Source organism: Varroa destructor, unplaced genomic scaffold (genome assembly GCF_002443255.2).
Source record: "Varroa destructor unplaced genomic scaffold, Vdes_3.0 BEIS01000003.1, whole genome shotgun sequence".
NCBI classification, from domain to species: domain Eukaryota; kingdom Metazoa; phylum Arthropoda; class Arachnida; order Mesostigmata; family Varroidae; genus Varroa; species Varroa destructor.
In genome coordinates this window covers 51,321,571-51,393,659 of record NW_019211456.1, presented here as the reverse complement: position 1 = coordinate 51,393,659, position 72,089 = coordinate 51,321,571, and the positions used below count along the sequence as shown (strand labels likewise).

The 72,089-nt window shown below is 40.0% G+C and overlaps 3 protein-coding genes and 1 long non-coding RNA gene across 19 annotated transcripts; 2 read left to right on the top strand and 2 right to left on the bottom strand.

Annotated features, from left to right (window-relative positions):
* Nucleotides 1-2,484: 2,484 nt before the first annotated feature.
* Nucleotides 2,485-15,870, bottom strand: E(Pc) (Enhancer of Polycomb). 3 transcript variants are annotated; one of them, XM_086983560.1, is made up of 7 exons: nt 14,435-15,870; nt 7,035-7,667; nt 6,336-6,748; nt 5,802-6,057; nt 5,348-5,623; nt 4,445-4,890; nt 2,485-4,162 (listed from the first exon to the last, which is right to left on the bottom strand). In XM_086983560.1, the coding sequence occupies exons 2-7, from the start codon at nt 7,185-7,187 to the stop codon at nt 3,673-3,675; spliced, it is 2,034 nt and encodes a 677-aa protein (XP_086839686.1). In that variant the 5' UTR covers nt 7,188-7,667; nt 14,435-15,870; the 3' UTR covers nt 2,485-3,672. The 3 variants fall into 3 exon arrangements, with proteins under 3 accessions (XP_086839686.1, XP_022654429.1, XP_022654428.1); XM_022798694.2 differs by having other exon boundaries at nt 15,419-15,870; XM_022798693.2 differs by having other exon boundaries at nt 15,675-15,870.
* Nucleotides 10,182-13,982, top strand: LOC147757101 (uncharacterized). The gene is made up of 3 exons (XR_015323701.1): nt 10,182-10,256; nt 10,829-10,891; nt 13,499-13,982. It is a non-coding gene; the product is annotated as an uncharacterized LOC147757101 (long non-coding RNA).
* Nucleotides 15,871-25,288: 9,418 nt separating the features above from the next.
* LOC111247232 (uncharacterized) lies at nt 25,289-62,755 on the bottom strand. 9 transcript variants are annotated; one of them, XM_086983338.1, is made up of 7 exons: nt 62,215-62,229; nt 29,878-29,994; nt 29,047-29,272; nt 28,068-28,168; nt 27,140-27,264; nt 26,669-26,853; nt 25,289-26,412 (listed from the first exon to the last, which is right to left on the bottom strand). In XM_086983338.1, the coding sequence occupies exons 6-7, from the start codon at nt 26,807-26,809 to the stop codon at nt 26,149-26,151; spliced, it is 405 nt and encodes a 134-aa protein (XP_086839464.1). In that variant the 5' UTR covers nt 26,810-26,853; nt 27,140-27,264; nt 28,068-28,168; nt 29,047-29,272; nt 29,878-29,994; nt 62,215-62,229; the 3' UTR covers nt 25,289-26,148. The 9 variants fall into 9 exon arrangements, with proteins under 9 accessions (XP_086839464.1, XP_086839463.1, XP_086839459.1 ...); XM_086983337.1 differs by lacking the exon at nt 29,878-29,994 and having other exon boundaries at nt 29,047-29,318; nt 62,215-62,755; XM_086983333.1 differs by lacking the exon at nt 62,215-62,229 and having other exon boundaries at nt 29,047-29,318; nt 29,878-29,990.
* Nucleotides 29,841-61,120, top strand: LOC111247230 (popeye domain-containing protein 1-like). 6 transcript variants are annotated; one of them, XM_022797908.2, is made up of 9 exons: nt 29,995-30,345; nt 44,877-45,064; nt 48,391-48,631; nt 48,824-48,983; nt 49,238-49,385; nt 49,759-49,893; nt 50,167-50,344; nt 51,213-51,403; nt 55,425-61,120. In XM_022797908.2, exons 2-9 carry the CDS (start codon nt 44,959-44,961, stop codon nt 55,643-55,645), a joined length of 1,380 nt encoding a protein of 459 aa, XP_022653643.1. In that variant the 5' UTR covers nt 29,995-30,345; nt 44,877-44,958; the 3' UTR covers nt 55,646-61,120. The 6 variants fall into 6 exon arrangements, with proteins under 6 accessions (XP_086839456.1, XP_022653643.1, XP_086839453.1 ...); XM_086983327.1 differs by having other exon boundaries at nt 53,781-55,567; XM_086983328.1 differs by lacking the exon at nt 29,995-30,345 and adding an exon at nt 46,158-46,703 and having other exon boundaries at nt 44,894-45,033; nt 53,781-55,567.
* Nucleotides 62,756-72,089: the final 9,334 nt, after the last annotated feature.

The window sequence follows — 72,089 nt, the reverse complement described above, 5'->3', positions numbered from 1 at the left end:
GACTGAATTAGTCGGTAAGTGAATTAAATAGAACTGTTCAAAGATTTATTGTCATGTTATTTTTGTTTCATCAGATCTTGAAACGAGAGGGAAAGAGTCGTTAGCGTCGAGCGAGAGGTATACATCTGAATGCCCTCATCTCTCTGTTGCTTTGAAGCCAGTCTTTATTTTACTAATCCATCTCATAGTGTCCCTTATAGTATCACCGTGAGTTGCATATAAATATACACTACGCATGTCATTCTTAATTGTTCCACTATGTGGCGATTTCGAGCAATAGGAAATATAAAGAACAAAGAAAACAGGCAAAAACTAGGTGCACCTTTTAAAGAAGGCCAATCTGCCGAACCCGGAACAAAGCCAGTAAAAAGGGAGTTGCTATCTTTCCCCCGTCGTAAGGATATTGCTTTCCGTTTTTTGTTTGCTAGCATACGCAAAGTTCGTTTGCGAAGTTTCTCAAATAAATACGGAAACAAGCGTCGCTATGAATCACCAAGCGCACCATCTACTCCATATGATACTGGTTATCTCTAGTGGTAGCTGTCTATATTTCATTAAGAAAAGACCAGTAAAGAATAATTAAGGCCTGTGCATGTTAATGAAACTGTTTGTTTGGCTAATTCTTCTTGAAGTAGGACGATTATCGTTGTACGTATTGGACAGAATCAGAAGATTCCCATATGCGAATTACCGTTTCCTTGTGTTGCAATCCCCTCAAAAATACTTTAACAACTTTACATTCTTGCCATGGCATTTTCTTTGTTATCCCACATGTCAGTGTGCATAAACAGAAAGCTAAGCATGATAAAGTGAAGCGCCACCGAGTAGGCGGATCCGTTTTGCTCGCAGAGTGTAACTAAATACTACTTGACTGTAGGTGACAAAACAGCTGTCCAGTGCCTTCTTCGTTGTCATTAGGCAAAAGAAACGATCAAGATGTGACAGTTTTTGTGTCACATCGCCTGCGTATCCGTACTGTGTATAGTTGTGTGTGTATGTCTGTCCATCTGTGTGCGTGTGATGCCTATAAAATAGGAAGAACCTAAATTTGTACACAAATTCCAACAAAATGAGAATGAACCTTTCGCCTGAAGCTAGGCATCGTTGATCGTACATACACATGAGCATTTACACACATTCAAACATCTATGCTTAGAACACCTCGAAACTTAATGGACGTTCACTGTAATTTCGTTTACTGTGCCATGCCATCTGTGTTATTGGCTGGCTCTTCATCAACGCTCTGCGTAAAACAATATGTTGAGCCAGCGGCAACAAAAAACTATCATCGTCGAACCACTTGGGATCATCAATATCATTGTTATCGGTTATCTACGCATATAACTACTTGGACGTGTTCGTCCAAAAACCAGTTAGGTTACCATGCCATGTGTCCAATATGCTCAATAATGCCATTCATTAGGTTTCAATGATTGTTGTGCGGACGGGAGGTGTCTATATGCAACTGTGGCTGTACGATAGATGTGCATGTATGAAATTTGAAATGGTCGTTTGTATTTATATTCGAATATGTGATCTGTCGTTTTGGTAGGCATTATTTGCGTCAGGTTCTTTATAGAGTGGTCTGTTTCCCATTACATTCGAAGAGGCAACGTCAGCGTGTGTTATTGCATGTAACCTGCTCCATATCTAAATTTTAATTGTCAATTTTGCTTACATAATTTTTTTAAACAGTTATCTTATTCTTGTTTTCTTTTTGTATACTTCAACCCTCTTTGTATAGTGAACTCTGATCATACGCTAAAGCTAGTCATCATCATCCGCGCCCAGTAGAGAAACTGGATGTTTTTAATTACAAATTTTAGTGAAAGCCGGATTTAGCCATATTATTGCGAATTATTATTCGACCTCGATCAATAGACGGCCATGAATAAATAACACTATTATATCCAGATATTGTTATGTTTAGCCATTTGAACGTTACTCTATCGTTTCTATATCGCTTTTTTTTTTTAGATACAGCTTTTTCGCTTATAATTTTTGGGCTATTGTAGTTGCTGCTATTGCTGTCGTTTGTGAACTGTAATTTTCATAGATTCTTGGGCTGGTCTGTCCGTTTGTACATAAACAAATTTAATAGTGCTGAACTGATGCTTTCAAGAATTTACTCAGAGGGTACTAGTTGCCTGTTTATGGTCTGTGATTACTAGTCGTTCGTTTTCTTTTTACTATTAAACGTTGCTTTCCGTACTGCCTTTGTTACGTGTGACTCGTGGGAGTCAGGAATTTATTTTATGATAATCCTTTGAATGATGCACCCTAACCTAACCTAAGCATATTGAAATAGCTCGCATCCTTCGCGTGTACCCAACGACACACCGATTTGATCCATCACTACCATTCATTCACAGATTTTTCCTCACTTGCTTAGTTATTCATCAATCGATGCGATCCAATATATATCAACGAATTATTGATTTCACCTAACCAAATCACATCAATAATTCGTTCATTGTTCTATCATCAATAATCAAATCGAGTGATTTGGCTTCTATTTGTTTTTTTTTTTTCGGTGTTCTCGTTGGCCTATCTGCCTGCCTGTCTATTTATATATGCGATTTTGTTTGTTGGATGACGAGTGCAAAATAATGTTCACAAAACGTTGTTATGTACTGTTGTCTCTATTGCATCTGCCTGCGCGTGTGTGTCTCTATGGTGTGGTGGCGCTTTATGTTATTAATGGCTAATGATTCTGACGACGATCAAGTGTCCCTGTTGGTGGTGGTGATGATGATGATGATGGCGATGATTGCGATGATGATGATGATGTAATGGTTGAATATCACAAATTGATTGTTGTTAACAGCCAAAGCGATCCGTAGTAATAGTAGTAGTAATAGTAGTAGTAGTAGTAGTAGTAGTAGTAGTAGTAGTTGTAGCTGTAGTAGTAGTAGTAGTAGTAGTTGTTGTTGTAGTAGTAGTAGTGGTTGTTGTTGTTGTTGTTGTTGTTGTCGTCGTCATTGTCCATACCCTCCATGTTTCGTTTACGCCAACAATCTCAGTGTTTCCCCCCCTTTATCGCATTGAACAGGCGGGACGGAAACTCCCTGATCTTATCAATCTCTATATTAATATGTACCCGGTTCAGGTGAGATTTTCTCTCTCCAGATTCCTCCATTTCCGTAAAGTCAATGTAAGTGCGTGCACGCCAACCAACATCACCGCACCAAGCGATGAAGTATTCTACCACTTCTACGATTACTTTTTTTCTTATAGTACACTATTACATCTACACTGTACTTTAGCCAGACAGAGGCATTTTCTTCTCCATACCTTCGTTAGGCCGTTTTTTTCTCTTTCCAGTTTCTCTGCTGTTCTCTCACTGAATTGATCTTCAGATGTCCGTCATATCCTTTTCGTGGTCGTCGTCGTCGTCGTCGTCGTCTTCTTCTTCTCCTGAAATTCTATGACCTCGCCTCAACGTTCTGCGAGGCAAGTGGAGTGCAGCAACGGCAAGAAGCACCTTCATCATCTGGTCAGTGGGACTGTGCATCACCCTATTCTTCTTTTTGTCATTCTCTTTGTCTAAAAGACAATGAAAGAATGTCTTCGATTTCTTCGCAATGTCTTCATCCGTCCCCCCGTCTCTAGTCACTTTTCAACCATATACAAGGGGCACCTAAATAAATGACAACTGAACGCCTGCAGGCTCTACGGACTAGCTTCTGGGCTGCTCATTCGGATCCGGTCAAAGACAATACGTCCTCCCCGGCCTAGGCGTCGTCTACCCATTAATGTGAGGTAATTCGTGTCTAGACGCTTTCGTTTAACACCAGCCTCACCAGCCGGTCGTGGCAGCGTAGAAAGTGCCCGAGCCCGTACTCCACTAAATGTCATAAAGTATTCCTGACCGTCGCGAGGTTGCGGTCCAACGGCAAGCGCTCGCCTTCGTGCCGTCGCTTCGTCCAGACGGGGTATTAGCGAATGACTTTGACTTCGTGTAGAGTCATCTCCTTCATGGCCGCTGAGATCGCTGTCATCCGATTCGAGCTGCAAACTCATTAGGTGGAACTGTTCTTGCCGTGGAACCTGCTCATACGGCCGCAATGACAGAGGAGGTGGTAGATTCGGATCGCCTGGCAGTGGTGGCAACGTTGTTTCGAACGGTAATGGCGCCAGGTACGTGACGTTCCGTTTTCGTCTGAAAGTTGGAACGTGAAAAAGAGAACGTAGTAAGGGATGAAGCAACTAAACATAACGAAACACCCAAAATATATAACAAACCTATATCAAATGTTTAAACATAATAATAATACACGTATCCGACATACATTATTATTTGATTAGACCCTCTCCATTGCGCATCTGTATGTTACTTATGGCCCATCGATTACGAATGACCCAAATTATTGTATGAAATATATATACGAAACAGACACAGTAGTTGACAATAAACTGGGCAATAAAGGCTGTTGAAGCCAACCTGAACGTAAAGATGCCGTCCGGTTCATGGCTCATATCGGTGTAAGCGTCAGCCCGTTCTTCTGCACCGGAAGATAATGCCTCATCATCATCTTCGTCTGACGAAAGTAGCATAGGTCCCAAAGGTCCTACTGAGGCGGAGTCGGCCGGAATCTGCCCACCCTGTCCCGGTGTCCCTTGTGTGGTTAGTCCGGCCGGACCCACAGTCGTTGTAGGTGTAGGAGTGGCCGTCCCTGGGCTTCCTCCTAACGTCGTCGTTAAAGGACAGCGTCCCGATGTTTCAACAGTTCGTGCTTCCCGCCCTATTGTTGTTAATAGCGCCGTTCCTGGGGCTCCAGCTCCTCCATTGCTCGGATGCTCTGCTAACCGCGTGTCGGTCGCGCTCGCAGCTCCTCGATCCTTTTGCCGTTTGTGCGAAGACGACGATATCCGCGGTCCCTGCGCGGTCTATTCGCAACACACGCAACGGAAAAACAGAAGCGCGAATAAATGCAAACATCTTGTTTATAGACAAAAGGGACTGCATGATTCGTTAGGTATAATAATGCCGCCTATATAGGTAATTTGCGACGAAAGTTTCTATATACGTAGGATCATTCACATGTTACCCTACGTCCTGTATTGTACAAGGCTAATTCACATAACATGCAGTCCACCTTAAGCAAAAAACGTAGTCCAACCTTATTTCTACAAAAAATTACGGGGTGAGGCTAGATATGGCTGACTGGCTAAAAATTTCAAAAGATTCACTTAATCACATTTATTACTTTAGATCAATACCTAAAAACTGTATCAGGAAAATCCTAAGGAGGTATCATACATATGGAATGCTTATTAATTGAGTCATAAACATGACTATAGGTAACATACAAGAACTAAGATTAGATAGAAAGACGACCTTTACCTTTCGGTGCTTAGCCTTGAGTTCTCGAATTTGGTGCGCATTAGCTGCAGAGCCGGCATATCCATTATTATTATTGTTATTATTATTACTGTTATTACTGTTCCGGCCTGCTGCCGCGCCGCCTCGGCCTCCAGAGCTTAGACTAATACCCAGTAGTTGTTCCCGTTCCCGCGCTTGAGCCAGTTGCATCTGTTGCTTCTTCCGTGCGAGCTCCTGCAACGTCTCAGCTACCAACGCCCCGTTGAAATCACCCGCTTGCACCCGCTCTCTGAACACCTGTCAATATTGCCATTGTTACTGTAACGGTGAAAGCACTTGGCTAAGTATTTAATAGTCAGCTTCTGCATATAAGTTGTCTTCACTGATTTGCAACAATTTCATACAAGAAGAAAATTATAAATCTAACATCTAGAGTTGGATATAAATGAGTGCTACAGATCCGGTAAAAACATACCTCAACAGTGAGATTGAGGTCTTCTTTCTTGAGCTTTTCCCGTTTTTTGACCATCTCAAGGAGAGTAACCGCCTTTTTGAGGTCCCGTTTGAGTTTGAGCATCTTCTCGTAGCTCGCCTCATCATTTTTACGATTCTTTCGTGTCTGCATCTTTTCTGTTCGTCGCCGAAATGCTACGTACGGGTTAGCTGAATTCGAGCCGTCGCGCTTTTCCGTTTTTATTTGAGGCGTTAACGTCGAAGACTTTAACTTTAACCTGTAAAACCAGTAACATACAAGAACCCAACAATGAACTCATCTCTATTTACGACTTGCGTGTAGATTAAGGCGGTATATGTATTAGAACTCTAGATGCTTAAAGTATGTATTAACGTTTCAAACGTTCCTTTAAAGGAATCGCTGTTCATTGTCAATGCCTAGAGATGTATTAGATAACCTATAACAGGCACGACAAACACCAAGGAAAATACTATTTGTGTATTCTCTATGTTTTGTAAACATCTATGTTAAACACAATGAACCGGAAATACTAGCCTCTTATTTAGCCAGTAGTCGTAAACAGCAATAAGAACATCATCATCATGGTTGAGAAGAAGTTTAGCCTCGTTCATCTGAACGACACGATGGCCGCCTGAGGCCTTTTCAAGCCGATCAATCATCGTCTCGAGTTGCAATGCACTTAGCTTGAAACTTCCGTCACGAACACCATTCTGTCGTTTTAGCCAGGCCTCATCCTCGCTGTCCAAATCATATTCTGGTGTGTCATCATCCAACCCCGCTAATAGCGGCTGTACATAGATTAGCTGCTTAGGCAGCTTAAAATTTGAAGGATATAGCTTGTCGTGGACGTGCGCTTCTAAAGGAAACACGTCCGGCGTTGGAATGACAAGCTCGCCAGTGTGCCCGTACGTTTGCTGAGCCGTCATCGCGCGCTGCAAATGCGTTTCCTGTAAAATACAATAATACGGCATAAGGCGAACACCCGCACAAGGGAATGAGCTTCTGAGTTAGTAAAAAAGAAGGAATTTAAAACAAATAGGTGCATTCAATTAAAGATGTTAAAGATTTTCAAGATCTATTTATAAATATATGTGTCAATCGATGCAAAAGAACAAGCATACTTCGGCGGCGTGAAAAAGTCTTTCAAAACGCGAGTTTGAGTAGTCTCTCTGAATCTATGTTCAAAAATATCAGATCAATAAAGCGAAATAATAATTATCCCGTAATACTTACACACTCCTCGTCTTTCTCCATGCCGGTCGGCATCTGCGGAACGGCACGATTGATAGCGGCAAAATCAGGCAAATCAGGAATCTCTTCAGATCGGTAGACCGGCATCGCCTTAGTGGCATCCAGCGCCCTAGCACGGAACGACAACTTCGACATCTTGCCGGATGGTTGTGGTCACCAACAGCAATTTCAGCACAAGCAGTTAGAAAAAGAAAATCACAAAATGCCTTTATAAGGCAGCGACCAAAAGCAGCTAGATAGGAAGTTACGTTTACGGTCACTCCAGGGTAGGCTGCTGAGTTGCCGTTGGTGCGACAGATGACTGGCCAATCGACTGATGAAGATGGCCTTACCGAAGTGAGGATTTCTGTTATTTGCGTTAACGCCCGGGTGTATTTCCCACAACTGTCTTCCTTCTGCACGACTCCGACCGGAGTGCTGTATTTGTTGTTGCTATGGTTATTTCCACTGTAGTTGTTGTTGTTGAGTGTAAGTTGAATAGCGGGTAGGAGATGCCTCCGAGAGGGGCTCTCGTCCGCCTGTCGGCACTCTCCTAGGTCATCACTGCTCCCCCGATAGCCCCTTGGGCTCCCCTACGCCCCCGCACAATACTGAACTTGCTCGACACAGTAACATCTGTAGTAAAATCACAAACAAAAACAAAAAACACAGTTCCTGTTAATTTCGAATGGTTATCTGTTTATACTTGTTATATATGGGTGTACATCAACTAAAATTTAGGAACCTAGCAAGTGCCTATTAATAAGTTACCACCAAGGTAAATAAATAAAAATTCAATCAGTGGTAAACATTGCTAGTCCATTTAAATTACCCAAATTCGTAAGGTATCCTGCAAAATACTTGGTTTTGCTCACCATTACTGAAATGTATCGTCAAGCGACAAATTGGTTTCAAGCACTTATTTTCGAATCTGCTACTTCCAGCTGAATTCAACTATTAAAGATTTTTTTAATGTACACTCTATGCCATTGACCAGCATCCTGTAGCTCTCAGCTTAAATTGACGCTCAATAGCATGAACGGATAAGAAAAAGGGATTAGCGGGTAAATTTATTTTAATCTTGATTATAGGGTCTGCTTGGAGGCGATTTTAAACGGAGGTCGTAAATAAAACTTAATAAAGATATCACTCGACCGAGTTTGAGCCCAAAACATGGCACATCAATATGGATGAATTTTATTCAGGTAGGAAAATAATGATGAACTGCACAATATAATGAATATACTTTAACAAAATGAATAAAAAGAACTATAACTGTCATTGTCGATGTAATTTGTTGTAGGACTGCGGATATTTCTATAAAACAAGTTTTAATATCCAAAACACATTCTTAGTGTATTACTCTTTTACGACGTTGTTGGTTTTACTTGAACCGTTGCGACACCATACACGTGCAGAATACACATATTCATACGGTAGTCCTCCCTATAGAACATTTCCAGCGAACGACAATCACCAGAAGTAGTCTGCCTAGTTACCACCTTGCAATTCTAGTCGATACCTTGCAACAGATACTTAATGTTTTCTATAGAGTATTCGCACAGGCTATCGTTCTCCCCTGTATGCATTAGTTAATAAGCAATTATAGAATCATTATAGAAGACAGTCGCAACCAAAAGCTACAATGGTAAGCACTACACTTTTCACAGATATGCAATCAAGTCCACAAAACTTATTTGCAAACAACATCATTTTACAAAGAAAATCCCCGACATCTCTCACATCAACTCTTAGTAATTTCCGAATTTTTTGAGTTCTTGTATCGTGATAATAAACACTTTTGAAACCTGTCATAATGAGATCAGTCCAGTTAGTGGAATTATTTGCTATAATACTTAGACTATAATCGTTGAAAATAAAGCTGGCTCTTTCGTTGGTTTTCAAAGGATCGGACTTGTTTAAAAAATGAAGTACGCTGCCAACAACCTGATGGAATCCATATTCGTATTTGTGCGCAGCCCGTTTCAGCGTCATTGTCAGGATGAATGATCGCATTGCGCCATAGAAACTACATATCAATTAAAGGGACACATGATTTTATACAATTATCTCTGCAAAATAGCTTTCAATCGGTACCTGCATTGCTAATGCATTATCATTGCTCAGATCAAATAAAATTATGAGTTCAGGATTTGTAAAACATTGCTTTAGGTTTATCCAGCCTAATACTCCAGTTGCAAAAGTCGAGACCTACAATAAAAGAAAGTTTGAAATACCTATAGATCTCGTATAACGCCACTACTAACTCAACTATTTGCAAGACATACAACAATAAACTAAGCAGCGCGTATGGTACATAGCAATCACTGTCATTTCGTCGACAAACTTATCCTCGTAGGCTTTATCTACGGAAGATTAAACCTTTTGTATAAAAAGCCTCTGAGGATTACCAGGTCAGGTAACCTATCGGTATACACTATAGTATGTTCGTGAGAAAATAAAAAAATCCAAATTATAGCAATGAACACGAGTGGCCCCGCCGAGGTACCATTGTTAAATAAAAAAATAAATACAATTAAAGTTAGAAAAATATGTTGCCCTTCTAAAACCACTAAGCCTTTTTATATGAGGTTTTAGTGCCAACAAAAGCTATCTTCGAACTTTACAAATTCTTTAAGACTTTTTGAACAACGTAAAACCATTTATATTCATAATTAATACTTGCTAGTAATTCCGAATAAATGCTTAAGGCAGAAGCAAGATTTAACGATCCTATAGAGAGCAAATATTCCTTCCAAATGAGCGAAGTCGTTGCAATATAGTAGAACGAGAATAGTCATATTTGGTTAAAAATCAACAATACTCATGTTCATACGCCTACAGTTTAATTTGTATACTCAAGTATAAAATGAGTGCTAGATAAGGTTCGGTCATGAACTCCGCACGACAGTAAGCGTACATTGCTTTGTTCAGCATTTACGCCGGTATATAAAAGGCGCAAGCACTCATTCGATCTTTTTCTTCATTGAAACGTGGCTGTGTTGCGTCTACCAATTTTCGTATTCGTAATTACTTATGCATTGTATATTCATCTCGTTGTACTTTTCTCGCTCTGTCTCAGTGTACCAGGCCCGTTCTATAATACTCCTCATTCGTCTGCTCTATGCGCATCAACATTACCAGAGGCATAACAAAAGATGCTCCTGTATAGCCATGACATCAAGCAAACCTGGCACTGTCGGAGGATGTTGTGATAACCCATTTGTAGGTCAATTTTCTTGAATAAAGTACTACCCGCACAATACCTTTAGCGCATTCTTCAATGATAATAAAATACATAAAAATTGATAATAATTGGATAGATATAGCAATACATAGAAATAATTCAGCTTTTTATCCCCTTTATGTTTTTTATTTGTCTTTTTCAAGTTTTTAGTTAATTAAATAAATTTTTTCGTTTATCTTAGCATAACTACTTCGATAAAAGAAATAGTAAGCGTTGCGTTTACGCTATAATCAGTGACTATGGCATGAACTGTATGATTATTATCAACATGTTTATTTTCGATTTGAAGATTCTTTAAGTTACTAGTTGAAAATAAGATTACATTAGACGCGACACCATATAAAACAGATACCATTACCCAAAGTGAGACATAACCATCTCAGTTAATTTAACCGAAGCAAATAGCTTCGTCTATTAAATTCTTTTTTTCAAAAAAGAAACAACTGTTTCATATCCTAAATTGGCTCTGTAGTTTCTCACTAAGGTCTCAAATGATAAGTAACTATGTATGTTTTTACTAAACCACGCTGTCATTTAACTATATTTATAGATTTCAAAAACAACGATGCAAGACAGCAATACAGCCTTACCCGTCTACAAGCAAACCAGTCATGTAAGCATTTTATTAGTTAAACATGAAACGAACTTAGTATCGATAGATCTGAAACTTGAGGTAAACAAGGCCTTTCAAATGGACATATATGTCGGAAATTAAATGTTAAGTGAGAAACGTTAAAAAACCAACCACTCCACGAGAAATTAAGGATAGGCATTAATTACAAAAATTGGAAATGTAAGCTTCTTAGCTTTGTTAAGCTTGTCTTGTTTGAGGTCCCACACAAACAGGAAAAATTATTTCCACAAATAGTAGTTTAATTGTGATTTTACCTAAGCGAACAGAAAGAAATCCCCGTAAGTGTTCCATCCATATTTATCTGTTCAACTTGCTTCAAAGAAAAGTGGGGCTGAACAGATTTACCCAGTCAAATTCAACGGTTCGTAGATGTCTAAAAGAAACAGCATCTCCAGTTATTCACAAGGCGGGATGTGTCGATAAAAATGGGTAAAATTATCGAATAGTCTGCGAATAATTGACGCTACCAGTATGCTTTGGCAACCCATTAAAACCGCTTGACTTGATGAAAATTACTCCTCTAGGGGACCCACAGATTGACGAGGCACAACTTTTACAACAAAATCAATTTTTCTGGCGATCTTTTAACCTTAACGAAGGTAATGGATACGATTGATGATAATAATAATTTAGTTTCATCGAACCAAAACAATACGCATATTCTGATAATCAATTAAAATACGGAACAAGACTAGCAAAAACAAAATGTTCTGTAAATTTTTCGTGGTGTTTTGATTTGAAAATATTTTTACATTTGAGTATTTGGTACCATAGATGTAAATGTTACTTTTAAAAGGTGCCATAGAAATTTGGACGTCTTGATTATTTTATTAAGTCAAGCTATGCTTGTTTATCATCCTATTCGAACTTGTTGGAACAGTCGATATTCTAACAGAACAATTCATTCTTGCCGACTTCGTTCCGTGTTTTAATTGATTGTTTGAATACGAATAAGGTTTTGGTTTTGTGAATTTACATGATACTAATTAAAGTTAATTTAATTCAATCGGTTATATAATCTATTTTACGGGTGTACATGTTCTAATCAAAATACGTGGACGTTAGAGTGATGCTTGAGCTCTGCGAGTGCTGTCGAACCGTGGTACATGGTTGACAAGTGACAGCAGCGCATCAGTGCCACTGAAGAGTTTTCCCGGGCAAAATGACATTTTGCCCGTGACTATCTCAACTCGAAAACACGTTCGTTGGATCATGAGTCATGTTCTTATCATCAGGAGCAAACCGATCGGTGGCAGCCAGATGTTTTGTAACTATTACATGGTGATGATGGCGGTGCTTTTTGACTCGAGCTATTCATGTAACCTAAGGCGCTGCTTTTTACGTTTAGCCGTAACTCTCTTTTTATAGAATAACAGTAATTCTTTGTTACAAATACGAAGGTTCAAATCACCTACTTCTTTTTGACTCACAGTCAAAGCCACTATCCATAAGTGTTTAGCACTCTCGAATTTCGATAAAACAAATTGGGAATACTGAGTGGTACATTTTATCATGGGACTTACTTTTTGCATAATAAGCTTTTTCCCGTACTCATTTTAGTGTGCATAGGTGCGCATAGGAAAAGGTCTGCTAAAACATTAGCATAAATAAGGATGGTTAATAAAAATGGTTTACTATGTAATACAACGTTCACGGCACCATAGTCAATTTTTGGATCTCGATTTACAAGTGAACACAAAAGCCGAATACTATACCATAGATATTATATACTGTCCGACTTGCTCACTTAACCACCAAGCTTTCGCTGAAAGTAGAAAATGCCCAGCGACAAGTGGATCTCATTGTATTGGTGATACATAAAAATCAGATTGCCTACTAATTACTAAGTAAAATGTATAAAACCTTTCCATAAAAATCGATAGGCACTCAGAACAAGTTTGGTTTCGACAATTTAGTACACCAAATTTTTATCATAAATTAACACAGCTGAAGCTCGCCAAAGCCGGCATTTTAAATCGAATTAAATCTAATTAATTTATCGTTCTCTCATTACCCATACATCTATATATATTTTCCTCAGAGACACAATTAAACTGTGTTATGAGTTCTCGTATCTTGAGCAACTACAACATTCAAAACTTGTTTCGATAGTCTTAGGTCGCCAGCTTAGAACAGGCATGATAATCAAAATCGCGTCAAACCTCGCTGAAATTTAATATAAGTTTTGAATCCTATAAAAAACAGACCACTCTTTACTCGCCATGACTGAAAATCTCCACCCTCTGTGACTGAAACAGTCAAAAGGCATTTATTGACGGTCGATTTTTCAACCCTGTCTCTAATAACAAAAATTAGCAATAAATCATTATTAGCTTGTAAATACTACAACAGCAAATAATCTATCACACGCAAAATGATATAATAAGCTTAACCAATGAACCACATCGTAGGCTCATGAATAATTAACTGATACAAATGCAAAAAGGACGTTTCCATATTCAGTGTTTTCCAAAGTACATTTTCGGCCTTAGAGACGACTTTGAACTACTCAAGTCCCATACGAAAATGCAGGAATTGATAGATTTTACGAACATAAAAGCGTAAGTTATTCTTTATGACTTCCAGCTAACCGAAGGATGATCAACGGATCGAGTCATTTTTCAGTAATCAATCAGAAAATATGTTACTCGGCTTCAACGTAATTGGGTTTACGAAATGCACGTTCAAGCAGTGATAGGTAATAGTACCACGCCAGTAACCACCATTTAACAACTGACCAAACCGCCGCCGAAAATATGGCGCAAATCAAGACAAACGATTTGTCTTATCCATTACTTTAGACGGGTGGCTTACAGCGCAAAAAAACTGTTCGTGCCCAGATTCGAACCTACACCATCACGTTTCCCAGGTTTTCAAACAAACAACTACGGAGATATTTATCGACAGCTTGCCGAGAGCTAATTGTCCCACAGCTTTGTTCCTCTATATATGATCAATTATCGGCATACGCACGTACGTACCGAGTATGTGTTGACCCTGAGCAAACTTAACTGTGGCTGTGGGTTCTGAAAGTCACTAGAGATACGGAGTGCCAAAGATAGTGTATATTTTACCAACATTGTTTAAATAAAAGTTTGGCAATTCTTTCGAGTACTGAAAAGAAACTCGATGTTGCATTTTCTTTTATTAATTACCTATCTAACAACATAAAACTATCAAAGTATTAACAAGTTAACATACATCTATACTAAAATACAATCAGAAAATGCCTCAGCATTATTTATTCCAGCAATCATTGGCTGGCTCAGGGGTGGGGTGTCTTGTTGAGGGTTAGTTTCTAAACAAACGTGCGCAGCTTCTGTATTCTCTTTGCTTTTAGTGTATCCAGAAGCTCATTCGCGACAGTCATTTAACTTCATCCCGTAAAAAATAAAAACTGGCAGCGCAGACAGAAGTTACAGTATACAATACATTAACAACAACACTGACAATAACTACTATAATAGTGATAATGACAATAGTAACAACAGTAAGGAAAATAGGAGCTTCGCAACCATATACATCATCATCAAGACGTTGTTTTGTCGTTCTATGCTGGCGCCGATGGGGCTATGACTGATGGCAGTAACGACGGCTGAGGTGGTTGGTGGCAATCTTTAGGGCGGCGTGCTCGTCTGCGCCCGTCATTCTGCTACAGGATCAGTCGAGGGCTGCAGCACCAATATACCGATGTCAGTATCCAGCCATGGAACAGAACTAGTGCAGTTCGTTAACAATCGAACAGAAGCTGGCAGAGAGCAAGTAAGCACCAGGGTACACACACGCCAATTATAGCGCACCATCAGGCCACACGACACCGTAACATAACAAATCTACTACCACCATCATCATAATCATTGTAACATAAGGCAGCACCAGTAAGTGGCGGCGGTAACAGCAGCAGCGCACCACGTTCTCTCGTGAGTGGCACGATTCACGACTAAACTCGTTTAGAGAGAGAGCGAAGAGATCATCAGAAACTGGCGCCAAACTCTGCCCGGTCCGCCGGCGAATGTTGCCTGGGAGCAGCGTTCGTGTACGACAGTCACCGCACAGACGAGGTGCGTGTCTACCTCTGCGTGCGGTGTCTATTCGACATTCGTATTGATACGCGGCAAGAAAACAACTCAACATCGATTGCCGGGAAAATTTCAAATTGATGGAACAGAGGTACTAGCAGAAACCCGTTTATGCCACACACACCTATGCCTAGCGATACCGCGCCGACAAGCCGACCACTGCTACTAATATATTATAGGCTGAGCGGGGTGGCGGGGGAAGGGGGGTGGGTGAAGAATTGCTCTCGCCGAGACCTAAACGATATTATTATTATTACGATGACGATGATTTGCGACCACCCGCCAACGCTAAAATCGGCGTCTATCTCATAGCATCTATCTATCTAAGCAATGACAGCTGACCAATAGGTTTCGTGATAGAATGCGCCTATGGGCGACTGCGCTAAAAACGTGTCGAAATTTGAAGAAATCGTTGAAATCAATTCACCAGCCTCGCTGTGCGTATGTATGGTGTTCGAGAGCGACCAATACACTAAAAAAGGTATCCGAGCTTAGGGAGCACGTAATCCACGGTAGCCGGACCCCGATTTGGTCCGACGCTTCTCATAACACGACCACTTTCACCGAATTTCTCGGTGTTTTGCTAGATTTTTGCCACAGAAGCGGCGCCGCGAGTAAGCGGTTAGCCTAACGAACAACCAAAACAAGCATACAGGCCCGAAGCTTCTGGGCCACACATTCACCTCGCGTCACGTGTTTCCAGCCATTTCGTCTCACAGGGGCCCCAGCAGACTCCCTCGGCCTCGGCGGGTCCCCTACGGCTGCACGTCTTCCGTATTTTGCCCAATTTCACTCATAAAGCGTGTCGCAAACGTCGCCAATCGCTTCGCACAGGGCTAAGCACAAAACATTGCTTGTGGGGACGCCATCTTGGACGGGCACTGTCGCATGCTCGGGGCGGCCACGCGCCAAAATTCAAATTTTACGCGGGAAGATCTCTCCGTGACTTCTCCACACTGGGTTGCAGTTGAGGCCTATGGAACCGACCAAATCTATTACCCACACTGTTCGTGGATATTTTCACAGACATGGTGGGTCGGCGGTGGCACGTTTTTAATCATGGTCAATATATTTATACGAATGTTGTTAACCAGATTCGATAAAAACTGCTTTGGATAAAGATTTGACCACGATAGCTAGAAAAAAACGTAAAATACCGAAAAGCTAGGATAAACTGTTATTATACTTGCAGCGCCCATACTTGCTTTACAAATAATAATGGGACGCACAACTGAATGAAACCACAAAAATTATGAGGAGATAAGCTGCCGATTATGTTCGTCTTGGCTGGTCAATTTTTTTTTTTGTTATCAAAGAATGTCCCCCGTTTTGAAGTTAAATCTACGTCTAGAAACAGCACCCCTTACAGCATTAAGAGCTCGTACACACAGCACTCGAGTTGACCAATTATCGAAAACTGAAACAAGGATAATGCATTTTGAACCCTCTTTTTTTGCGTTCTGAAGGGACACAGTCATCCTTATTCAGAACTTCAACATCGATGTTCTCGAAAGTGATTCCAAAAAGTTTTAAGGTTTAGGTGTCATTTTCTACTGCACGTTTTTCCACAAGTTCGTGTAAAGCAACGTTATGCTTAATTTATTTTGATCTAAAGGTACTGTTTTAAATTGGCTGTGATGAAGTTTGATAGGCATCTATGACAGAAGTTATGCCCTACATGGATAACAGGACCATGTTTATTTTTAATTCGACTCAGTAACTTTCATGACAGCATTGCTTGACTGTTCCTATGACATTTATGCGCACTGTAAAAACGAAAGTAAGTTAGATTGATAAAGCGTTAATAGTGAGTGTTTCAAATTGTAATAGGAAAAAGGTACGGTTAAGTTTGGTGGAGATAGGCGTGTGTTTTGCGATAATAGGTATTAATAGCTGAAGGTATTCTAGATCGGTACCTGCATTTTTTACCTGTTTAGAGAACACCTTATTCTACGGATATACTTCACTCTGGCTTGTTTGCACTGATATCTTGTACAAACGGTATAAGATGAATAACAATATGATTTTTACAAACCTTGACGAAGTTATTCTTAAAACTTCTAACTAATGAACGCCAAAAGTGTTTCCTAAACCCATAAACTTGCATTTGTCGGATCCAAAGTACCACCGAAACTAGGCATTACTATGGGTTTACAACAAGGGTTTATTCGTCTACGTTATTGTACTATATTATAACGGTCGACTGATAAATTGGAAAATTTGTATTGGTAGCTATTTGCGAGGATGTTTACTTGTCATTACATAAGACATTAATGCAATTTAAATGACTTCGAATAAAGAAAAGCTAATTGACGAAGTCGTCTGTCTGTAGACCGCATCGCCTTATAACGCTGAAAAATTTTTACGAAACCTATTTTCTGTGTCTTATTTTTCTAAGGAATATCACGCAATCGCACGTTACCCAAAGGCTATGATGTAAAATGCCCCAATTCTCAGGCAACCTTAAACACACGTTTTACGGCAGCAACTTAACTTTGCCACAGCACAACGAACTAAAGACAGTTTATCTTGTATAAATGTACATTAAATTTGAAATGGTCATAAAGTTGAATAGTGTACTTGAAAACTTCCGTAAAGCGGCAGCCGTAAAAAAATTTTTTTTTTCTAATAGATTACCGTTGCCTGCAGCATGGTTCGCTTTATGGGCAGAATTTCTGCATAAGCCGATTATTCATTTTTACAGACGAATAAAATTCTTCCCCGTAAAAGGTAATTTCCTAATATATATACATTCTATATTTTTTTTTATTAAATAGAAGCGGAGGGTTTGTAGAGACGGCTTATCATTCGATACCACCTTCAAAGTTCTGAGTTCATATTTTTTTAAATTTTAGTTTATCATAATAAAAAATGTCTTAAGTTTGACATTACATACAGGATTTATGTTATAGAATGCATGGGACAGGTTTTGATGGTTGACTCTTCAAAATAACCAGTCAAAAAATGAACTACTGTATCAAAGAGGTTTTTACTTTGCCCCTATTGTGTTATGCCTTTTGGAGGCCGTAGCGCAATTAGGGGTTTAACACTCTCTTTGAAAACGTCGTTAATTTTACTTCGTGACGACTTCTACTAAACATACATTACACTTCAATGGCCAGGGAAGTAGGTCTATTATTACTGTGGCTTCACTCTAAGAAAAGGTAGACACGTTTTCAGCATACAAATATGACTGAAAAGCACTGATTTTACCAATGCAAATCTTACACTTATATGACCTCAATACCGCTCCAGTGAAAATTCCGTGGAGATTGCACACTAGGATGAAGTTACCCTGCCTTCGATTAACTTCAAAGGGCCTGAAAATAATAACTAGGGGTTGCTGCTCTAGCAATACAGGTACATTATACAATGAAAAGGAATTCCTAGAATTTAGGTATTCTTATCCTTCTTTAACGGGTCTTCGATAAAGGGTGAGATAGAAGGCTAGATTTTACTAATGTTTCCCTGAATATGAAAGTAAGATCGGTAAGTGGTTATTCATAAATGTAATACCGCAGCTTCACTTGAAGTATAATTTTTGCGTTGAGGACACAGGTCACATTCTCTGGGGCACATTCAAATTTGAATACATATCAAACAGAGCTTTTACTGGTCTTGAGTAGTACAAAGGAAAGATAAGTGTAAACATCGTTTTGACCTCCCACAGACTAATGTTTGAATCGTGTGTTCACCTTGGCGGTTAGCTCAGGCTTTCGTTCTCATTCTCAGATATGCTTACGATTGTTCCATATTAAAATATTCTTGTCGCTGATGTATGCAATGAAATGTTCCCATACACAAGTCTTCACATGTGTTTGCTTATAAATTAAGCAGTGGCTTCGTCTTTTCATTATGCTTGCAAAATATAATATATGATCTTATTTATTTGGGTAATTCATTTTATCTCATGGGACAGGGAATCGCTCTCGTGCGACTACCTATTTTTATTGGCTGACCAGACGCCACGTAGCTACAATGGAGAAAATCTTTTAAGTCAGAAGACCAATGGTTACTTTGGAGGGCTTGCACGCATCGGACGTGGTCACTTCGTTGTGTATAATATACATAATCGATTTGGGGAGGTCGGATTTTGTAGATCTTCCATTAATCCTGATCACTGAAGTGAATAAAACCAATTGATTAGTTTTTAGGAGGCAAATCTAAGGTTAGGTCAGTAGTCAGCTGTATGTACACTTACATAGTTACCATAATTACACAGAGAGACAGGCTTATAACTGTATATATTGGAGGCTCATTTTCAGCCAAAATAAGTACCTTATTTATAAACGAAGTAAGTAAAGTAAAAATCGGCTTCTCTAGTCCTGTTCTTCCACTTCCTGATTCTTCCTGGCTTTGGTGTGAAGACAGATAATATCGGATACATGTATATCGTCCACAGTTTGCTAAAAACAATCTCAATGATCAAATCGGAACTTAAGCTACTAGCGCACCACCCTCACGTTTGGGGTAACTTTGTCCAACGCGATAAAATGAAAAGATGAAAGAGTACATACGGGGCCATGTCGGACTTATAGGAGTCATGCTAGGTTACTACTCATACTGAGTCATCTCGGCCTGGGCGTTCCCATAATGCTTAACGCTTGCGAAGCACAGAGCCGCTACATGTCGTAGATCTTTACATCCATATATATATATATATATATACAAGTAACGATAAGGGATGTACTATAGAGTTCTGCTCGACGTCACCGCCCTAGTTGGTCATTGACTTTTCTACTGATTGTCTGATAATTTTTTTAGCAATTGAATGATTAAAAACGTAACCATAGTGCTTGACCATTAGTTTTTTTTCTACTCTTTATGCGGGTTAAGCACGTCATCCGATTGACGACATTGCATAAGTATACTGAAATAATCTATCCGTTCCCACTTTCCGGCAGTGATTACTCCGACCGCTGCCTTTGGATATACATTAAAAAATAAACTGCTAGTAGACACTACTTTTCCTCATAGATTTGTTCGTGTATAATAAGTAATTTCGATGTAAATTTATATTTAATGTTTTACCACGTCCGTATTGCCCTGTCTGACAAATCTGTAACAGCCTTTTTTTTAAAAAATGATTACGTAAATCTCGTTTGTGAGTACTGGAGATCAATTCTAGGTTCTTTTACGGACTGTGGAGTTTAACTAGCGTTATTCAAGCATAGTACCCACTAAATTTGCAGCTTCCTCTGTCATTGGTAATTATGCTTTGGTACTTATTTTACTAACACTTCGGCTTGCGTGTCACTAATTTCCCTCCGAAAATTTCTTTCTCATCACGAAACAGCAGTCTGACCGAGCCCTAAGTCTTTTTTGAGATCGTCTGCACTCGACAAGACTCGTAGTATGGACTCATTATTATTGTTTCAGGTTGAAAAATACCGGGGATGTGCAATTATGACGAGATGATTATTTATAAACATGTCAGATAAACGGAGAGGCTTCATCACACCTTTATAATTACTAATGGCAATCTTTATTATAATTATTCTATTGTAGAATTGCATTAGTGTAATTAAGGGGCTAGCAAAGATGTTTGTTCGGCCCTCAAGTTCTGAACATCTAGCGGACATTGCCCTTATTTTTATTGCTATAGTATGTATAATAAGGCGCTGCAGTCATTCTATTACTAAACTGTCGTGCCATGTTCGTGAACGTGAGCATCATATTGACAGAGCTTGTCTTTCTCAACAGAGTAGCGCGTGCAGAATAGCAGATTCGGAACGTTGCGTGTAATAGTGCCAATACAGTTATTATTCACGCGTAGCCATTGAAATATTTGACATTTCATCTTTTTGTACATATAACATAACGTTTGTGATTGATCTTCCTTTAAATTCCTTATTGAAACTTAACATATTTTCTAGCTTTACCCTTTTAACGTACTAAAAACGTTCAGAAGGCTAAAAATACATGTTTAAAAAAATCTTTACCAATAGTGAAGGACATTTTGTTATCGAAATATCGAAGTCAGCCATACGTTTTGCTAGCAATCGGCGCCCTTGTAGGACAAAGCTATCATTGTCAAATTAGATTGAATCGGTTTAGAGGAACCTCATTATAGCTAAACTTGAAAGTGGCATTGATCTAAAACGCTTTTTTCAAAAGAGGTGAGATATAGTACCTCTGCTTAGCGTTATGCTCTATAGAAAATATATTTCAATTACGGTAATGTAATGTCAAAGGTGCTCAGGTAAGCCATTGTGTCGATTCTTTTTAGCGGAAATAAAATATTTCGCCTCTGAGTTGTCCGGATTCGTTGCATAGGGCAGACTTTCGTGCCATTCCATAAGCCAAGAACGAAGAAAAGGCAAAATACACGATATCGAATTTCTCGAAAACCTACAAACATTCTAGGCAATTCTTGTACCGCAATTCAACGTTTAACCTATGTTACCATCTATCTGGCGGTAGAGGTTGACAAAAGTGTTACGTGTTGGCTTTGCTTTTTCTTCTATCAACCTACCTCTATTATTATTTGTTTATCGATTGATTGCTGGTCTTGATAATTAAAAGGTAATTAAAAGAGAAGCTGGTCACGTCTGGGTGACTAAGGCGTATATGTAGCACTTCGGAGCGTTACCTTTAAATGTGTATCTCTTTTATTCTTGCTAGTTTTGAGGAAGGTCAATAAGTCTAAGTGCATTTAAGCCGAGACGTTAATGTTACACAATCTATTTCGTTGTTACTATCGAGTTATTAATTGTTTATTCTATTGTCGTCTTTTCTATGTACAATAAAAATGGACGTCTATTCGCGCAGGAAATATAATGTGAAATTTGACTGAGAATCATAAGCTACATATAAATGCGTTAGGCTCATGAACTAATGAACATTTTTTTAATTAAGGGCACGGATATAGCTATGCTGGTAAAATTAGGACGCATCCAATTCGAACAAGGTGCGCCATCCCTTGAATCGGATTACTGCCACAAATTAGATTGGGCCCAATCGTAATAGATATACATCATGTAGGGAGCAAGAAGATTTTAAAATTTGATTTTTACTTTTTGTAAGCTCGTTTCAAATCTCTATATAACAAGATGATTTTTGCTCATGTATGAAGAAAGTATATTGATAAATAGATAAAACTGGATGAAATTTTCCATTTGAATTTACAGTTTCTTAGCCAACCACCAGCTGCGCTCTTACTGGTCGGTCGCGCCAGCCGATTGGAACGACGATTGCGTCATATAAACCACAATTGCTATCGCTCACATACGCGCAACGTCGCTTTCCTTGCATTTAAACAGGGATTAGGTATGAGAGTACTTAATGCATGCTAAATGCATGACTATCATTACAGCTACCTGGAAAAAATCGAAGTTTCATAAACTACTTTTGGGTTTTTGAGAATGATTCACTATTTAGGAAATTAAACGCTCTAAAATATTTTTCCGGTTAGCGCTTTTCCACCATCGGTGAAATTAATCGGCTAGGAATGGAACGCTGAGGTTTAACGAAAAGAGGTGACGACGCTTAGAGTTCTTAATGGCGTGTGAGAAATCAAGCAAAACCCGCCCCTTCATCAAGCTTTGCCTTTATAAAGTACGTCTGTTATTCCGCTTGCTTGTGTCCTACATTCATTTCTTGAGAATTCGGTGTAAATTATATGCGTATTGTGTTGTACGTATGTTATATATGTGCAAGGTAAATCCTGGTGTTCTCTATAAACCGATTCAGATATTAGACGGTTGAAAAAGGATATTAGACGGCCATAACGGTACTCGTTCTTCGTCAATCTTAAGAGATAACAGATGAAGTTTGAGCAGCCGTGTTAATAAGCGAAAATGTTGTCTAACGTACAAACTGACCTAAATTTGCGGGTTTTCAAACGACATATACCCTCCGTCTGGGCCACCCACGTCACATCATAATGCCTTCGTATTTGAGATTGTCTTCTTGTCAACCAAAAGTAGGCCCGTTTTCAGGACATTAGCAAGCCTGACAAAATGAAAATTGACAAATTTTTATGACCTTACACAGTCCAAAATTTGGAGTTGTTAGCACTTGGACGTTACATTCCTTCGTTTAATTAGACTTGTTTTTGACTCCTGTTTTTCCAAAGCTGAAGGAGTGCCCACTCATAAAACTAGTTTAGCCGTGCTGGCATATTTTAACGTATGCACACTGGCAGGTAAAGGGAGAAAACCTTGATATGGCATACACATTTTACACATATTATGTATAATATGAAGACCCAGGGCGCGACTTCGCCTATCTGGAATTCGTAAAGTTCTCGAGGACTTGGTTTCAAATGTAAAGGACCAGCGCAAAAGTGAGGGTCACCATTGCTTTTGTTTTGCTTCGAAAACCAGTCGCCTGCCTACCTCATCTGCAAATGAAAGATTTTATTTTCACTAGAAAACCTAAGGACCATTCGGCAAGTAGGAAATAGGACGAGAGAGACCGAGAAAGTTGTTGAAAAGATTTCTATGACAGATTATGTCGAGAGGGGAGGTTTCTTACGGTGATGAAATTCAGATGAGTCGGCTGCATCCTATAATAATTTTGTAAACACTAAGACGGTAGTAGCATTAAATGAAACCTGTAAACAAACCAAGCCAAGCTGAAATCTGCCTATCTATCTTGGATCATGATGTTAACTACGAAGTTGTATAGTATACAATGACAGAATTATTTCCGCTGACATTTTTTATGCATTCCAGAAGCCCTTTTAGCAGCCTGAACTTTGATTTTGTATACGCTAGCTTGTAGTCTCTTTCTGCCAGCGCTTTTTGTTTTGAGGAAAAAAGCCTGCTTAGCTATGAGACTTTTTTGATTGCATCTAGCGTACATTTTCAGCCTACCTAATATACTTACGATATCAGAGTCTTAACAGAGATTTAAAAAGATAACAGGTGGTACCTTTAGGTTATTCGGTGCCTTGTAAATCATAAGATATTAAAACAGACATCTTTTTTTCATTCAACATCATTGCCTAGATATAATATTCGCTAATGTGTTTGATTCATTATAACAATAAGAGGTAACGGAACATTTCTCTTCTCAATAGAATACAAAGGCAGCGTTCGATTACAAATAGATAATTCATAATTTTGAAGGACATGCTTGTGCGCACGATTTAAGCACGAACGAGGTACAACTGGAGAGGACTACAATTGAATCAAAAAAGTATCGATAAAACGCTTTGTTAAAAACTGACCCATGAGCGGGCTTGTCGGTAATACACTTGCCTGCCCGTCCACAGGCCCAAATTCAGAACATTCAAGCATGTACTTTGCCAATGACAAAAGCTCCGAAGTGTGTGATTTAAAACTTGAATGAAGTGCATACATGAATCCTGAATGAAGAACGCTCAAAACAAAGTCAAGTGTTCACAAGTGGTACCGATGCTAGACGAAGACTTCTAGAGATTAGACTACGAATCAATACCGCGTGTACAAGTGATACGAAAAGCTTCGTGATAAACGAACTCTTGGAAACAACTCTAGCAGGTAAATCTTCAACATTATTTGCGCTCAAAAAGGAACCGGATGTGTCCTAACGTATCCTTTCGGGTGACGAGGTGTAGGTATACAAATATAATGTCGGGTAAAGGTACAATGTTTTTGGCATCACTTAAATGGCAGATTTAGGTCATTTGTTTTAGGCTTCTTTTCATCAGGGAATTTTGTATTGGTTCCGAAAGCTGTGAAATGCATTCAAAAGAGTTCTAGGGGAATTGCATAATACTGCCTCCCAATATAAACCTGAACATAGGGAAAATATGTTATTATTCTCTGCCTGCACGTCGTTACCTGGATTACGTTTTTCATTATAGGAAAGTTGCACGCCATGCTTTGGCGCCAATTCCCTGTGACCTTTTTGAGGCAATTAAAGAAATGCAAATAAAAACCAGAAACAGAATTAGAAGTTGATATAATGATCGTGTTTGGACAACTGGAAAATGGTAACGCATGTGCATTAAATCTAGCACGTATCGAGACACATTACCGTGCTGTATAAAGGTCGAACGGAAGTATCGTCTCAATCTGGTTGAATTGTTTGTTATTTTGATTAGTGACAGATTAACAGCACGTTAGTAACTCACAAGGATGTGTATTAATATGTATGGACAACATGATCTTAGACAGCCTCTTTTTACGAAAACGTAATGATCAAAGATTCAGTGGAAACCTCCTCCTGGCGTCAAGCCATGAATGACGCCATCATGTAAAGGATTATCCATTTCGCCATTTAATTGAATAGCTATATTGTATAAAATAATAGCCCAAGCAATAGATGAACAGATATGCTTCACAAATAAGTCATCGCTGAAGAGAACTCTGTTGTACAAGACTATTTTACTTTATTAGGAAATCTCCAGTATATGAATATTACACTTTAATCTAGACTGTTGTCAACATAGTCGACCTAGTGAAACCCAGTTTTTAATTAACTTAAACCGCATACACTTCTATCGACTTTTAGCAAGTTAGCACTTTTTTTTACATAGCTAAGTTATACTGCACAGGAAGGTACATGCATATGTTCCTAAGTAAGTGCCTTAACGATAATAAAACTACCATTCTTGATTATTAACAATTGTAAGACCATAAGAAATGCTGCCTACCTGATTGGCACACAAAAATTTCCACCACAGGTAATTTACCCCGATATTCTAAAATGGTACTCTCCTGATTTGAGTAGACTAAAGTTAGCCTGATACACTCTGCAGTGGACGACTCGCTTACGAGTAATGGTTTTTAAAACTGATCGAGTTAGACTTAAGTTCATATAAAGATTCGCAATATCATCTACAAAACATTATCAAAATAGAAAGTATGTTGAATTGTCTCAACACGTGAGTTTACTACTCGCTAAAGGATTGTTGTTTATTAACTTATGGCTAGACAAAAAAAACTCCCGTTTTAAAAGGCAGATATACGCCACGTTTGACTGTGTCCCTAGTGCTGTTATACTTAAAAGATGTTAAAGGACTGTCAGGAGCAGACTCACTAGATCCAATTCATGCTCGGTGAATTAGCTAACTCCACGATTTTAGCGTGTTTACTTGAATTTTCGAATATTTTTTTACCGAAATAGTTTCTATTAAACAGTACCTCAATACAATTCCTTCAAGAATATTTTAAACCTTCCTGCCATTTCTGGTTGATGTCATCACCGATTCAAAATCCATGTGGGCTACTTCAGCGAAGTGGCGGGAGTGAGCGGTAGAAGTGAATCTGCATCGGCGTAATTTGAAATGAGGTCCGCTGATGTATCATTTTGTGGGTTCTCAGAACTGGCGATCTCCACGGCACTTACACTGATTTGTGGATCAGTGTGTTGGTCTCCTTCTACAAGTTCATTGAATGCATGCTCTAGTTGAATTCGAGCTGAACGCACCCTTTCAAGGCGACGCTGATATTCGTTAGCCTTAGATAGTTGGCCCTCTATTGCGATATCCTACAGAAATGATAAGGTAAAGCTGTCTTTATTACTTACTACTTACAATAATGTTACTCTTGAATTAGCTTGCCAATAAGGGGTTTGTCGTCTCAAAAAATGATCAGTTCTAATCAAGGTGCGTAAATTCTCTTACGTACTTAAAAAGCAGGGAACAAACAGAGAGACCTGTCGCTCACGTAAAGCACAAGATGTCTGCAACGTGCTCTTGCCTCGTGCTAAACAAGTAAACGACGCATCTTTGCCACAAACTCACCATTTCTGCCAGTTCGTCCATTCGAGCAGCCATCTTGCTATATACCATTCCAGTTCGCAACAATCTGGAAAGATCGTCAAATATGATTGTCGTCAAAGCGTCAGAGATATTTCCCATCGTTGACCGACACGAGGTTGTCATATCTTCGACTCGACATCGAAGTTCGTTGGGATTCACGTCCGTTTCTGGGCATTAATATGTGGAGAGAAAAAATTGTCTCAGTCCATCTATGCAGATATTTTCTGACGAACTGGGTTCCTCTGCTCCAACAATGCTAATAATAATAATAATAATAATAATAATAATTGACTCTTCCGTTACTGTAGAAAAACCCATCGCCCTCAATATCTGTACTTACACTCCTCAATGAGGTAACGCTTCTAAGGCAAAAATTATTGTACCCCCGAGAGACGGCGGCGAAATGATTGCTAACAAAAACGTCACATGATGAATTTCGGTTTGAAATCTCACCTTGGGTAATAAACTCCTCAACCTCACGAAGCGTTGGAGACACACTAATATTACCTAATGCATCGGACGGTGTTACGAGGATTGCGGAATAGCACCGCTCGACGGCCTTCAGAGACTCTTTCGCCCTGTCAATGAAAGCTAACATGGCGTTATTGCTCTCGAGTGGTCCTTTCACTTGAATGAAAGCTGCACTTTAAACATCTTATCAGACTGGGATGAAGCGTCGACAATTTTCGCGCGTCAGCTATGAAATATGCTCCGGAACGAAAAGTAAATTAACTACCAAAATAGAACACAAGATCAATTTACAAAATTTCGCTAGAGATCTATCTACTGATACACAACTAGGCTATTTGGATGTAACGTGATAAACCTGGTAACGAGTTGTCGTGTTCGGAGCATGCGCATAAGACCCAGACAAATTGGCAGACATTAACGTCAAGTCTCACAAAACTAAATCAAGATGCGGACAGGAAAAATAATAGATGCATTTTATTGAGAATATGCTTAGGCTGCTATTCAGGCGTGCCGGCCTCGACCACTACCCTTGAACCACACCCAATTACCTTTTAATTGAATTGATTCTATGTAATGCTTATAGTAAAATAGATCCGATAAACTAGAAAGTAAAGTTTGCTCGCCATCATAGCCTTTTCTTTTCTTCATAATTCTTTTGATGATTTTTCAGCTTTGATTCTCGTATTTGCGTAAACCATTGAAAGCCCACACGTTCATTCAAGTGGCCGACTTATTACGCAATTTACATTTTGTGTGAGACAAAAGTTCAAAGCCAATTGAATTTAAAATAGACATGGAATGTTTTTACTGCGGCGAAAAGGTGCAAAAAGTGACAGAGGTCCTAGCTATTATTAATTTTATTATTGAATGTACCAATCGAAATTACTTTCTTGTCTGTTAATGTACATACGTTTAAGCTGAACACCTGAAGTCTAAGAACGAGCCCGGTTATGCAAACCTGCACATTGTATCGAGAAAGACTGAGAGCGTTGATTGAATGCTGAAGATCATCTAAAAAACGAAAAAACTTTAAATAGCGTGGTGTATCTCTCACGCGACCGTGTAGTCGAATCTAACTTCGATCTCTTACCCAGTCCCATAACACAGCGACTCGATGCTAAGTTGCTTGAGATCGTAAGCCTATATATCAACTTAGCGCGTACAATGCGAAACAACAAAACTCGATTAGAAGTTATTACCATCCGAAGTTTAAAGCAGTCATAGGCGAATCGGTCCGAGAATTGCAGTACCAATCCCCTATGGCATGGCAATCGATAGAGCTCTGTGCAAGCGAGAAGTAACATGCAGGCTTTCAAACTGATAAACATTTATCAGATATGAGAGTATTGTAGTTATATATAAACATCTGCTGTGTTACTTTTGACCTCGAAGAAGAATTATAGCTAAATAAAGAGCGGATATACTCGACATCATCAATAAGTTAAGTAACAAAGTCAGCCTTTTTTTAATTCATGTAAAAGCTAACTTATTTAAAGCAATATTTATTGTACGTTACGAAACGAAGGCATATTCCAGTTAAATATCAATTGGCCAAGGGCTTCCGACGTTGCTCCTATTGCACTCCCGTATAGACACGAGCTTTGCGTTTGCTTAACTTTTTTAAAACAGCCCTTAAAACATATATTTTGAATCCCGCAAAGCATCTATCAAGCTTTTACAAAAACCAACTATTTGTGATTAATCGTTAGGGAAACAATGGAACTAGATGTGTATTTACCGGGCAATGCTAAGGCTCTATGCGCTAAATTATTAACTATTGCGATTGCGTGCAACACACACTGGCATGCACAACTCCGTATATGTTGAAAGCTAGGTTTAGCTGAATTAGGTTCGACGGAGATCCCTCAATCGGTTATGGCGAACCTTACCTTTGAACGAATGGGTTCTGACATATTTGCTGGTCTCCTATTGATTGTGTCATGTAGCTACGTTCTCTCTAGTGGTTGGCCAGCACCTCTTGAAGGTGATCGGGGGCAGGGGACGAGTTCGAAATTCGCGGGCCTTTTTAGGTTCGTCCTCTAAGCGAAGGTGGCGCCTCCTAGCTGAGGACCCATTTATCCCGTTGTCCCGACTGTGCGAACGCGCCACGACCGTCTGCTCGTTCACCGTAGCAGTGTGAAAGTACACACGGGGACAGACTCTATAAGATTTGTAACGATAACATTACACAACCACTTGAAGGTAGAGCTAACCCGTGTAATAGCAGGCTACCAAGAAAATCAGAATGTAATAACAGACGGACCAGAACATCGGATATATGATGCTTTTCTCTATATAATCGCGTTTTCAGAGAGCTTTACATTGCCACTGTGGGCGTTTGTCACTTTAGCAACTTTATCGAGAAGTAGAACAAACGCTTCTGATTTGTTAATTTAGTCTCCTGTTGCTTAGTTTCAGTAAATGTGGCGAAGGGTGGCAGAGCAGTCCGGTGCTGTGGAGTGTGTAGGATGAAATTCGTTAGGCCAAAACGGCCGCAATTTAAAGTTATTTGTACGTCTAAGTGCCAGTTTAAACGATTCACTTATCCTACTTCTAGTGCAATCGAATGAACCAAGTGGGAAAGGGAATCGAAAAGATTCAGTGGCGGCTCCAGACGTTTCGAATAATAATAATCACCTGGCATTTGTTTGTGCTTCGCGGCAAGTGAACTAACAATTTAAACGTAGTCAACTTTGGACGTAGCGACACTAGGCGGATACCTGGTGATTTGGACTCATCGACCGCCTAAAGTGAAGAAACTTCCGTTTGATTTCTTGTGACCGTGCGGGGCGTCAACGACGAGGTGCGTCGACTTCACGTTTTCCGCCGCCATCTACCTGCTGTCAAAAAGAAATGAACTTTTTGTATCGAAGCGACAAACTTTCTGAGAGATTAACAAGCACTTGTCGCGCGCTGTTACACCATTGTAAAATATATGTCACAATGATGACAAATAGACACGGTGCGCGCTCCTGAGGGTCTGTTTTTTTCTTACTGCACAGATCTAGAACACCGTAACATTGCTCATTACAAAAGACCGAGGTGTGTAGAACGACGTGTGGACTCACCTGTCACCAGTTAGCTAGATTTGTACCTGTTCAGTATGGTTATGCTATCCGAATAACCTTTCTGGATTCACTCGATATATCATCGTTAGCGGAGAAGATTACATTTAATAGTATATTGACGTGAGTATGAAGCTATTATATAGATTAGCATATACTCCATAGATGCTATATAATGGTAACGATGATGATGGGGAAAAAGTGCGCGAATGAACGTATTCGCCCAGTACACATACGTAGTGCAGGACTCTGAACGGAAAACTTGCTTGCTCGCTTATTCCCGAACTGTTCCTTTTTAGTGAGCATATCTTTTCGGATAGTCTAAAAACAACATTCAGTCGATGATAGATACAGTCAGGGAAACAACTCCTAACTTGTGCGTCACAATGCTATTATAATTAGTCAGTACTCTACTACCTTTGTGTACACAACTTATTCTTACCGTTGGGATTAAATTCTGAGCCTAGTCATATGCGATACGTATTGAAGCACTTGGACTTAAATCCACTTTGTTATGTATTTACTCGTAGGTCAACGTACGATTCCCTCCGTTACAACTTTCTCACATTTTTTCGGCTGGACTGATTGTTACAGAGCGCCCACTTACCTCATATAAATTTCTTTAGATATATCTTCGTGCGCTTCTCCGGTAGCATTTCTCACTTTTAGCACAACCGCGCTTTTGACGCCCCGCGTGATAGCGGCTGTTCACTTCGTGTAAGAGGGTTGCTGTTCATCTTCTTTCACTATCCAACATTCGTGAATTTCTTGTTAAAGAAGCAGCGAAGAACGCACTTCCAGCGTTCTCCCCTCCAAGCCCGCATGCGTCTCATGCGAACTCTGTAATACCCGTACCCAGAAAACTACCATCACTCGGCGTACGGAGGTTGAACACGAAAAAATCTGCTGATTTGCCAGGACGGTGGTCGCTATCCCCTTGACTTGGTTCGACATTGTGCCTTCATTAGAGGTGAACTCATTCACTTTATACCTATTTTTATGCTTCGAGCTTTACGAGCGGTGTCGCTGTTAGGCGTTCCGTCAGACAGCTGGCTCCCAGTACGTAAGTAAGTGTGTCTGTCTATTCCCGGGTTCGAACCTAACCTACAACGCTTCCCTAAGAGTAGCAGGCAAATAGGTTAACCACTAACCTGTCACGAGGACCTTTTACCCATTTGTAACTTCTGGATGACCGGCGCCCCCCCGAGAGCTGGCTGGTTGATGCGCCAGGGTCGATTTATTGAAGGTGGTATTTCAAGCCCCAGTGCCAACACAACTGAAACTTGCCACTCCGCTGTACCTTGTTCCGTAAACCGCAATTCCTATTCATGGGCCCTGCACGTTTATACATCCCTTCAGAATAAGGATAACAACTTGTTTCCTCTACGCTCGATACGCTTCTGGATCGGTTGTGTTCCGGAACTTCACCGGTATGTAAGCTGGAATCAGTTGAACTAGGTTCGTGCAACAACTGACTCTAGTTGGTACGATGAGGAGGCGAAAGTAGATTTTGCGGTCGTTTCCAGACGTTTTCGAGAAACACGCTGAATTTATGCTTGACTTCTAGCTCGTTCAGTTCGGTTCGCGCAAAAACCGTTCAAATCTTGTGACCGTTCCTTTTGTAACGGCAAAAAAAGGACCAAGTGGGTTTCCCAGACATCGATCGTACAGTTTCGTCCTGAACCCTGTTCCGTATTGTCGTGTTCTATGCACATGAGCAGAAGCACAGTCGAGACGTCTCCTATAGGTATGTCTGAGCTCTTGGTATCATCAAGTCGTTCGCTGGTAGGAACGAACAGTCGATAGCCGCTTGTTCTGCTCTTATGCAACCAGAGACGGATATGCACTCATAGATTAAGATTATATTTCCTTACACATGCTGTGTATACACATATATATATACCATGGATCGATGAACTGGGCACACGGATAGAAAAACGCGCAGCGTAAACATACAGATTCAACAACCGGTATCCAGCGGTGGTAGCAGCAGGTTTTTGGAGGTGCGCAGGAGAAACCGCTAGCGACATCACAATTAAGCAGGGTAGGACAATGAAGGCTTTGCGATTGTTGCACCAGTTAAAGCACCGGCCGAATTTACAAATAGGGTCGCGTTTGCTATGGGTGACGGTAGAGTGGACAAGAGAGGGGAGAACGGGATGACGCGCCTGCCGCAGGTATTTGCTCGTTGAGCAGCTGAACTCTGTGGAAACTTCCCGCATAGCAGTGAGCGTCGCTCGGCCGAGCGTCGCACGCCTTTGCTTTTTAGATGGTAGCTAGTAAGTAATAGATACACCAGTTCTACCAGTTAACCCCGACGGAGCTCCACTGTACCGGAACAGAGTTAGGATCGTTTGACTCTTAAAATTGTCGATCTGAACACTCACTGAAGCTGATACTAATAAAAGACTCGTGACGGCCTCACATGAAGGCATTCTCTTTAAACACGTGAAGGGTGAAGGTTTTAGACCGGTTTATGCAACAACATTTATTTCCTAGCACTGAGCCCATTTCACAAACGAGTGGCGTATCAATCTGATGACGATAAATGACATTGGGTAGTGTTTGTTCAAACTCGATTGGATCTTTAGTAAGTAGCTGTGAGACGTCTATCACACGTCGGATCCTGGGCGTTTCTGGAAAACGTCTTGTTTCATACTTAATCGTACATCTTCTATTTGAAACATTTGTACTTAGAAGAGCTTTATCTGTACTAGCCGCTTAAAAAGCGCTACAACCCAGTACGTACTACCATGGAACGCGATCACCGTACCACTTGATATTTCATTATGAGCATAGACGGCCTTCGATCTGAAAGTCCACTTCGCATTGCTCTGCTTCGTTCAGATCCACAGAATTGGAGTTCTGATTTCGATTTTCGGTACGGATGCGGGGCGTACGCGACAAATCGTTTGCAAATAAGCCGCTTGTCATAATTTGTTGTAAACTGGCGTAATGAGTTCTTCTGTTTCATATCGGAGGAACGTACTAAGTATCTGACGGAAAAATACCTGACGGCTATTATTATTATTTGACACATTGTATGTAGCAATTCTCTATTAAAGCCAGTGCTTTAAAGGGCTAAATGTCTGAAGTAAAAAGGATGATTACTCGAAACTCCGAGGCACTAGACGTCAATTAGAAATGTCGCATTGCGCTTGTTTAATGTGACCCTTGGTCATATATCCCTTTATTTGTCCGCTGAAGCTTTACGCGCATAAATACCTTTGTGATACCACAAAAGAGTGCCAACCCGCTCGACATGCCGACGATGACGCTGAAATAGCGACGCATTTTTATGTTGCTTACTACTCAGTGGTTTGGTGGATTTATTATACAATAGTTTACTTTTTCTTTGTTTGGTTTCAGCTAGTGATCTCGCAGCGTGCACATGCACTAGATTTGGGCTGATCGCTGAAGTCTAAAGAAGGTGTACTTGATCTAGGTATTTTGAATTCCGTTGCTATCAGCAGACCAATTTATAAGGGCGTATCATATTTAACTTCGTAAATTTCTTTTGCCCAAATATGCTGCAGCCAGAGATAGGCGTTTGCGTTCCAGAGGGATTCAAGATCTGTTCGGCAGCTCGGAAAGAATGCACCAGGCATTAATTCGACAAAACGCACCACTTGATGAATTTCAGGCTTCGAAACGCGAAAACATCAAAAAGCGACCTTTGGGGTAACGAGAGTAATGTACCAATTTCGTTGGAGGAGATGTCCCAATTCAAAGATTGATACAAATAAATAACAGAGCATCCGTTTATTATAAATGGTAACCTCGATAACGGCACTACAATGGTTAACCAGAGGAAGTACACTGACGTTGAGGTCTTCAATTGTTAGTACCGCTCTCGTGTTACAGTAGCGACTATTTAAATACCTAGTTGTTTCTGACTAAGATGACTCATCTTCTTTAGCTGTAAAATTGCGCACAGGATCTAGTTTACATCACCGATCGATTATTGCGTAGAACGGCTTTGTACGATTTGTACAATTGTAGGCTGACGTAGGAACGGTTTCGTTTATAATGGTTCAGGCGACTAAACGGCAACTGGATGCCGATCAGCGCAAATAGGCGAGTGGAACTGTTATGCCTATATTCCTACAGGGTAGAAAAATTCTTGTAACTAATGGCCTCATACTTACGTAATCTGAGCCCATTCTAAATTTCGTTTAACGTGTTACAGAAGAGTACATAAAATGTATACGCATATTTGTGGCGTAATAACATACAAAGCGTGCGTTTCTATGGTAATCTGGAATACAGCGCTTGTGTAAGAAGGCGAAATCTGAACCCGGAGACGCCAAGCCGATTAATCTGGCATACTCTAAATGGTTCTGAGAGACCCGCTTGTTATGCCCACGTATATAGATTTTTGCGACAACTGCGTAGCCTCATATAATGTATTGATATATATGAATGTACCGTCTCGGTCTCATTGACTTTTGCAAGGTTGACCCCATCTGATGGTTATGCCACCTACATTTTATAGGTCACCTCCATTGAACAACAAACCTTTTTACGGCGGCATCAAAGCGAGGCGTTTCGCTAGAGTAAACCCGGCAGAGGCTTTTCGTGGCCTTCAGGTTGGCACCAGTACGACTAGAGGCCTAAACTAACATTACATACTGCCTTTTGCATTTACTTTTCTCCTTGACACAGTGAACAATGTCCCGACTCTGCTTGGACACGTGCCAATGGAAATACCTATGCATGTCAATCTCACATGCTGCCAATATTAGAGCGAATCCTGTAGCTCAGTGAGCTGCTGGAGGAAACTGGAATCACGATGGAAAAATATGTATGTGCAGTCAGGTAAATCTTCGGCATCATATACGATCTGCTGCTGTTTTGTTACAGAGCTCCCAGTTTTTCAAAATTGAAAGTCGGGTGACCTTGCCTTCCGCATTTGATAGATCGCGTTTTCCTGGAAGCTTATGTAAAATGTCAATTCTGAGCTCTTATTAAATGGTAGTACTCAAAACTAAAGGAAACAATATACGCATATAAAGAAGAAGCAACTAATAAAATAGGCTTTTATATAAAGTTTTGCTCGAAACAGCTCTTGTGCGTAGCAGAAACGTTGGAATAGGACGATGGTGTGAAAAATTTTAGCATTAACGTATACGAAACCACTTCCGAAAGCCTTTCGCGATCTTCAACAATTCATACGGAAGGACAAAAGGACAAGCGTATAATTTGTGTGCTTTTTAAATGATTGATAGGTTGAGGACTGTGGCCGGTTGCTCGTTATGAAGCAATCTTGACACATCTAAAATATCTTTGTAACATGTGATATATGGTTGACATGTAAAAAACGGAGTACTGTTGTAAGAATTTTAGCTGAAATTATGCATAATGTGATGCCTGTACTGGTTAAATGTAAATCGGACCTTACCACATCTGTGCAATCTCGATAGTGCATTTACTATATAAAATTTCCCTACTAATCGAACATTATAACCGATCGTCACAATTTTTCATCAGAGGTCGAAATATAGCCCTGTAAATTACACCGATTTCCTTGTTTGCCATCTTGCGTTCAAACAGCAGTTTCAGTAGAAAGTTTAGTAGAAACTAAACTTAAATTGAAATTTTCGGCGAGTGTTTTATATCGGTAACCATTAAGCAGCAAACAACTAAAGACTTAGCTCATTTTCACTTAAACAAGTCATGCTAAAGTTTCCACTTGATTGTGGCAGTCCATAGACGTTCGAGGCATGGTTTCCTTTCTCCGTCGATCTAAAATAGAACACTGCTGAGTGACCTTTGAAGGTCGTGCTTAAATGGAAGTGCATGTACATTTGCTGTGTTACAAATGCAATATGATTACGAGGAATAAAGTGTTTCGACGGTTCTCACAAGAATACCAGACGGCGACCTAATAAAACTTCATAGTTATCTAACTGAAAATTACAGTTTATCGTTCAGTTTGTACGACCTTCCCAAAATGAAAGAAATTCCTATAAACGTAATTTATAAGCTCTAGAGAGCCAGCCAACCCGTCTTGCGTTTATGAAGTAGCGTGCGGCAAGCGAGTTAACTTGTTACCGTAGTCTCTGACCCAGTTGCTTCTTAGATACCTTTTGACCGTCAGGGTAGAATTTTGCTGAGCTAAGATTACTGTGTTAAGCTCTTCGATTTAAACATGCTAGTGAAGATGGGCTAAAAAATGCCCACCTATCAAGTATTATTACAATCTGCCAAAAAACGTTAACTAAAGGTAGCCATTCATACTGAAAATTGAAGTACACACTTTATAATCGACATTTTATGGAAGGCTCGCGCTTGAAGGCGTTAATTAATAAAATTATTAAATTAGCGTTACCAACATATCATTAATATCTGCTCTTTTGCAATATATGATTTATTTACTAGAGCAAGTAGAACAGATATCAGATTTATAAATTTATGGCAGGCATATTTAATGAAATGAATAATTTTTCAAGTATGCAGACTGAAGACGCAACAGATTGCTTCATCTGATAATTACTGAGGATCAATACAAAAACGAGACCATCTTGATTTGCAGTAACTTTTGATTTTTGAGCGTTGAAGTGAGCGAGGGTACGGAGGATCCGGTGCAACATTGTCCGTTTTCTGGATATCGTCTGTGGATAAGCGTAACTACTTGCACTGTTTGCCTTACTGTCACCGTATTATGAATTTACCGTATATTGAAACGGTAATGCTTATGCGTATACACTGTGGAGCAAAATTAACCTTGGATTTTTGTTTGTACCTTGTTTCTAAGACTGTATCTAAACAGGAAATAGTTAATTTAATAAAATGTGTCGCAACTCTTACACGTGTCATTCCTGGCATTTATATATATTTATCGCAGTTGTAGCTTCCATTCGGAAGGGTTCACGGCTTCGTTGTTCGAATATTATTTTTACTGACGCTCGTGAATGCCTCTTTGATGGCACGGGCGCGCAGATTGACGTTGTTCTATCAAGACTTGTTTAACTTTAAGCCAATAATACTCCATACTTGAATTTTGGGCTGGGATTCAAATCTGAGTTGTACGGTAGCTATATATGCTCGTTCCAGACTATGCTCATACGCACCAACAGCCATCTTTGCAGTGACCGGCTAGTATACCATTTTTCTAGGAGGGGTAACAAGTTTGTTGAGTACATAGATGTATATCATTGTTGGTACCTTCGCTTCTCTGTACAAATATGGTGACATAACGGTTTCACTGAAGAAGCTGAACGTAAGCCGGGCACTTGCTTTCACCTATTAATAAGCACATCCGCTACATCGTGAACAGCTCAACAGCGGCTGAGCATTTGCGCTAAGGATAAAAATATCTATCGTTAGACGAACAGAAGAAGACCTGCTGCTTTCTTTATAAAAGAACTGAGGAGCCAATGACATTACCGATCAAAATCTATTAATTTTATTAGCCTGAGAGAGTATCTGACTTCTCTGACATTGTAGCATGTGCCTAACGATTCCGTGCATAATATGTTACGTGGTAACGCGACCAATATGAAATTTTCCCGCCAACGATCGCATCGAAACAGAACGATTGTTAGCAATGCATATTTGAACGGCATTGATTAGTTTTCGAGTTCGCATTGTTTTTTTTGTTTATCATATATTTTCCGCTGAGCTGCAGAAACACCTGCCTCTGCTTTCCTGCAACTGCATGCTTATTCGAACAGAGTTGTACAAGTACTTAAAGTAACCCGAAAAATTCATACACTCTCTCTCCCTCTTTATATATATATATATATATAGTGGGACAAACGTTGGCATTGCGTTGCTCGTCGTAACGAGCAAGCGTTTATCTGCTACCCCCGGTAGCAGATAAAAACTAGTTCTTTCTACAATAAAACTACAGGTTCGTCGTGGCGAACAGCAACACATCATTTTCAGAATTCAGAACAAGTTCAACTGTTATCCCGCTCCTACGCGCTGAACAAGCCCCAACCAGGATTAACTACTTAAGTCGCCCCAAGTCGACAGTGTACTCGACATCGCCAGCTCAGCTTAACGGAGTATCTTTGATGGCGCGAACTTCAAAAATTATTCATTGCCGTGTAAAAGTACATTTTTAAGGACAATTCTGTTTTGATGACGAGAGATGTGAGTGAGCTTACGATGTCATCAATTGTTGACGAAAATGGGTACTCGTCATATATCGTAAGACATAAACAGATGGTCTCTGAAGATAATAAAGCCAGGAAATATAACTGCTATTTATTCCAAGAATGAATTACAAGGTTGTTTTCGATTTTTCTCTACAGATCATTTTTTATATAGAGACGCAAGAATAAATCGCAGAAATACTCATGGCTTGCTCACTATCTAAAGGATGTCTGTATTGTGGACAGGTGCAAATCTCCGGCCAAAATTTATGTTCTGAATCTAGTGTCTATCAAAAGACACACCATTGTCTTTCAGGAAGGCAAACGTATCAGCAAAAAAAATGTGCGCACGTTTCACTAAGTCTCATACAGTCGAGGATAATTAGAGTGTCTAAGGAAGTCCAATACATTTTCATATAAGCCAATTAGCAAATGACTAGCTGCTTTCTGACTGCTACGAGTATGTTCTGAAATGGTCGCCAAACAGATAGCCAGATTTCAACCCATTATATCACTCTGTATGGGGCGTTATAGGGTGACGGTCTAAAACGTCTCGACATGACAATGTTGATTCGTTGCCTTATCCTATTCAATCAAAAGGGAACATTTAAAAAGGGTCTTCTAGAATCCGAATTGAAGGTGGAGGATGGTTATATTGAACAAACGTGATCGTCAGAAATGGTACCCTTAGAACATGTAAAAAAACTATTAAAAACATTTACAACATTGGTGTCCTACACCCACATATATATCCAGAAGCTATAATCTTGCAAAAATCTCTGCTTCTTGTACTTGTTAATTGCAATCAACCCATAATAATGTATAAGTATATCGAATACAACAAGGTTATGCTTCGCTTTTTGTTATATCAGTGTGTAGACAATCCAATATAATTAACATGCGGTGAGCAGTTCGATCAGAGGATTAGCCAGTTTTTTTTTCTCTATCCGACATAGGGTTGTGGTTTGTTTCAATAGCAAAGTTGCTTTTGTCGTAGAAATGCGAGAGTTTTCTTATATTATAGCGAGACATTGTATGCTGGACACTCAAATATGTACCTTATATCAACATAGAAGGTCATAATATATTTTGTTTTAGTGGCAGTCACTTCCAGGAGGTGGATAGAGAACAGATTACGAGAATGTGTCAGCCTAAAAGTTTGGAAAGGTTGAATGGTTCTGTAAGAAGTGTTTTCCGCAAAAATTCAACCTGGGGGTGTTACTTTTACTTTTGGCTCAATGCGTCAATCTAATCGTCTTTAGAGCAGTATTTTTTTTTGAAAAATTACTAGTTATGTCCCAGAGCGGAAATATTTATATGATGCTTTAAACGATTGATGTTTGAAGCTTCTTTTAGATATTATTTGCTACTGCGAACAACATGTTGATTATTTTCCACTGGGTCTGGAGAAACCGGAGTAGATAATTAGGGAAAGTTCTGTCATATTTTTCGACAGAATCTTGTAAAGCGATGGCCTCAAGTCACATGGCAACAGCTTAAGGCTATCTTACCTTTTGGTAATATAAGGTTACCTGTTTCAGAAGCCGTAGTTAAGTTCTGGCTATTAACTACAAGTTCTCTCCAAGGTGTTTCGGGTCGTGAGCCTTGTAAACAGTAAGGCGTTATCTTATTGACATCTAGCCAAGGTCGGCCCATAGCATAAAACAAAATTGTTAGCTTTACAACCCCGAAAGTTATTATATATTGTAATACAAAATGTCTAAGTAACTTTTTTACCTGTGTCGAAAAAAGGTCAGTTATTTTGGCGGCCTATAATAGTTCCAATATGGTAAAGCGAATGCTGTTAAAGGCATGTATTTTATCCAACGTTTTATCAACTATGGCAAGGGCCAATAGGTCATCTGGCATTATTACAGTTCCAGTATGAGTCCGGGTTTGATGTTCTAGATTTCGGCGTCCGCCTTCACCAGGCCCACAATGCGTATTTGTGTTATTACCGGTGATTTGAACTAGGACAAGCTTCGCTATCAAAGCTCGGGCTTAGCTAATATATAACGGCTCTCTTAGGTCGCAATGCGTAATCGACTTCTTTCTTTTAAAAAGAAGGGGCCTAAGAATTCAGATGGTGTGGTATAGAGGAGGGTGGACCTGTATATGCCAACTTAGCTTCACGGTATTGTTCAAACAAATCGACTGTTGGAGAGAAAAAAATTATACCAGTAGAGTTACCACAGACGCTTCTGTTACGTGGCCTGAAGAGGCTCACTGCAATCGGCTTATTTAAAAAAATATCCATTGAGGACACCTTTTTCATTTTCAGATAGCCCAACGAGATGGATTTATATAGGTTATACGTAGAGCTATATGTGCTAATAGTGATTTCGTACGAAGAAGCCGGCCATTCTGCAAAACTAAAGGGAGAATCCTTTTCTCCTGGGAAAGGTCTGTGCTTATGGCTATAAACGACATGAGTACGCGTGGTCCTGGTCTAAATCTTGTATCTCTACAGTGAGTGGTGGCTTGTGATCGCCATTATCCACTCTGTTGTCTGTATGTAGATGGAACTATTTTGTTCCAACGATACGTTACATAAATAAAGTCGACAAAATTTATTTCAGAAGTATCTACATATGACAACAACGACATGTCATATGATATTAGCCTCTCAATTTATTTAAATTTCTCTGTGAATCTGGCATATACGACATCCTATACGCCTATGCGCTCAAACGCAGTGGTCCGCCTCATCCTGGCACTCAAAACCCTCTGGCCATCATGTAATAAAACTTACTGTAATGACTTTTATAAAGCGTAGCTTGCCTTCAGTTTGTGCTCTAACATCCAGCTGTGAAGGGAACGAAACTTTGCTAAAAGAGTTAGGTACGTCCCTTTCGTATAGTCGTTCAAAGATTGTTTGATTAGGATCGAAAGTCAACGTTCTTCCTACAACCTTGTATGTACATCTATACATGACAGAGGAACGGTTTGATAAAATACGTATCCCGTACTTATTATTATAGGACATAGATTTTTGAAAACTGTTGACATTTGCGAGAAGCAGTGGACAAGAATTTCCGTTTTTTCCTGTAGTCAAAAAAAGTAATTTGGAACTGAATTGTTTTTTCTTTTTATTTGTCTTTGAATCAACGTGCGTACAGATTTTAGATCGGTTTACAAAGTTAGTAAGCTCATTGCGAACTATGAACTATATGGTGTTTCTAGACGTACGTAAAAACGGTACATACATTCTCACAGATTGTTACTGTCCTTGGAGCCACTTGACCGATTAACCGGTTAGAAATGGCACAGCTCATTACGGTACATAATAGCCCGTGCTGCCTGCGCTGGCTGTCGTAGTAATGAAGGTATTTATATTTAGAAATCTAGTAACGCTCGAAGGCATGCAGAACAAACGGAAACTGTATCGTTTATTGAAGCCAGCTTTTAGCTCAAACCATTTGAAATCTACAGAAACTTTTCTTCATGGTTCGTAAATTGTTAATAATAGACATCTACGAAGTGATTATTCCTTGCTTTCAGTTCATCACGCAAACAGTGAAGCTTACGAAAACTACGTGTGAGGACATGTGAACTCAGGACTCAATGATTTTCATTTGTAACTGTGACTGTTTTCAAGTTTCCATGCTGCAACATGCAGAATTCGATGTAGAAGGCCGTTAATGGCTGACTAAAATGTTCGTGCTTGATAGCGCATCTTCCAATACACATGTTGTTGACGAACATTTTGTTGTTGATATGTTGACGAACATCCTGTTGCTGTTCATCACATACATATGCCCGTCCTTCCTCCGTTCAGTGAGAAAGGCCGATTATTGAACTGAGACAATAAAAAGAACTGCTGAACTTGAGACAGGATTTTGCCCATAACTACCGCTTGATTTGTTTATGAAGTTTTCTGCTGACAGCCGTCTCGCGGCAAGCCTATGGTGATCGTTATAGAAAGCCTGAACGGACGACATACGTAACAATGCATTGTATCATACGAAGCGCAGTGAGGCAGTGAAGCAAAATACTTAGCTCCGTGCCTAGGCCATGCAGTAGAACGTCATTTTGACGTTTTTTGAACGTATTTGTTATTTTTTATACTGAAATGCACCTTGGGCCTATCAATGTGCGTGTGTGTGCGTGCGTGCGTGCGTGCGTGCGTGGGGGCTGCATCTGCATTCGTGACATTAGTGCGATGATGAAGTTCTTTTGCTATTTCATTGCATTGCAGAAGTCTCTTTTTTCGATTGTCGTACTACAGTCACAGCGAGTGAGGTGTCTGTCGCGTGTCAGCCCTGGAAGAAGCATAGACCTAACGCCACCTAGAATTTCCAGCGACCACATCTCTGATTGAGGGAGCATAATCGGATGATACTGATCGTTACCCACAGACGGAAACTTAGATTACGGGCGGTGTCGTTTGACAAAAATAGAATCATCCGCCTAACGGAGCGTTTGTGAGTGTTGACTGCCACGCCGGATACCCTGGAGCGATATTTATCATACTGATTGGTTCTTTTTTCTTCGGGTAATTAATGCTCAGCTGGCAATCCCAATCTATTGGCGTTGGGGTTGACGAGCCATAATCACATACAAACGTCTGACCGCTTCTGAATTTCTATTGCGAACGGCATTTTTGTAGCACTCGGAAACTAATACGATAACATGTGAGCCTTCATTCGTAGCTATGAGCTCGTCTGAGCGCCCACATTTAGCTGGCAGGACTCAGCTGATATCGGTATGGCTTTCAGCCTGCCACTTGTCTGTCAAAAGCATTTTTGCTTAATGTACATAAAGCTTTATTTCGAATGCTTTCGATACAATAATTTAGCGTTTAACCATATCAAGAGTTCTTGTCTTTTTCATGAACAGTTTAGTCTTTGTTGTTCGTTTTAGCACTAAGCGGACATGGCATTTTATAATGCCAAAGTAATCCGTTTACCGTTTCAAAATTAGCGCCTTCAGCCGAATATACGGCCGATTCAGCTGATTATTGACGCCACTATTTGTCAAGTATAAAATTTTCATTGACCATCATTTTGTTCGAGTGAGAATTTTCAACTTCGGCCTAGTTGACGTATAAGAAAATAGGACACTTCAGTAAGCTCGTCTTGTACGCATTATATATTTTATTCGAGAACGTTTCAACAAAGCCGCAGCTGCCAACGTACGTCATTGTTGGCTACGAATACCTAACATCGCTATAAAAATATGATGCCTACACTGTCAACGACCGAGCTTCGTCTGATTACACGACCTTGCCTAAAGGTAAATGTCGTGCGTCGTCCTGCGGGTATGGAGGATGTGATGTTTATGCGCTACCCGTCTCTCCCGGGAGATCGATGCAGGGGATCGTGGAGAAGGTGTTACCTGAACTGCGGTCCTAATAATAATCTACGAGACAATGGGGGAACTTGTTAAAAAAGACGTATTAACCTACCATAAGATCAACAGTTGGTAATTTGATCTATGGAATACATAGTCAGAAAGACCAGCTACTCAGTCGAGATCATCCGGATATAACTGGTTCGACATTCATCCTGTGGAACAAGATGTATATAATATATATAGTTTCTCATCTCATTTGTATAGTATTTTCGCGTATACTTTGAGTTGTCGAGCTGGATGGGTTTACAGTCAGGTGATATGGGTCAGTTTTGATGCCGTTGATGCCGTTTAAAGGCAAAGGTCTGGCAGTTCGCAGATGCGCTAAAAGCGTTGGAGTGCCTTTATTTGGACTTTAGATAAAGAGCCTCGAAAATGGGTAAAATTTCTGCCAAAATTTGCTATACTACAGATTTATTAGGGCAAAGTACCGCCTAGACTCGTAAATAAGTTATGCTATTTATGGTCTGAATGCGTTGTCGCAAAGAACGGTCCACAGACGGTTCTGTCGCTCTTGTTCTGTAAAGTGTTGATGAAGTACGATAGAAAAAAGTTGATGGAATTGTTGCGAAGGTCAAACAAGACTGACACACGAGTAGCACGATATCGCCAAGGGGCTGAACAGTCACCACCAAACAAATGTACCACTGAATCAATGTTAACCGTTCTATATGCGGATGTTGTCTGTATGCGTAATGAGCATAATGTGCCTGTACGATCTTATAACCCATTTCTTTCTGGCTTTTCGACTAAACATTTGCTCTAATTCAATTAGAGTCCAATTTTTGACGTCTGATATTTCTCGCTGTTGTTGTTGTTGATTGTTCGTTATCATTAGAGTGAGAACGGTCTGATGTTCAATGGAATGAACTTTCTCTTTCTGACTGCACGAGAAATGCACGACGCACGTTTTTGTTGATACGGTACTAACTGTGCGTATCCGGAAGAGTAATAACCATTAATAAGGATAAGGAAGCTAATCTTCTTTACGACTTAGCCTAGCAACGAGTAAGAATCCAAATAGTTATTTTCTGATTCACCTCAGATTACTTTGGGCGTACCTCTGGGCTACACATGGGCCGCAGTAGCAATTTGATAGATTCACAATAGAAATTTAAATAAACTACGTATCCTCGTTAGACACATGTCGTCCCATAAGGTGTCTCTCTAATATCTCTTTTTTTAACCATAATTTTGCAGAACATTAAACGCTAAGACATGGATGGCTCGTAAGACCATAACTGATACGAAAGACTGAGTGACCTCGCCTCGATATAGTAGTATGTTACAGCCGTTTTGCCGCTCGCATTGGCCTGCAGCCAACAAGAATTCCGCAGAAAGAGGGTTCCGGAAAACGGTACTTGGCCGGCTCTTTTTAAAGTTGTCAGGTACAAAATGGAGATGCACCAACTCGGCGGAGCTAGAAATTGGATATGAGCCAAGTAGGATCTTCTCCCTTTCTCTCTCTCTCTCTCTCTCTCTCTCTCTCTCTCTATATATATATATATATATATATATATATATATATATATATATATATCTTTACCACCTACGTAGTTTTTAGATGACAGCAAACATAAGGTGTGAAAAAGGCAGGTGGCAGTAATCTATTAGTCAAATACGTCTTGTTAGTTGAACATATTTAGGTAGAGGCGTTCTTCTTCAGAGTATTATGTGTAAATCGGTTGATTAATCCTGACTATCATTTATATAGGCAACACAGCTCACGCGTAAATCATTTCAATTTTGAAGATTAGCTCAAACGCGTCGTTTTGTATACGCACTATCGGTTTAATGGTAGAAGCGTGATGGGCCTGGTGCGGCAAGATCCGCAAATCGTCGAGAAAAATGTCCCATTTAAATTTGGACTTTGGCAAATTGTTTGTTGTAGCAAGCCACTATTGATGGTGTCGAAGAAAAGCTTTCTCTCTCACACAAAATGACCAACTCGTCACGGCGAAAAACAACGCATTGCTTTCGGAATTTGAACGAAGCTCATCCGTTCCGGGATCGCTAACTTCTTTCTTTTTCTTTTTTAAAAATCGACGATTTACATTATGCTCCGTTTTCCAGAAATCTTTTCTCGGAAAATCCAAAAAAGGCTTCTAGGATTCAAACCAGAAGAACTTCAATGCAATTTTTTTCCATGTAACGTATTCGATCGGCACTTTAATGAGGTTACATTTATCAATATAGCCCAACGCACGGTTACTGTGGAAAAGCTACCTTTGGACTATAGAAGAACCATGTTGAAAATTCGTCGTAAGAAGCTTTGGCAATGAATTAAAGATGTAATCGCGGTAAATAACAGCTAGAATAAATAGACGTGATCTTCTGGAATAATACTTTTAGCGTGTGCAAAATATTTAGCCGAATTATATTTTTTTCCCTTAGATACAGCCGTAGAAACCGCTCATAAGGAAAAATTCGAATTATGTGCCCCCTGTATGTCGTCTGCCTTTTTTGTTACATTTCAATTAGCTGACGTGTAAGGACCCTTGGAGTGGCGACAGCCGGTTGGTCAACAACAAAACGTTGAGACAAGATAGGTGTGGCCTTTGGCAACAGTGGGCGTAGGAGGCAAACAGTGAAGACAAGACTAAGAGGCGCCATCCCTATTGCAGCTAATCGTCTTCGATGTCGATTTGGAAAATTTAAAGGCGAAACAAGTAGTCCCGAATAGAAAAATTAGTCAATTTCTATCGGCGATGCCTTTGATAACCACCCTCAGCGATTTGGCCGCGTTCACGTAGCAAGCCTGTTATTCTGGTAGCAGTTCAGGCACTTTGTTTGTGCTGTGGAAGGCCTAACGGTGGACGGCATGTGTAGAGGAGAAACCGAGCCTGTTTGGTCTCGGTCCGATTCATGGACTTACGTCACAGTATTTAATAGTTACTTTGAATATACTGGAGAACATATATAACTGTACGCTTCACTAGAGGATGCTGGCTAATGGTTAGTGGTTATCCAGTGAAACCACAATGTTTGTAGTTTTGTCGACATCGATTAATTGTCAGAGTGATTCCGGTTAGTTAATATCTAGCTGTTGTTATGTGATCTTATGGATTGAAGCGGGGCAATGCTAATGAATCTGCTATTGCTGGTAGTGGTGGTTTTCTTCTTGTCTGACAATGGCGCTTCGATTTACGTTCTGAAACCCATATATATGCGCATGGATAATATGGGTAAAAGCTACATTTCGGCACGATTTTTTTTACCGATAAAAAGCTAACCAAATGTTTATATGAAGAGTCCATGTAAGCTAAATAAAAGCTCAACGCACGTCTTCTAAGTTGATTTTCTTTTTGCATGAATCAGGCAAAGACCTGAATATGGTAGCTGTTTCGCGAGTGCGACTTTCGAACTACACAGACATTTACCTATGAAATAGTTATTGGTACCAGTCATTTCGCTAAGCTGAATCGAAATATAACTTATTTTGCCTTATGTAAACCTCAGTTTCCATATCCGAAATACGGTTTGAAAAAGCATAAACTTAAAATGGTGCTCTATGCAATGGGAATCTTTCTTGACGCCAGCCGACAGATCATAACGAGCTAAGCAAAACTGCAATTCATATTGGTCAACATAAAATTTTCAGTGAAAATGAAGGAAACTACATCAGTTGTACGAATTTACCTCTGTTTGGACTGGATTTTAGAGTGATCTTCTAAAAAATTGTTGAAGTAATTAATTGTTTTCATATACTTAGAGAAAGATGCTAAATTATTCCATCATTAGGAAAAAAAAAATCTTCACGTTTAGGAACAGTGTTAGTATATCAATTAAAAACTATCAAGTCACGATCAACTGTTTATTTTTATTTAGTGTACACATGTACAGCTATTTATTCTGTTATATTATGCATTATTATGTTAATTCTTCGTGGTGTCCAGAAGTAAAGCACATACATGAAAAAAATATAAATAGATACATTCGTTTAGTCGGATATATAACTGCTTATTATAAAATAGGAAATCTCAAAGCATGCTCAGTCTGATGACTTTCCTCATTAGATACTGTATGTATAATTATTTACTATATAAAGGAACAAGATTAATAAAACAGATGAAAAAAATTATTTAGAACTTGGTAACGTTCTTGGTAACAAGCACGCCGATCCTGTCAACTGCAGCGCCTGAAAATCGGCCGATAGTTGATTCTGTTCACGTACGTTTCGATAACAAAGTTAATCCAAGGCCTCGACAGGCGGCGATCAGCCAGTACTGGAGAAGTTGCGCACATTTCTATAATGTGCTTACATTATGGAAGTGTACCGAGGGCGAATACACCACGAGGGGAAAAATCTAAAGTTTGCCGGACCCTCAGGAGAGGCCAACTCTTGCAAACGTATACCCTTTATTAAGCAACTTAGCTATTACAAAGTAAATATTTGCTTGATCCCTGCCTAGTGCGTGCATGTTAGTTATGGGAAATATTATTAGTAGATATCGTACAAATGCCTTGAAATAGGTTTCTCCACCACACTCTCCTTCAACATTATGATGCCATGTGATGACGATAGATGCACTCTTTGTAGATGTCGACCTCACCATCAGATCACCTCAGATCCCCATGTGAAACTAGCTGCTAGTGATAAAAGGATTGTCACGACATGAGGATTTTTAGAGGCAAGTCGAATGTCAATAAAGTGCCAATTTATTCAGTATGTTCAATGTTCATTACACTATAGGTTTATCTGTAATTTTTACAGGTCATCCGCTCGCGACAACCATGAATGAGACGATAACCATCCTCTCGGAAGCTCTCAGCACAATGATGAGCCCGCTAAGCCCCCTGGGCGGTGGAATAGGGGCGGCCGTGGCTGGAAACGAAACAGGAAAGGTTGTACCCGTGCCATCATCACGTGCGTGTGGCGCCTGGAATACAGGCCAACATAATTTATTCCAAACCGCTGAAGTTGCCCTAATCCTCGGCAGTTTGGTACCACATCGGTCTGTTAACCTTAATTATTGTCATGATTATTATTGGTGATGAACCGTCGATTTCACACACACAATAACTGTTGTCTATAGTATTCGACATCATTCTAAGGTAGATAAACACAATCAAATTGCCAGCACAAATGCCAACATTGTGTGTATCTTGTTTCTCTGCTTTTTATAACGGGATCAATGATATGGCAGATTCCAAATGAGCACTTTGGGCGCTCGTGGCCTTTTCACAGTTGCCTTTCTACTTTTGACCGGTTGGGGAACGTTTGTCGTCTGTGCCTGGGACATTACACTTTGGAGCCTGATACACCTGTTTATTAATGGTGTATATTTTTCATTTCTACTTTGGAAGGTAAGTCGTGCCGTCAAAATTTTATCCGTAGTTGTGCCTTTTTACAGCACTATGTAGCTACTGCATTCACACATAGAATAAACAATGGTTGAATTTGATTGCTTTTCCTGCTCTGGTAATATATTTTGATGAAAGCGTGATTACTCATAAAAGTGCCTTAGTGAAACTCGAACTTTGCAAACAAAGTTCAAGCATATCTTTGCGTGTAAACGTATTGAATAATCATTTATCTGCCGTCGTTTCGTTCGTTCCAGAATATTCCACCTCCCGTCGACGGCGATCTCCGACCACTTTATGAAAAATCATTTCAGCCACTACTCGTGGAGCGAAGACTTTTTAATAAGTTGGTCAAACATGCAGTTAAGCTTAAACTTGAAAATGGCAAACGATACTCTGTAGAAGGTAACTCGTACCCTGTAAGAAGAACATTACCATCAAAGACAGAAAGATTTACCTGAAGGAAAATTTTAAAGAAAAGTTTGTTTTCAAATGTAGCCTCTAAAATGTTCAGATCCGTAGCTTATTTTCTTTACGAAGTTTTTTCGACATTACATTTGACGTCATTCAGCGCATTTAGGCGCAAACGGTCGATAATAGAACTCCACACGGATCTTTATTAATGTTCTCTCGTTGAACACACAAAAAGATTTATGAGCCTCATCCATTGAGTTTCTAAAATAGCCCAAAAACTACTAGCCATAACGCGCTTCGAGACTAACATGGCTAATATGATTAGAGCATTTCTAATTGCGAACTTTATTATGACTGTGATCAGGGATTACGATGGCGGATGAGAGAGTATCAATACTCATCTCAGGACGACTTCAGGTTACGTGCGAAGGTGTCCTTCTACATTACATTCAACCATGCGAATTTGTTGATTCACCAGAGTTTGAATCCTGTCCTTCGGGTACGTTACCCAAAAACAAATCACTAATAAATTTACCGGGTGGCAGACTTGATTATGCAGTCTTTTTCGCCAGCTATTTCGTTCCAAATAAGTTTGCTTCATTTCTTAACATTACAACGTCCGCTAACTTAAGCTAAGTTAAGCTGGCTTACTCACGACGAAATATTGTTAAGAGAAAATACCTTAAGACTACTACTGCTGCACTCAGCGTTTCGTCTTACTATATTTTACAATGAAAACCCATTTGTTCTTCGTTGGGTTTGATGTTTTCAGGAAGTGAAAAAACGAGTCAGGTGACGATAACGGCAGTGGAGTCTAGTGTTTATCTTTGCTGGACCAGAGAAGCTTTTGCGAACGCTCTCCGCCAAAATGAGTTTTTAGATAACGTTGTCTTCAACCTTATCGGAAAAGATATAGCGCAGAAATTGTATTCCCTCAACGAATTCCATAGGTAGGGTCACCGCTTCACAGGCGCCCTCTCTGTACTAACTACAAAGGCTACGCCTCTTTTAGATGAAAATGATCTATCGCTTGCAACTACACGTTAAGTAATTTTTATTGCTATTATTAACATATACAACTACTTCCGTAATTCAAATTGATTGGCCACTAAGCTACTTGTAGAAATAGCCTTTGTCGAAACAGCGTTTCCGTAGATGGTCAAGGTATGATCGCATATGCTATATGTATTCCTCCAAACCGGTAGGTGTAGCAAATACACGGGCATCATATGTTATGCCTTCACCAAATTTCTGTTCAGAGGACGGGGATTGTAAGGTATGGTGACGATGCTTGTTTGACGTATGGCAATGCACAGCGGTCAGCAGACCATCAGATGTATACAAATGTGATTACCGGAATAAGTGTTTTTATACGTTCAGGCGGGTTTGATAAATTGTGTATGCTTTAAGCTGGGTTTCAGCTAGAACATACACGAATATTCGAAAAGCATCGTCTATAGGTTGGTATTCGCTTTTGACTATACTTGTTGTTTCCAACATGTTGAATCGGCGTTTACCGCTGCATACGCCCCGGGGCTTTCTGACCCTATATAAAATCATTACAATTTTCGAAAATGCTACCGCGGAAACCGTCCACTGTCTGCATCGAGGGCCTCGTTGATGCCCGATAAGCATAACGGTAGCAGTCAAAAGCCGTTGTTTCAGCCAGTGCATTAACAGCTGCCGAACCCTCATCGACAGGCCACCCATACGTCTTCATTGTCCTTTCCTGAATCCTAGGCCATTAATAGAGGAGGCCGAATTACTACCTATTAATGGAAATTATTTTGCTGTTTCAATTCAATTCGTGATATGCAGACTTGGTGGAAGCGGGATGTTGGTCCTTCGCAAGGAGCAGGCTGATTGGTGGCGCTCACCTATTCCGCGGTCAGTTTCCGTAGACGCTGTAAACACCGAAGCCAGAGGTCGAGTTCGATCGCTATGCTGGGCCAAAGACATTACTCAAGATAATAATTCATCGCCCAATCAGGCAATGTCTGATTCGTACGGTACGTACAGTATAATTAGTCAGGCGGCAAAACAGAGCAGTATCTAGATTGTTCAGAGGTCTAAGGTGGTCAACAAACAAACAGCTAGCCCTTATTCTCCGCGTAGACGCTGTTTCATCTACACAGAAACGCAACATGTCGACAGTGTTTGATGTCTCATAGCAGTGCAATGTACACAATTCTGTTACGCTTTTATGTTGAGCTTTTTATGAGTAAGCTATTTCTAATAGCTGCAGAATTGGAATAGTTCAACTATGTTCGATAGCATAAATAGGTACAACTTGAAAGTATAGCTCGTTACGTTATATTTAAGTTAGCTACTAACTTAAGCCGTGTAGATAGTTGTTATGCGAGCTGTGCTCTATTGGCAACTATACTTGTGATGAACTTTAACGATAGCTATGCTTTGTCTGTTTGAACTTACTACTTTTATAGTCTAACAACAATAACTTGACGTCTAACTACAATAGGGGCGTCCATATTTAGCGTAACCATTTCCATTTTGTTTACTGACTTTGCTTTTTTTGTAAAACGTTATGTGCACATTCTTCACCCATATGCTTGCAGTAGCGAATTTCTGCCAAATCAATATTTTTGTACATGTTGGTTCAGTAGACATTTCAATTCGACCGAAGCGTGTGTCTGTTTGCTGAAGTATACATAGTCACTTATTTGAGAATTGTCGTCTAAGCTATAAGATTGCATTGAGCTGCGTCTTCAGCGACAACAGGTCTTATATGCTTTATATTTATGTATCTAAGTATTGATGCTTTATGGTATGCTTAAGTTCAAACAAATCAACCCTCAAAGCTTTTCCATTTTCATAGTCGTCTTGTTTTTTGCCCCTATGTCATAGCTACTTATAATGAGTAAACTAAAAAACTTCAAGCAGACGACTGCTCCATTTTAAGCTGGTATTTTGTATCTATACCCAACAGCACATCGTACCGATTCTGTAAACCGTTTAAAAAAATGTTATTCCGTAATTCTCTACTTTACCAACCATCTAGACGCTCTACGATCCGATCGGTTCTTTCTTGCTGCACAAATTTTCAACCTGTGGAGCGTCGAAAGTTATTTGTTCATTTCAAACATGGCGCTTCTGATCGGTCTTGATCATCCAACTAACCTTGAGTCGTTAGAATTTTTGCATACTGAAACCTTCGAAGTCATGCACTATCTTCCATGGAAATGGAAGTGCATGCTTTCGCCACTCGTCTAGCTTTATCACTCAACCGTTTATCCTTCATCGAATCTGTCTGCTAGGTTCGTTCAACTGCAGAGACTCCTACCACTGCGTTTACGACATTTTTGTTATTCGTAGCTTAAGTTCGCTCAGTTATGTTCAAGTGTATTAGTTTCATTTGCGTGCCAGGATCTTTTCATTATGATTTAAAATCTAGTTGAATATATCGAGGAAACCATCGGAAAGAACTATGACACTAGAGTAATCAACGATAGGTGCGGGATCGATTTCTTTCACAATTCCACTTCGTCTTAAATGTCCCTAACGGGAATTCGAGTATTTTTTACATTAGTCATACCTTTCGACATTCTTGATTTACTACTGATCGTGCTAACGTATATACGTTACGGCCTCTGTAGACCAACGGATGAGTACTTGAGACAATGATAAACGAACCCTGTAGAGTAGTTACTATGTGTGGTCAGTGTCAAAGAGGTCGGTCCTAGCTAGCATTGGCCTTAGTCTCACTGTTCATTGCCAGCAGCAGCAAATACTGCGCGCCTCTAACGGTGCGTGGGTGCTTTACTGCCTCTTTCTTTTCTCTATTGCTGCCATCGTCGTCGCTGTTCCTACTGTTACTGCTTCTTGGCTCTCCTCGTGCTTCTTGCTACCGCGTGCGTGCGTGCGTACGCGCGCGCGCGCGCGCGTGCCGCTAACACGTTCGTTGCTCTTCTACACAACTACGGCTCTGCTCGTCTCTCCACGGCCTCTGACTTCGCCCTGGCCGGTGTACATCAAACAACTCGATCATTTTCACGCGGTGGTACCATCATTTCTGGTGCTATCCGGTGACGTCGGAGTGATTCCGTTGAACCCGACGTGGCGGTACTCCCTTCGTTGTACGATCGGCCCGTTATTGTGTGATCTCGGATCCCTGTCACCTATCACATGGCGCTATTGGGACGAGCCTATATGGTCACTTGCTAATGTTGTTCAATGATACTAATGTTATCTTTTTCGTATGCTTTATGTTATAACACGCGAGTATTATATGGGTTTTGGCTGTCACCATTTTGAGCGATGACTTCCTGTTTTCCCTCAATGGCGTATATTGTTGATTCCTATACTGAATGCTCATTTATTCATTCACTTATTGATGACGCTTGTCAATGTTACCACAATTTCCCATAGGGCGAAAAGTGTCGCCCCCGCTAAAACGTGCCCCAGCTGGAGGTACGTCACGTGGCCGACGCGGTCGCCGGATGTCACTAGCTGCCGGGCTAGCGAAATTGACGCTTTCACCTAAAGCTTCCTTAGTAAAGTTCAACGGGCTGCGTGCTGTTACAAAACTGCTGTCTCCTAATGCAGGGCGTAGAGATTCTGTCCGAGGGCATTCTGTACTAGAAACCCGCCTGTAGAGCTTGCTGATACCGCACTAGATACTGTTCATGAATGGCTCTGCTTGTGTCTTAATATACGCGCGTCTGTGTTCTGCTGGAGTAGGATTTGGGTCTATACTTCGAATTAAGCCCGAGCACACGTAGAAAATCAAACGAATGTGATTTTTAGGTAATATGGTAACAATAACAAAAAGCATACAGAAATTAACTGATACCAGAGTGGAAAAACGTTTTAGTTATGATTGATCAATAGAAGACAAGGCGAAGTTATGAACCAATGAATGCTAATATATATATATTCACACCATGCTTGCTCGGTCACTTGTTCTTCGAGGAATCACTTCATTTATTCGGTGTTATTATATAGTATCGCTATGGAATCATTTGCTTAAACAATCGGATAGTTTGGGTAAATTCTAACAGATTTTCAACGTTATTACGCTAATTTGCATTTGCCGCGAGGCGCCACATGAAAAATACGTTTGCGTTCCGTATTCCAAAGTGCAGCATGACAAGCAAGGAAGATCAGCCTGGACTATAAGCCTATATATCAACGCCCCTAGTAGAGGGGAGGGGACAGCGTCGGGCAAAGCAGTCTGAAAAAGACGCAACCATTTTTCAGCATCGATTGTATTTAGTATCGTCGTTTTGCAGCCATGTTTTGTTCTATTTGCAATTTTACTTGGCCAGAACCTTGGACTGCAATGATTTTACATGAATTTGCTACATATCAAATACTAGATCAGTTAAAAAGTGTGATTTTGTAAATTTCCCATGTTCCACTTCATGGATATGTAAAAAAAAGAAATTGCAAAGCTGTATTTTGAACGCAAGTGGTGCTACGGATCTGGCGGGTTAATTACGTCGTCATGCAGTAGCGTGGCAATGATTTAGAGATGATTACATATAGACCATAATAAACAGAAAAAAAACGTAGGCCTTTCACTAACCCATGGAAGCTCACACCCAAGAACTCTACGACTTTTTTGCAAACTCTGACTACATTGTCAAAAATACTGGTCGTAATAATGGTTGCTTCCGTCAAAATTGAAAGGACTATAGATTTTCATATTTGGCTGAGGACATATGTATGTTCCTGAAGTAGAAATGCCCGAAGAAACAATAGTTATTAATTGTTGGACGTATCCACTGTCCGAGTTAAATTTATGTGCTTACTCACAGGCGATTGGGTAGAGAGGAACGAAGTGTCTCGCTTTAACCAATATCGATTCGTGAAACGGTGAAATCACTTATGCTAACCTTCCATATTGTCTTCATGTTGGATCCGCTAAACAAACAATTGTTAACATATACGTAAGATACGTACTGCTTAGACGATGATCACGTTATTTTCTCAATGGAAAGCTGCGCCAGTGTGGGACATCTAACAATATAAAACATCCGAGTTAACGATACTTAACCGTCGTGTCTGTAGCCCAAACGAGAAGGTTCCAGGACACAATTCTGCCCCAGCTGAAGCCGTTGCCTCGGCCTGTAGTAACGAACCCAGCAGCTCCACGAGGCCCGGCGGCGCCTTCCAGTGGACTGATCCGGCAGCCATCGACACGACCGGGTGGCAAAGAACGTGGAGAAGAAGTGGAAATGAAACGCGTCAACTTTGCCGATAAAGCTAATATCATCTCTAATAGGTGCTAAATTAGAGTTACGATGACCGAAATATAGCAGGTCCGGTAGTAATCATTTCTACAAGCACCTCGTAATTTGCGGACTGACAACCGCAAATAGTAATTCCGCTCTTATAACTTTTTTTTCTAATATGCACCTCAACACTTCTTTCCATAAAGGAGTCGCTTATCTTATACACGGACCACAAACATAGAACCAGTTTGTCACAAAATAGGTACTCACTAGAAGAATATGTTTTTCAAGATTCCGTCTAGGAATCGCTCATGTATTTCGGCGTGATTGTTGGTGCGTTTATATATATATATATATATTACTGCTGCTTTTATATACACCAGGAGTAACAATAATTATAGCACGATGCTTGTATTTTAAGATGAAATCGAGTGACTGTAGGAGCAAACGTGTATGTGGATAGTCGTGTACGAGTAGAAGCTGGATTACGGGCCCAATAGTAATGTATATACCTTAGGTTGGTGATCGGGCGTACAAATTCTGTTCAACTTTACACATCGCCCTACATACCCAAAAAGCATATACTGTAATATTAAAGTATCTACTATTTTAGCCCGTCTCATTTGGTTCTCGCTACCGGTTGTGAGTCCTTCATCCAGCGGTCACTGTCTTTCGTCACACTGTGTTACTGTTGCAAGTTCCATTGACATTCTCAACGCCTACCTCTGATGTCGAGTTCAGTTTACGGAAAGATGCTACGGTTCCTGTCGGATTCATGTCGTTATTTAATACCGCGGCTATTTAATACTGCGGCACTTTGTCTTTATCTCGCGAATAGTTTCATATGAGCTGGGGAAAACCAATGGTTTAGCCTAAACTGAATTGAAAGTGTAACCAATGATTTGGCGTAACCCTTGTGCTGCGGAGCGTGAATCGATCAACTTTCTAATCTGTTTTGGGCACTTCAGTGACGAGCGAGGACTCGCCACTTTATATGCTACTTCGCCTGAAGCGACAATGGGGTGCCAATGGAAATTGCCGGTTTGAGCATTGTACGACCTCCGTTTTTTGTATCGAAGTTTGGTTGGCGCTGACGCTTCATACGAAAATCGCTTTGGAGCACACCGCTTTAAAATCGTAGAAACCCTTCATCGATTTGTAATATATTAGGTTTCTTCGGCATGTTACTTCGGACCACAGAGATTAAATCCACATACACATAATCAGCATGTTCTGCTGTAACGAGGTTAGCAAGGGGACCTTGCCCTTCGTTGTATGTTTGCTAGAGACACTTTGAAACATCTCGTCAAACAACGCTCGTTTATTCTACACGACGCTCATGAGTATTTCTCTCCAGGAGTTAACGTCGGGCGACCTGAGTTCTTCCTCTGAAAACTGATGTGCGACATTGTCTCTAAATTCCCACCTATTGGTCTTTACCACCTTGTTGTATATACCTATGAGATGCCTATCAACTCTCCGCACTGCCCGGTCCTCAGGCTATTGTTCTTGCATTTTCTGATGTTCTATGCCCTCGATCCACCTTTTCGGTTCGTTGCCGTCGATCTGGAACCCCACACTCCGTTCGCCCCGAGTTAGACGTTTTCCACGAAACTGCGTACAATTTTATCGATGCTAAAACTGTGTCGATGGTAACTTCGATGTTATTCGGGAGAGACTGGTTTTGCCAAGCTCTGAGCTATACCATAAATGTTCAAAACCCTTTATTTTAGTATCAACTGTCCAAGTATCTATATTAGCCTACAGAGACCAGAGGTCGCTGCATCAAGTTCCGCCATGGAGGTTACATCGGCCCATTTAAAAAAAAAAAATATATATATATATATATTATATAATACATACACACTTTCCTTGTGTGATGTCTATTTTTCTTTCAAATTGAAACAAGCGTCAAGGGAGGGAGGTGTACTAGCGGAACATACTAGCTTTGCATATATACAAACACAGATACAAAACAAATGTGTACGTTTTTCTTTTACACCCCTGTGTTTGTGTTAAGTGTTTCCGATTGTAGTACAGACGCCCCCTATTACTGTAATAACAGGATTTATACCTACCGCATGTGCACAGACACACACGCACACACGCTCAAAATGGTATTAATATAGCGTCCTCGAGAAGATATTGGCCGTTTTAGGCCAAAATTAAAGCAAATTTGGTCTTATATTTTGCTAAATATATGCTATTTTGGATGATAGTCTCTTACAATGTTTCTGGTAGCACAATAATCCCATCGCTGTAGAATTTCCGCGGTTTCTAGTTGAAAAATAATTGTGTGTGACTTTTACATACTTCTATTGAATCTAAATTAACACCATTGGGATAGTTCTAAAGAAGCGACAGATGAATTAGAATTTTTTCATTTAGGTTCCCTCAATTTACTCCGGGTAAGAAAAAATGCATACAGTTTGGTATTGTCATGGTAAAAGACAACGGCTTTTCCGTTCAACAGTTCCGGTCGAGTATTTTTACTAGCTTCTTGTGGTCTTATTAATTATTCACGGTGACGATTGGAATCAATTGTCCTGCTAAGCGGCACTAACTCATAATGTATAGTGTCTTCCTACCGTCTCAAGACACGTAGCATTACCTATGTTCGCTGCCGTTTGGACCTTGTCACACTATTATCACAATTGACCTTAACTGGAGAACGTTGTGTTTCTATAGAATTTTAGAAATGCCCAAGTTCAATCCGTATGAATCTGCAAGCCGAAATTTCTAGCTTTAGATTTAGATTCTTTACTCAGGCTGCTTCGAATAGTTTAAACATCGTTGGTAATGGAGGTTTATTTATTTACCGATCTTATGCCTACCTCTCATGTCGGTCTTGTTCAACTTCAATCACTTGGCCACTATGAGGGGCATTTTTCACATTGAAACTTGCAAGGACGAGGCAACAAAACCATCTTTGAACCCCTTTCTGAGAACACATTTATAAACCTGGTAGAATTGCAAAATATAGCGAATTTTGCAGAAGCTTGACTCATATTCGAGGCGCTTTATTTCAAGTCTGAATGAAAAATTTTAGTATTTTTTCCGCCACCGAATCTCAGCTTCCGAATGGCATCAACGTCAAATTCACACGACCTATACTACTTCAGATACGTGATTTTGAATATATAGTTAAAAAAAGCGTTAGTACTTTTTCGACGGCTTTCGTTTGAAGACTATAAATATTTTTTGCGGTCTAGAAGCTGGAGGAAGACCGACCGCCGTCACCTCATAATGATAGCAAACGTATTATCAATGGGTGTCCAACATTCATTAGGGTACGAGCGGTACCTATAGGCGATGAACGAAAGGGGCTGCTGTCACCTCATTACAGTGTGTACCTATGTATAACATAAATGCAGAATATCCATTTTGTTATGATAGGGCGTTGGATGTCGATTATTTGTCAATAATTTTACACAGTAGCACTGATTTTTCAGACGGGACCCATCACTTCTGAAATATGGTATATGACATACTGATATGGCACTGTACCATGGGGATGATTTTCATCCAAATTTCAAAAACGAATATGAAGCTGTGACCGAGTCCTAGCCTTAAGGACACCATGCAAATGATGGAGCAGGTATAGGAAGATGTCGATAAAACAACGCTATTTCAATAGTATCTTATCTTCGTTGCTCGTATAAACTGCCTTAACGCCGAGTGTATATAGTTGTGATTAGGTTTATTGGACCTGTGGGTGTATGCATATGAATAGCATTCGCTACCCTATGTATATGGAAACCGAAGGGTCTTTATATAATAATGTGCGACTTATATGTCATATATCAGTGTTTATGTGACAATTAAGATCGAAGCAATCGTCGGAAGGAAACTGGTGACTGCTTGTTTGTTTTTTTCTTCCTCTCATATGACTGCGATAAGATGGTTACTTGTCCCTTATGCCTCAGCTTTCGCTCTGAAAGAATGTTTTACCGAGCGTTTTAGATATTTATTGTTAACACTTAGTGTTAAAAACGTGAATAGTGAAAAGGTATCGAAAATATAAGGTAGAAGGCCACGAGATAAGGGGAGTCGATAGCTGATAACGCATCTGAGAGCTTGAAACTGTGACAATGTTTGGCACAGGTACGAATGGGATATTTCGGTTAATGCAACTATACAGCGGCCTGGTGGTAGGCTCAGCTGCAGTCCTCAGACAAACACAGGGCCAGCTAAAAAGTGCGTTGAGCAAAACTTTAAATTTGACCCTGAATCAGCCGTTGTTTTATAATAAGGTTCTGTGGGACCGCTTCCCTAAGGCGTACGATACTCAAATTTCGTAAAAGCTTTGAAGGGTCGGATAACGAAGAGTCTGTTTTTTGCCAAATACATTCACCGAGATTCTATAGGACCAGCGTTGTGCTTAATTTATTCACCGGCCAGTTTTTTAAATAGGTATCCTCAAAAAAATACGTTTTTGGCTAAATCGGCACCATACGGGCGACAGAATATACAAGCAAATTTAACCTAACTGCTAGTGATATTATTTCGTCGGTAGGCCACTTGAGGCCTGGATAGGGCGAGCGTCTGTCGTTTTATACTTGTATTTGTTCCACTGCTGTGTGATCACGTAATTGGACTGCTAAATGTTATGACTTCACTGTGAGAGTTTACACGTTATACCATCTTTTCAAATATATTATAAGTCTGGCAAATATATTATAATATGGCCTCGTGTGCTTACGCGTTCGGCTTACAAAAGTGCTTTTTCTTGTGGGTTGTACATAGCATGCATGGAAACGAAAGCTGCTTATTTACCGTATAATTACATTTCTCACGTAGCTGATCCATGGCTATACAGATTTTCAATGTAGAAACGGAAAATTACGGATGTAGTCGGATGGTTATGTTAACCAATAAATACACTAGACTCTGTTTTTCATACGAACCGATCTGTCAAGGGTAAGTATCTGCTCTTTTATAAGACGGTAATGTAGGACGGAACGTCTTACACTCTGACCAGGATAAAGCAGATTAATCGAGTAGGCTCAACGACAGGCCCACCGATAAAAGGCACAGCGTATCAGTTGCCAGCGAACTGTCGAAAGCTAAGGTAGATATCCATATCTATAGACGAGTTTATACATATAGAAATTTTCAGTTTCATCTGTGACTAGTTAAGCTTTATACAGCAGTAGTAACAAGTACCCATATAAACGTACACCTGACCCTCGATAGCGTGACCACACAAACAAATAACATATAAGTAATAATACATTGATATAGTTGTTTACCTAATCATAATAGATCATTTCTACCAGCTATTTCATTTCTCATGATGATAAGGTCGCTTCATCACTTACGGCTTCTCTATAATTTCGTACCTATATAGGTTAGCCCAAGTGTTACGTTTTTGTTGCCGAACTTCATGACGGTGGAGCTGTTGGGCTTGTCTACTCAGCTACAATTATGAAAAAAGCTTAGTATAGTATGGTGTGAGTACACGCTATTACTTTTATACCGATAATAATTCGTCAGTACGTCATATTGGATAAATTCATTTTCTAATAAGGAGCCATTTTTTTTTCTTGTGACTAACATGTAAGGCTGGTTTAGCAAGCAGCCTTGTCCGTAGCTCAAGATAGCTACAATGCCTTGTGCAGGCTGCAAAATCCAGTCAACCCGTTAGATTAGTTCGTGTTAAAATTAGAGAAATTTAATTTTGGAGGATGTTTAGAAGTGTCTAACTGGTTTTTTTAACTATAGATTCCATTTAGCAAGTACCAAGTGGCTTTTGTCGCTAGGCCTAGGGGCCTTAATTTGTTATTTATTGGGTCAAATTCGAACCATTATGAACTCTACTAGGCATAACGGACGAACGTGCATCTGTTTAAATCTGTTCGTTTAATTACACTACTTTGATGGCGTCCTCGATTTTTGATTACGGTTATATAGTCCATAATGTAAAGGCACTGCCAGTCCTGAAGCTTGTATTTGGACCTGTTATTCTCGCCTGTACGTCATCGCCTCAACAACGAGCTAACTGACGCTGCTCTTTCTAACATCGGGGCCTTTCTTTTTAGAATTTTTCAATAACAAATAAAGGCTACCTTTTGCGATCTTGCAATCGTTGCTAGATAATGGCAGCTTTGAATTTTATCAGATATTACTATATCCACTTTATAGGTGAATGTCTATTGTCGCCAATTTTATACTAAGCAGGCACACAATTGACTATATCAAATAAACAATGTATTAACATTTAGATTACATTGTGAGCGTACGCTTATTTCGTTTCAAGTGTGACAAGTCCTGTCTCAAGGGTGTTCCTTAGTTTTCAGGCAGGCGATCCTGTGCCTTTTAATACATACATCATCGGCACTAAGTTATTTTCTAATGATCAAGCATTTTTAAATCGTTGTAAACGGAGCAACAGGTTTGTCCAGGACTGATTCTCCGTGCGCTGAACAACATGCGCATGGGGTACAAAAACTAGTTTGTATTAAGTTTCCGAAACGATACGCGTACGTTTTTCAAGTATTGTTTACTCATTAGGTTTGCACATCGAAAAGTCTAACTATGGATAGCTAGCACCGTATTGCTGCCATTTGGACTCGAACATATCCTCTCTTTATCTTAACAAACTGATAAATCGCTGAAAGACTTACGTGTTAGAATGTAGCTTTCAATATCGACACCAAGGACTATTATCACGGTACTATTCCTTTTCCTTCTTTGTCTTTACGGCTTCAAGTTGACAGATGTCATTAATGACAAGTATTAAGGCTAACAGGGCTCACTGAGGTAATCAGCTGTACGTGTAAGTACATCGTACATGCTCAGCCATGCTATGTGAACGTTTTAAACCAATTCGTTTTTCGGAGTAAGCTGCTTTACCGACTCACATCGTAATTAGTTTTTCGATTACTTTTCGAGCGTAACTGGAATTACTTCGAAGGCCGTAGTAGAAGATACCGCGATGCGTTATGGAACACAAATTGAGGATAGCGCGCAGTACGACTAGCTACGAACAGGAAGAGCACGGCAGCTGGATAAAGAAGGAGATACGTGTGTCGTAACAGCTGCCGATTTGCTGGTCAGCGACCCAAGAACACAGCATTATAAGAATAACGCATTCTTGCGTCCCATACAAAGCATGTTATTTCTTATGAGAAAGTCGCCATCAACTAGAAAGTACTGTCTCGCTCTTAAAAAGAAAACTCAACATGCCACGTATGTGTATATGTTTGTATCGCATGACTTCTTCTGTAACCGATATCGTAACATAACACAAGGGTTTTTTTCCAATATTATTCCATAGTTGCTGTGAATCTCAACTCCCAACAAAAACCGGATCAGTTAATTACAGGATTACACAGGATTAGTTAAATCCTTAGGATTAGTTAATTGTATCAATCATAGAAAATTCACGAAAATCGGAAGGTAGGTGCGTGGACCATTACGCCTATCGTTGACCTCTGTTACCTTCCGGTTACCATAGTTGTACGGCTTAACACAGCGAATAGGTATTTTGTTCAATGATTTTTACTGATCGAAGGTGACTGAGGTAGGACAATCTGCATCTGGCTGAGTTTAGGATTTTCGAATGATGGCCAATACAGTGAAGGAGCAACGACTCGCTAAGACCGTAGTTCTTACGCTTTATACCTCATTACAGATTGTGTTACTATTATGACGTACGAAACATATTTCAGATCCATTCACCTCTCTGTATTTCGAATTCGAATTGTGTGCAGACGCACTATATAATGCATCGTCCAAAAACTATTTCTTCACAAATCCAATCGTTTTCGCCTGATTACTTCACGAAAACAGTGTAGAACTTCAAGTGTTTCTTCCTAACAGTTTAGCCGAGTGGCAAGAACTCGAGGTAAGTTACATTCTTCAAATCGAAGCAGACGGTAAGCTAAAGCTTCATATTCAATCGAACTTTTTTCGGCCTTGGCTTATCAAGAAGTGCCTATCGAGTCAACTTTACCTTTGTTCCGATATCATACTCATACATCCATGTCTTATCAGCAGTTATGACGCATGCGAGCCGTTTTGAATCTTCGTTGATTTCACTAAGTAATTCATGAACCATGCTCAGTCGACACTTTAACAATTATAAGTCAAATTTGACAGCGTTTCGTTTTATGCCCAAAGCATCTGAAAAATGAGCCAAAGAATATCTCAACATTGTCAGCAGCAGCCGGTCTGATGACGGCCACAGCTAAACGCTTACCCTTTCGACACTGCTATCTGTCGTTGATTTGCTGGGATGTTCAGGGCACTTGTCCTTTCAACAACGGATTCGCCAAGAGCAACACTCAACATTTCCAGTGCAGCGGTATGCTTCACTTCACTTGAAAAAACTAATCTTAATGCAAGCTCTTTGTACGCCTTTCGCCGGGCAACAATCGCCGGGCAAATGAAAAGACAAGTAACGCTTTCGATATCAACAACCCAATATATCATTAGAGTACTCTCAGCATTTAAGACACTTAAGTTCTTACGGTACAGTTATATGTTCTTTACAGATCTTATATAACCACGCTTAGGAAGCCCCACAAAGTGGTTTATCCTAAACATTTCAACAAAATCTAAAAGCAAGACGTATTGGAAGTATGCTACGACGTATTATTCTGATCATTGTAACTTTTCACATGTTTTACCAAGGGTCCGTCTGTGGTAATCTAAAGTTCTTAATTAAACTTAGATTACTTTGCCCTTAATAGTAGACACGTGATCCGTTTTTGGTGCTCGCGGAGTGCCCATTTCTCAAAGCTCTTAGTACAGTTCATGCTTCCCTGCTGCTGCCCACGGTGTAAGCCATTTTGTTCACTTACTATCGAATTCACTTTATAATAGAAAAAAAAATCTGGCTTGTTTCTAGTGCATAGAGCTGCTAAAACGCATCTATAAAGGTCTCAAAACGTAATTTCAGTTTTCTAACAAAAACGCAAGCAATTTTATTAGTTGTACAAATCTTTGATACATTTCTTTCTTAAATTACAAATAGCCTCAACGTGTATTCGGCTAAATAACTTTTATGTCGATTTCTGTTAATTTTAATGATATATACATACTAGACTATAATAAATGTCTAGATACGCCAAAACTTTTTTTTTTTTTGCTATCAGAAGAACAAGAAAACAGAAATGAAAATAGCAGGTTTATCGAGGCGAAACATAATGCGCAGCTTTCGAAATTCGAAATATTACTAACTATTATGTAACGTGTGCACGCGATACGGACCCCCACCGAAATTACCCAATCTTTCGCTCGATTTCCGTAGTGTTCGTTTCATGCGGCTTCTAAAAAAAAAAAGCGGGTAAAAATTTAAGTAGGCGGACCGGAACATCCCCCGACAGAGCTTTGTTTGCGAAAAAAGCTCGAATATTCGTTAAATATGGCCCAAAAACCATTTTTTATATATCTGAATATTTTGTAAAGAAGCTAACGGCCGTTTTAAAGGTCAGAATATCAATGGCCAATTGGGTTTTGCAGGTAAGCTCCAGGGGAAACCCCCGAAAGTCTCTGCACCTTTCTCAAATGTTTTGCGGAATATTTTGAAAGAAATTCGCGGGTGGCTTAGTTCCCAAATCGAAGACGTAGCCATGATGAATAATAATAAAGGTCAAGAAGACACGCCAAAAAAATTTGCTGTAATATCTGTTTTTATTTAGATACAGCCCAAAAGAAAATGTCTGGAGATACCGTTCCCTGTGTACATGTACATGTACTGACTATTTTTAAAACCGTTTTAAGACTAGTGCGTGTGTAAGGCACGCTATGGAAAATATCGTTTTGCTCTAATGTATTTACAATAAAAGAGGAAACGACGTTTTCTCACTAAAGTCTGAGATGTTTTGAAGCAAATGGGCATAAAATAGAATGTTCGATCCGTTTATCGCCATCTTGTCTTTTCTCCAGTAGGCGGTTGACACGTCTTTAAAAGTGTTAATGCCTTTTGGGACTGCATTGACCCTCGAGTAGCTAAATATCTAGACGGAATTTCTAACTCTAAGATCAGACTTAGCAAAGCTGAATGGCGATCGAACAGGGTAACGGAATTACCGAAGCAAGATAATTGAATTTCCAGCTTAAAATGTTGGCATAGCAGCTAAGTGATAAAATGGTTCTTAATGGAAACCTAATGAGTTAACTGAAACCCATGGAATTGCAGAAACGTTGCAGGGACACTGTTGTGAGGTGAAAAGTGCGACCCGGGAATGACGGGGTAGTATAACAAAGTGATAAAACAATTGAAATGGCTTTGAGAAACGTTAGTTCCGAGGACCGGATCGGGCGTTGCTTGTCTATGTGTAGAGCTATTTATGACCATAGAGGTCGACTAGACATATTCATTCGGTCCCAGTATCATACACAGGTATTAACTTTCCCATATACTGCTAGTCGGATAAAAACACTGCTAGCATGTTAATAAGCATATGTATGGCAGACTATATGTACTATGTGTCAAGACTGCTATGTAAATTTCGTCCAGCTGAACTTTACCGACAATCTGTAGCAGCTAACGTGTTAATCACACAAGCCAGTTAAGATAGCCCTTCGTGAAGATGATCTGAGCTATAACTGAAGCGTCATTCGTGATGTTGTATGACTGCAGGTGGCTGATCTAAATACAGTTATGCCTTGGTCCAAAGAATCGCTACTACCTTTATTAGGTATCTTCCTCCTCGCATGTCCAGAGCCGTCCACCCAAAGCAGTTTCTCTGACAGGGTCTTCAGTGGGTTTCTTTCTATCGGACAGTCTGTGAAAAATGCCACAAAAAGTATAGTGAGAACTCTTAAGGAATGGAGCGACCGCATGAGTCCGAGAAAGAAGATCACCCTGAAAGGCGAAAGCATAGAGCCTCTCGTTTTGAGGCTCTGTGGTGAGTTGAAACATGCTTGTATAGTTTTCGCCTTTTGGCTTCATTGAAAATTAGACTGGAACAGATAACTTATACTTCGGTTTAGCATATATATCTTCGTAAACTGGTATTGAGACGCATTAGAAGTTTGTTAGGCTGGTAATGGCATGAGAGCAACGCAGGCGGTTGATTTTTTTTTACAAAGGGCTATGTGCAACTGATAAGCAAGTCTGACACGGATACGAAGCCATATGATCCGATTAAACTTACATTAAAAGCATTTGGTTAATATAAGTCACAATTCGATACGATAAAATCTAAATTTGATCCGGTAAAGACTGCCACCTATGAATTATCGGGTATTGAGAACTTGATATATTTGAGAGAGGATGCAGGATTTTTTACAAGAGATGATACTGATTTGTTGTCTCGATACATAAATCATAAAAGTGTAGAAAAGTTTGACTTCCTTTTTTTTTCGAACATCAGTAGGGCATCAGTTAGTCGAGCGACGACTGTCTCGAAGTCGAGGAAAGACATTTGCTAGGTACTGGGCTAATCGGTAACAATACTTTCTTCGGACGTCGCTAATGATAGATTTAGTTTGCATGGGAAAAGCCAGTTTCGATTTGATCCTAAAGCGAATTTTAGGTTACCAGAAATCGTTGTTGACTATCGGAGAAAAGCGCTAGCAGCGTCAGGGCAGATCCCTAAAGGCAATGTACAAAGTATGCCTTGTTAAAAGTAGCAAGGTCCATGTCAGATCATTTATTTATATGAATCAGATGTGTTTCTCACACGGTGTATTCACGTATGTTTTTGCTTTCTAGGCAGACATTTAGAATAGGATGCAAAACAATCATTTATAATTTCAGCGGAACGCCCGAGAAGGCATTAAAATAGATAAGAAACAAAAATACGTGCGACGCAGCGGTTCAGACTCAGCTGCTAGCAGTATATAATCAGTGTACATGAAACTTCTCAGTGCAGGATTCTGCTAAGATTCTAAACGTACCAACGATAAGCCGCAATCATAATTGTGAATTAGTTATTATCTATATTTTTTGTCGCCCATAAACAATAAATCCTGTCCTAATTTTAAGGGATATCAATAGGCCTGTTTCTGTCTCGGCTGCGCAGCTCGTGGAACGCCTGTTTACGTAAAGCTGGTGAAGAGGTACAAAACATACACGAATTGATACATGTCATCAGCTTAAATTTGCAGAGAACATTCGTAGCCTAACTGATATTCAAGAATGTTTGTACCACGATGTCAGTCTCACCTATGCGATGACCTTATATAGGACCTGTGCGAAGGGCTTGCCGTGATTGCAGATGTATACGCGTGTTTTTTCTATCTTTTTTCTCTTTACCAAATGTCGCCCTAACAAACAAATATCATCAGAGCATTATTGCAGTAAAGACAAGAAGTAAGCTAAATGAATGAAGGATGTAAGGTCATGATAAAGAAAACTAGACAGCGATATTAACCCTATTTTGGCGTGGTTTTTTCTGTTAATTACGAGCCCAGTTTTCGAGCCGCTGCATCTACCAGCGGGTTTTTGTATTAAAATGATTGCGAACATTTTCATGTCTGTAGTACATTTGTCGCCAGACGATTTTTCCAGTGTTTATGTGATTGGGGAAATCGGACATAAAACACTATAGATAAACACCGTTTGTGTTTCATAATAAATGGTCGATGTTGAATGACTCAATACGAGAATATCTGAAGTTTTTTTCATAGTTATTATACCATAGTAGTCACAATACAGGGAAGATGCCGAGAATGCGGTCAAAAACTAATAACAAACGAGCTAAAACAATTTTACTTTTTTTATATTGTCGTGAGTATATTTTCCCCTTTCGATCACCATGCAGTGTGCTTCTGTTGCGTAACTACCTCGAGCTAACTGTCCGTTCTTCACTTTTATATCTTCGAATATATTCAGAAAGAGAGAAAAAAGATCTATTTGGCATCCTTCTCTACGAGATCTATGGACGAAAGAATAAATTTATATCATTGAACATCTCGTATCTAGATCGAAAGTTTGCCCTTCTTTACCTTAATTAATGCTAATATAATGTAACAGAATCGAAGATCACCAAAAGTGAAATCGCTACTGTAAGCCTCATGGTTGTCTGCAGTCAACAGTGACGCTGTGCACTGTAGATGACGCCGTCAGCTGAGTCTGTCTCTAAATGTCTTTGTATTGACCGTACCTTGCCCTCATTTCATTTGCACCGCCGTCAAGAACGTTATATCGGTATCTTGTGTAACGCGCGTACCTCATTTGCTAGTCGACGTGTTACACTCCGACACAATGACCCGTCACAGAGCATTTAGCTGGACAATTTACAAAACTATCATTCTCGTTTACTCGAAATGATTCATCGTTTTATTGACACGAAGCCTAAATGAGAGCTGCATTGCCATTGAGGTCCTACTTATATCGCAAGAGGCAACGTTTAGTATTGTCCTTCGGGGCGCATGCGGAGTGCAATCACTAAACTGTAGAGAAGCACCCAGTATTACTGCAACCGGCGGGTTGTAATAATGAAAATAATGATAATACACAAAAAGAGCAAAGCTCGTACATCAAAAAGGCTGGGTGAGTCTAGCTAGGACCTACAATGGCCTATTTTTGTTACTATTTTTTTTGTTACAAGATTTCAAAGCTTTGAAATACGCGCATGCAAACACAGTTTGTCGTACAACTGTGATCGCTTTAAAATTTCGGGTACCGAACTCTTAAAGTCGCTAAGACCTAAGTGTGTTTTGCAAACAAAACAGGAGACGAGCATGTAGCATTGTTCGAATTGAAAGCCAGGTTGTATAACGTCTTATTAAATATTCAATGGCTTTAAAACGAGCTTTTTTTTCTACTGACAGTAAAGCCATTATGTCGTCGTGGCAGCGCTAGAAGCATGTGCGCACGTAAAACCTTTAAGGTGACAAATGGTCGCCTATTGCAAAGCGTATTTTGGACACCTCACTAGGACCTCAGGTACACTTCCTGTACCTGCCTTCAATTGGCTTTACTCACAAAGTATCCAATTATATCTATTTGGTGCAGAATTTTTGGTTAGAAATACGATCGTTGGCATAGCCATTACTTTAGGCAGAGCCAATTCCGATGCATTCGCATTAGTATGAGGAACATAAGTTAGAGAAGGTAGAATTAGGTTGTCGGGCCTCATTTGAAAAATTGCGGAAAAAATCTATTACGAAGGAGGTTTCGTCGCATAGTAGATAACAAAATGGCGGATCGGCATTGTGTTAAAGGCCGGTACCAACAAACAGTTAGTGTAAAAACGAGACTCCAATACTCCAAAAGTCCAAAGGGACAACTTTTAAAGGCCGTGATTCATATCTATAGTATAGAAGGCGCGTCAATTGTCCTTGATAAAATAGTATATCAAATTTTGGAATGATAATGTCTTCTATCTATTTAGCTGATACGTTCGGTAGAATATATTGTGGTGCAAATACGCCTATAGTTACCCTGTGTATATATCTAATTATTGATTATAGTTGACTCATATGATACATAAAAGCCTCGTTGACAGCTTAAACAAAAGATCTGCCGCTTAGACAAAGGTTCCCGTGTGGGAACAACGCGAGCCTGTATTCATTCTCACTGTTTACTAGACTGACGCTTCGGCGATAAATCACCGCGTTCACTTTGACGTATAGCGTATTCGTAGAAAATAGGGTTACATGGTTTTCTGTCTGTCTGTTTGTTTGTTTGTTTTTTTTTTGTGGAAAAAACGCACAGCGACATCGACCGTTTGGTTGATCTCATCTCTTTCGTAAGTCGAAATAGCGGGCAAGACTCATCGCATTATTAGAATAATCGTTGGATCCTGGTGTTGCTTTTATTTGATTGTAGTCGTTTGTCCGCTACGAGCCGCCATAATAATTCGCCGTTTGTTCTAAGTAAATGATTACATTGGTAACACACTGTGGACGAGGATCAGGAAACGAGAAGCCAGCTTTTCCTATCAGCAAATGAACAACAATTACTCCCGTTCAAATCTGCCAAAGTCCCCATACGGTATTTTTAGGCTGTTACATTTTCTAAAAACGTATAGAATCGCGGTGAATTATCACTCAGTTCATTCAACTCTAAATGTAGTACAAATACTGACACCCCCTAATGTGTCCCTCAAATGATTTTGACCCTGGCTGCAAGCGTCCCTGTGTTTCGTACAGAAAAAAAAAAACGTACACATGAAACCAACATTCTAGAGATAGTGTTCTTGTTATCTCGTATCACTTCGACCACATTTGCAATAGACATTATGCCGTGTCCTCTCTCGGTGAGCTTGCACCGTTCATCGTGTCGCGCCTCCTAAAGCACACTCGGTCCACCGTCGGCCATGGACTAGAGATGTACACCTGAAGAATAGAAGAGGCAACGGCCGCGGGAAGTGTTGGGCGTCTTTTTGCATACGCTAACTTCTTCGTTTTTCAATTTTTTTGTTTGTAAAACTCCATACACAGGAGAGAATACATAGGTTAATTTCAACTTTATTTAGCTATCTTCTTGAGACTACATCATCAAAATGGCTCAGTAATAGGCACCGCAACGTGCAAGTTTAAGGCCCACATTACACTTGACAGTTTTCAATGTGGCTGAGGAGGACGATATTGAAACTTGGAACTTTACCTTATCACGGTGTGACAAACGAAGCCCCTCCATGCCACTGAAGTAAGCATCAACTCTCTAGTTCGTGAGCTCATATACGTGTATAACAACGAGCATACGTTTGAGGCTGATATCAGCTTCAAACAGACGTGGAATGAACCAGGATTATCGTACAAGTCCGAAGATCGGGATCAGTGGGTAAATCGTATTTACATCTGAGTATCTGGTGCATTTTTCATAATTACAATAAGTGGAAGTCTCCATTCGAAGTTGCAATTCATGTATTGTCAACTGGCAATACACTGCATCCTCAGCGATTAAGCCTGGAGCTCTCTTGTCCTCTCGAGCTCCGAGTGTCCTTTTTTTATTTATAGCTAAGCATCACATGGGTAAATAGCTATGCACACATAGCCGACTCCACTCTATTACTTGTAGCAATAGGATAACTGTCATGACACAGCTTTCTGTCGCATTTCAAGAGACTGCCAGCAAATTTCAAAGTTAGCTAAGTTTCCTTATCGGCACATCTGCTATATCTTAATAGCTACTCACAAATTGAGACGCACTCCTAGTTACGAGGCAGGCACGGTTTTCCATTTCTTTCATCCTAATCAACTCTGTCGTATAGCGTGTCCTTCCTACAACTCATATGTTCCTTAGATTAGTCGACAGAGCGTGACCTGATAGCGACTAACGATAACGCCATACCGACCCTGTCATGGGTAGAAGCACAGTACGCGTTGCATGTGCAGAAACCGTTTTTAGGCCATACTATGGCCAATGACGAAACTTTTGCCCCTGTGAGAAAATGGAAGGTTATTGAAAATGAAATCAATGAAGGTAATCCAAGGTACATAATATAGACGTGAGGCCAACACTAAATTCATCATTACGACACGATATCAAGCGGCGGGTAATCAAAGCAAAGTTTCTGGACTGCGTTGACACAATGAACTGGGATGCCATTATGGAGGCATTTGTGTCTATTTCGTGTAATATCTGTGAGATAGG

Excerpts from the sequence above, each read along its gene's own strand:
- LOC111247232 (XM_086983337.1), bottom strand. The coding sequence starts at position 26,809 with ATGACAACCTCGTGTCGGTCAACGATGGGAAATATCTCTGACGCTTTG. Across the intron at positions 26,413-26,668 it reads TGGACGAACTGGCAGAAATG|GATATCGCAATAGAGGGCCA; the intron begins GTGAGTTTGTGG and ends TCATTTCTGTAG.
- LOC111247230 (XM_086983327.1), top strand. The coding sequence starts at position 44,959 with ATGTTACAGCCGTTTTGCCGCTCGCATTGGCCTGCAGCCAACAAGAAT. Across the intron at positions 49,386-49,758 it reads CAAACGATACTCTGTAGAAG|GGATTACGATGGCGGATGAG; the intron begins GTAACTCGTACC and ends GACTGTGATCAG. Across the intron at positions 51,404-53,780 it reads GGCAATGTCTGATTCGTACG|GGCGAAAAGTGTCGCCCCCG; the intron begins GTACGTACAGTA and ends AATTTCCCATAG.